The 71,769-nt window shown below is 45.6% G+C and overlaps 1 protein-coding gene across 1 annotated transcript; it reads left to right on the plus strand.

The window, feature by feature from the left end:
- Positions 1-10,783: 10,783 nt before the first annotated feature.
- Akap12 (A-kinase anchoring protein 12) lies at positions 10,784-55,773 on the plus strand. The gene is made up of 3 exons (XM_036168698.1): positions 10,784-10,813; positions 11,455-11,782; positions 55,642-55,773. Exons 2-3 carry the CDS (start codon positions 11,627-11,629, stop codon positions 55,771-55,773), a joined length of 288 nt encoding a protein of 95 aa, XP_036024591.1. The 5' UTR covers positions 10,784-10,813; positions 11,455-11,626.
- The last annotated feature ends 15,996 nt before the right edge of the window (positions 55,774-71,769 follow it).

Below are 71,769 nucleotides of genomic sequence, written 5' to 3' on the forward strand. Positions count from 1 at the left end.
CCAGGCAGGAAAACGACTGTTTTTGTGTTGGATGGAATCTGAGTTTCAGAGTTAACAGCTTACAAACAAAACAAACACCAACCTATTAATACTCTGTTGACATCTAACTGGTCTTATTTTGATTCATGTCCCCGATCAGGGCTGGATATGGAATTCAATACTCAGTGTGTTGTCCCTGCTGGTAATCCTGACCTACAACCCCAGCTAGTGTCTACACACACACACACACACACACACACACACACACACACACAGAAGCGCGCACGCACGCACACACACCCCTGTGCACATGTGTGCTCAATCAGCAATGTATGTACAAATAGTTTTTCCATCTTGAGTTCACTGCAGATGGCCATGCAATTATGAGAATGACACTGAGAGATCCTTTATCTAGTTCCATCAAGGGCAACATTTTACAAAAACTGCATAGAATCCCAGCCAGGAGGTTTACTCTGATACAGCCAAGGGACAAAACGTTCCCAACCCAAGGAAACCATCCCGCTGTTATCTTAGACCCACACCTACATCCCCTAGCCCTCTTGGCCACCACCAATCTCTTCATTCTATAATTTTGTCAAATCTCAAGTTTTTCATAGAACATACATATAACTTTTGGGTATTGGTGGTTTTGTTTTAGCAAAGTCTCTGGTTATTGCACATAAATATTTATTTCCTTTTATTGTTGAATATGCAGAACAAGCCCACACACACCTTGTTTGATAGGCCAGACTGATTTAGAGTTTGTGATGTTCCTTATGTCTCTGGTTCATAAACTGTGGGATTATCCCAGCACTTGGGAGGCAGAGACAGGTGGATCTCTGTGAGTTCGAGACAGCCTGGGCTACCAAGTGAGTTCCAGGAAAGGCACAAAGCTACACAGAGAAACCCTGTCTCAAAAACAAACAAAAAAACACCCATAAACTATGGGATTATAATCTGAGCCACCAAGCCCAGATGTTATTGTTAAAAGGCTGTTATTGTTATTGTAAAAAGCAGTATTTGGGGGTTGGGGATTTAGCTCAGTGGAAGAGCGCTTGCCTACAAGCACAAGGCCCTGGGTTCGATCCTCAGCTCAAAAAAAAAAAAAAAAAAAAAAAAAAGAAATATTTGTTAAAAGGCTACCTTTTATCCTGCACTGAATTGCTTTTACTCCGTCAAAAATCATTTAGGCACATTGTAAGGGTTTACTGTTCCTAGGACAAATTATTTTACAGTTACTTTTTAAGCATTTAGCAAGTCAATTTAAAGACACAACAAAGACATGTCTTTGGGGCTTGGTGACAATGTGGCTGTCATCTCAGCACTTGGGAGGCAGACTCAAGAGGGTCAAAGTTCAAGGAGATATTTAGCTACATAGTGAGTTTCAGTCCAGTTTGAGACCCCAAATCAAAACAAAACGGCCCGTTTAAGATTTGTAAAGAGGAGTTGGAGAGATGGCTCAGTGGTTAAGAACACTGACTGCTCTTCCACATGGACCGGGGTTCAATTCTCACCTCCCACATGTCAGCTCACAACTGTCTGTAATTCCAGTTCCAGGGGATCCAGCACCCATGGCAAAACACCAGTGCACATAAAAACAAATTAGTTCAAATAAAAATTAATTAATTAAAAAAAAGATTCACACAGAGTCAGGTGTGTAGGCCCATTCCTATAATCTCATCACTTGTGAGGTAGAGGCAGAGGGATTTCTGAGTTTGAGGCCCTATTTTCAAAAAAAAAATTTTTTTTTGGTTAGGTCATAAACTACATATGAGGAAGGCAAATGGCCTTTGATTAATCACATTTCTTTTTTCCTTTTAAAAATATTTTTATTACATTTAATTTATTTTGTATATATGTCTGCATCATCAGAACAACCTGTGGGAGTCGGTTCTTTCCTGTTCCGTGGGTGTTAGGATGGAACTCGGCTGTGTGGGCTTAGGGGCCATTGCTTTCTCCCTTCCCAAGCCATTTCCTGTTTCTGATAATTATTACATTTCATGTTTAAGAGCAATTTTATTCAGCTGGGCACTTAGAAGGCAAAGGCAGGTGGTTCTCTTGTGTGTTCTACATCGTGAAACACATTCTCTAAAACAAACAAACAAACAAACAAAACAAAAGGAAACAACCCCCCTAAATGAACCCCCCCCAAAAGCAAATATTCAGTATTTCACATTTACATTTTCTTCAGTAATGGGACCTGGAGCATCCTATGCAAGCACCCTACCACAGCAGGCTCCTCAAGGCTGACAGAAAGTGAGTCATCCGCTGCTTGGAAGGTAGGTGAGGTTTCAGGGAGCAAGACCTGGGGCTTCAAGGCACACAGAGAAATTTTGGGGGTTGATAGTTAGGGTCACTATTTCCTGTTTGTTTTCAGATAAGGTCTTGCTATTTAGCTCAGACTATCCCCAAACCTGAATTCCAAGATCCTCCCGGGTACTGGAATTATAGGCATGCACCACCTCACCTTTTGTATACTTTGGGTTTTTTGGTTGTTATTGTTGTTGTTACGTTTTGAGGCAGGGTCTCACTATGTAGCCCTGGCTGACCTGGACTATATGTAGACCAGGTTGGCCTTGAACTCAGAGATCCTCTATCTCAGCCTCTCCAGTGCTAGAATGACAAGAGCAAGCCACCCCAGCCATATGTGCAGTTCCTATTATGTTCTCTCTACGTCTACCGAGCAGTACAAACACACTGGGCGGGGGCGGGGGGGGGGGGGGGCGGGCAAGGGGGGGGCACACTGACAGCTGCCACTCACGGCATTAATTCAGCACTGTGGATATTGTGATCACATGCTAGATGTTATTTTCAGTAATGCCATGTTTTCACCTAGAAAGAGACCCATTAACTTCCCAAGATAAAATAACAGGCTGAGGCAGGAGGATCACCAGGAGTTTGAGGTCAGCTTTGTCCTGAGTGAGACCTTGTTTCAAAACAAAGGAAAGCCCGAAGAACAGGGCCAGCCAGCAACGCACTCACGTACTCACAGGGTGAGCAACATGGCTCTCTGGGTAGCGGAGGCGCTTGCTAGAGTCTAATGACACAAGCCTAATGCCCAGGACCCACATAAAAGTAGGACGAATGGAATGTAGTTTTCCTCAGAGCTTCACACTGAACACATGGCGTGCCCACCGGGAAATGCAAACATTAAACTGAACAGAACCAAAGAAAGGGAGAGAGAGAATGCAATTCAAAGTCTGGGGGTTTCTATATCTCAGGGGTAGAGTTTCTGGGTCCTATATGTGAAGCTCTGGATTCAGTCCCCACACCAAAAAATAAAAAGAAATCCAAATTCAAATGAGTTTTCTCACCCAACACTCAAGAGCACAGTAGCATTGAAAAGATAAATATTTTTGGTTTTTTTTTTTTTTAAACGGGGGGGGGGGGGGCTCATGTTTATTTTTTATTTTATTTTATTTTTATTTTTTGTTTTGTTTTGTTTTTTGTTTTAATTTTGTTTTTGCTTTTTCGAGACAGGGTTTCTCTGTAGCTTTGGAGCCTGTCCTGGACTAGCTCTGTAGCCCAGGCTGGCCTTGAACTCACAGAGATCTGCCTGCCTCTACCTCCCAAGTGCTGGGATTAAATATTAAAATACAAAAATAAAGCTGGGTGGTAGTGCCAAAGCTACATGGAGAAACCCTGTCTTGAAAAGCAAGAAACGAAAAACAAAACAAACAAACAAACAAACAAACAACAAAAAATTTATTCTTTACATACATTACATCCTATTTGGTTTTTTTTTGGGGGGGTGGGTTGTTTTGTTTGTTTTTAATGTAACTGAGCTCAGCTCCCAGGGATGTTGTGACAAAGTCAGATATTGAGAGAAAAGAGGCAAGAGAAGAATCTAGCTTATTATTGATTTGCTTTGTGTTTTGAGATGATTTCATTATACAGCCTTGGCTGTCTTGGAACTCACTATGTAGACCAGGCTGGTCTTGAACTCATAGAGACCTGCCTGTCTCTCCCTGGGATTAAAGGTGTGTGCCACCACAAAAAGATGATTTATTATTATTATTATTTTTTATTTATTTTTTAAAAGACTGGGTCTCTTGTCACCCAAGCTGACCTTGAACTTAATTTGTAGCTGATGGCTTTGCAATTCTGATCATCCCATTTCTACTTCTCAAGTGCTAGGATTGGAGGTGAGACCACCACACTTGGGGTTAACTCCACATTCAGGATGAAACCAAGTCTTAGAATATGCTAAGCAAACAGGACTTACCACATGCACTTATTATTATTATTATTATTATTATTATTATTATTATTATTATTTAGTTTAGTGTAGTTATAGTTTAAAAAAAATTTTTTTTAAATTATATAGGCTGAGTGTAATGATGCCTGCCTTTAATCCCAGCACTCTGTAGCAAGTGAGTCTCTGTAAATTCAAGGCCAGCCTGGTCTAGATAGTGAGTTCTGGGCCAGCCAGAGTTACATAATGAGACCTGTCAGGAAAAAAATTAATTATATGCACATGTCTGTGTGTGGGTTTGTACACGCGAGTGCAGATACCAGAGGCATTGGGTCCCCTGGAGCAGGAGTTCTGGGTGACTGTGAGCTGGCCCAGGTGGAGCTGGGAACTGAACACGGGTCCTCTGGAAGGACAGGATCCACCTAGCTGCCAAGCCATTTCTCCAGCCCTAGTTTGGTGTTTTGAGACAAACATCTTGCTTTGTGGTCTTTGCTGGCCTGGAAGCCATGATTCTCCTGCTTCATCCTCTCCAGTGCTGGGGCTTCTGTCTGTGCCACCATACCCTGACATCTTTTTCTCTCGTGAGAGTGACAAGAAGTCATTAAAAAAATAAATAAATAAATAACAACAATGGAAGAAAAACCCAGAAACAAAACTAGCTGGTAAAAATGAGATGAGTCCCCAGGAATGCTCATCTTTATCAGGACACAGATTGGGTAAGAGAGCAAACAGGTAGGGCAAAACAGTCACATGATCTTCTATCCACTCTTAATAGTTCTTCGGTCTCATGGATATCAACCTGGCTTGTTTTGTCTTTGATTTTTATTACACTTTCTTTATTTTTAATTTTTTTTTTTTTAGTATGTGTGTACCCACTCATACGCATGCCTACATGTGCATTATAGACAGTTGAGTCACTGTGTGGGTTCAGGGAACTCAACCCAAGGTCTCTGCAAAAGCAGTAAGCACCCTTAAGCCCCTGAGCCATCATCTCTCCAGTCCCTTGTTCTGTTTCTGAGAGAGTCTCTCACGCTGTCACTCAGGCTAGCTCCCTGCCTTAGCATTCTGAGTGTGGGGATTACAGGCATGAGCTCCCACAGTTGATTTATTTCATTCATTTTTATTTAGACTCAACCCTGAAGAAAGTAATTGCAGTTATACAGAACTAGCTCTCTGTAAATAATTGATCCTATGAAGACCGGAAACCGCTATGAGTAGAAAAAAACATGAGTGTGGGAAATATTCCTGTTTTCATGTATATAGTTTTTAATATTTACATACTATTTTTTTCCCCAGAGCTGAGGACCAAACCCAGGGCCTTGCGCTTGCTAGGCAAACGCTCTACCACTGAGCTAAATCCCCAACCTCTACATACTATTTTTTACATATGTATGAAATAGAATGTGATACTTTGATTTATGACTACCTGTCCAAGGAACAAACTCAGAATAATTTGCATACCCCTCACCTTAAACTTTTATCTAGGCTGGGGAATACTCACCTACTGTGCAGGAAACCATGGACTTGATCCCCAGCCCTGCATAGAAACAGGTGTGATGGTGCACACCTGTGATTCCAGCATTTGGGGGGTAGAAGGGGGAAGATGAGGAGTTCAGGGCCAGCCTTAGGTACATAGCAAGTTAGGTTTAGGTACATAGCCAGCCTAGGCTACATGAGGCCTCCCTGTCTTTCTGTCTCCTCTCTCTCTCTCTCTCTCTCTCTCTCTCTCTCTCTCTCTCTCTTGGGAGTAGTTCTGGGAAACTGAACTCAGGGTCTCATGCATACAAGGCCAGAGCTGTTCTACTGAGCTGCAGTCCGAGTCGTGAGACTATGTCTAAAAATTAAAATACAATAACCCTTATCATTTCTTTATGGTGAGTGCATTCAAATTCTCCTCTAACTATTTTGAGCTGTGTACTGTATTCTCGTTCACTGTATTCAGCCTGTGTCCTATTGGATAATGCCATGGTACTTGAGTTGATCAAGCTGTTTCTATCTGTAATTCCTTTAAAACAGTGAGGGTGCACACAAGATGTTCAAGCAGCATTCTGAATTTTCTTTGAAACCTCATGTAACCAGTTTTTCTAGAGACGCCAACTTCAGAAGTACAAGCTCAGCCTGCCCTACAGGCAATGCGTATTTGTTTTTGAGAAATCTCAAACTGTTTTTGATGAGAGAATTAACCCTCTCGGGGAAACATCTCAGTCACTGGCTGTCCCGTGGGAGAGTGTGGGAGAGGACACCTGCGCCCTGTGGTGTCTCAGAAGGTGGTGGGGGCTGCTAGACAGAGTCTGTGTAACCGACGCCTCCAGGGGAGGGGTGGAAGGCAGGGCCAGCTACCTTCAGCTTCCCAGAGGCCAGGAGAGCAGTCCTTCAGATACCACCAAAAGCCAACCCAAGGAAACCTTGGAGACTTGCCTCTGAGCTTTGGGTGGAAAGGACGGCAGGAACTCTGTTTGGTACAGGATAGGCTCTTGATGAATGAATGTGTGTTGAAGGACTGAGGATGTCGCTCAGTTATTAAAGTGCCTGCCTAGCATGCATGAAGCCCTGAGATACAAGAGTATTCTATTTGTTGGGCAGTGGTCGCTCACACCTTTAATGCCAGCACTGGGGAGGCAGAGGCAGGCAGATCTCTGTGAGTTCGAGGCCAGCCTGGTCAACAGAGCTAGTTCCAGGATATCCAGGGCTGCACAAAGAAACCATGTTTCAAAAAACAAAACAAAACAAAACAAAACAAAACAAAAACAACAAAAAGAGTATTCTACTAGCACTGAATAAGACTGAGTATAGTGATCCGTACCTATAATTCAGGTAATTCCATCCCTATAATCCCAGTACTAAACAGGCAAGAAGACCAGAATTGAAGGTCATCCTCCATAAGGAGTCCCAGGCAAGCCTGGGTGGGCTACAGAGACTCTGGCTCAAACAACAGAATTAAGAGGGGCAAAAACAACCAAAAAGGGCTTGGAGAGATGGCTCAGAGGTTAAGAGCACCAACTGCTCTTCCAGAGGTCCTGAGTTCAATTCCCAGCACCCACATGGTGGCTCACAACCATCTGTAATGAGATCTGATGCCCTCTTCTGTATACATAATAAATAAACAACAACAACAAAAAACAACCAAAAAAACCCATAGTAAAGACAAACCCTCTAATTGGGTCATTAGACGTGGTACACGCCTCTAATCTCAGCACTTAGGCAGAGGCAGGTGGATCATGAGTTCCAGGCCAGCCTGGTCTTCACCAGGACGGCCAGGGCTACACAGAGAAGCCCTGGTTTGAAAAACAAACAAACAAAAGACTAACTTTAAGGTTTTGTTATGAAGTCCAAGCTGCCCTTAAACTTACTTATGTGGCCCAGGCTGGCCTCAGATTCATGGGAATTCTGTATCAGCCTGCCCAGTGCTAAGATTGTAGGTTTGTGCCCCAGGCCTGGCTGAGACTTATAACTACTATACCAGTATCCTGGACATATTTTATGCAGAATAGAGAATATTATGCATATATTTCTTAACCTCCCCCGCCCCCCATATTGAGGATTAAACTCAAGGCTTCATACAATAATAGAGCTAAGAAAGTGCTCTATCTACTATTGACCATTTTATCTCTAGGCCCTTAAATACAATTTTACTTTTCATGTTTTGTTTTCTGTATGTGTGTGTGTGTGTGTGTGTGTGTGTGTTTAAGACAAGGACTTACTGTGTTGTAGTTAGAGTTTTTTTGCCTGGCCCAGTCAGGACAAATCTCTCTGGCCTCAAAAAACTCACAGTCTTCCTGTCTCAACCTCACAGGTGCTTGGATTACAGGAGTGTGCCCCCTCACCTAGCTGTTTTGTATTTAGTTTATTTTAATGTGTGTGTGTGTGTGTGTGTGTGTGTGTGTGTGTGTGTGTGTTCCAGGGTGAGTGTGCATGTGCAGTTGGGGCCTTGTGGGGCAGATGTCTATGCAGGTGCCTTCCTCAGTTGCTCTCCAGGTGTTTGGTTGGTTTTGTTTTTGAGACAGGGTCTCACTGTGTGACCCTGACCGGCCTGGAACTCTGCCTGCCTCTGCCTCCTGGGGAATGGGGTTCAAGGTATGCACCACAAAAACTCAGGGTTTGGGGGTTGTCTTTTTATAACGGGGTCTCTCACAGACTTGTCTAGGCTGACCAAGGTTCTCTAGGGATCTTCTTGTTTACACTTGCCCCTTGCCTGGATCGCAGTCACCAGCCCACCTCACCAGACTTTAATGTGTTGATGCTGGGGTTCCAAACTCACGTCCTGCTCATGTTTGTGCCATCTGACTGAGCCATCTCCCCATCCCCTCAGCTTCTCTTTCAAAAACAAGAAAATGCAGCCGGGCGGGGGTGGCGCACACCTGTAATCCCAGCACTCCGGAGGCAGAGGCCAGTGATCTCTGTGAGTTCAAGGCCAGCCTAGGCTACAGAACTAGTCCAGGACAGGCTCCAAAGCTACAGAGAAACCCTGTCTCAAAAAACAAAAAAAACAAAACAAAACAAAAATAATAAATAAAATGCACAGTTTTATAGCCTGGATAATAAGCATAAAGTCAGCCTTGTGTTCCTCAGCCCTGGGCTATATACCCCTGGCTGGAAATCTTGGGCCTTGTAATCTTTCCTGAACACTTCAAGGCTAGTGGATGTGAAAAGCTTTGTAGAGAATTTCCCAAGAACTTGGATAGTATAATCTCACAGAATGGGGGAAATGTTGATACTATTCGTATCAAAGCAGGCAGCATGAACAGTACCTCCTGCTACATTTTCAAATGTGCTGACTTTATTGTTCTCAGATGAGCCCCTCCCCCCACTTGGGGGCTGAGATAGATCTCGACTCACATGATCCAGGGCTCTGCATTGGAGCCACACCCAGGTCCTCAAACTGCTTCAGCAGCGTTTTCAAGTTCCCACCATCCGAGAGCAAAATGTTTCTTTTCACTAACGTCCTTAAGAGGAAGGGGCTGATAACGGGAGCTTCTTGCAGAAGGATGGAGGGTAGTGCGGTGCTTGAGCGTGGGCTTGAAGTCTCATGTCCATCAGATACCTTCCTCCCCCATCTACCAACTGTGAGACCTCGGGTCCACAACATTTGACTTCTTTGCTTAATGCCTTCCGCTTGCTCTATTGTTAAAATGAGGACAGCGGGATGTATGCCATCGGGTTGTTATAAGGATCATATGGGATGATATATATGCAGTGTTTTTGGAATAGTACCTGATACAAAATGAGAATGGTCCTGTTTGGGCCAGAGATGTAGCTCAGGGCTGGGTGCTTGTCTCCCATGCCGAAGGCCTCTGATTCCACTCCCTAGCACTGGTCTAGAGGTGGGTGAGGGGAAATGCTAATGTTCTCCAAACAGTCAAAATTTAAGTTAAAGCAGGGTGTGGTCACTGAAGTTCCTACTATCTTCTCTCCAGAGACTGGGGCTAGAGAGTTCTGTTTCGACAAACAAAACACCATAACATAAAACAAATTGAGACAGGTGATGTGCTTCCAAATAACTAAAAACAAATAGCTTGAAAAATCTGTTTCTAAGTGAATAAACTCCAGAGAAACTGGCCTTTGTGGATATCCACAAAAATAAAATAATTGGGAAAACAATTTTTTAATGGTTTACTTATTTTTATTTTATGTGCATTGGTGTTTGCCTGCATGGATGTCTGTGTGAGGATGTTGGATCCCTTGGAACTGGAGTTACAGACAGTTGTGAGCTGCTGTGTGGATCCTGGGAATTGAACCTGGATCCTTTGGAAGAGCAGCCCGGACTCCTGACCCTTGAACTATCTCTCCAGTCCCAAGAAAACAAATTTTACCCCCAAAAACTAAACTAATGAGTGGTTCCGAATATGATCTTGTTTTTGTTTTTGGAGACAGGGTTTCTCTGTAGCTTAGGAGTCTGTCCTGGAACTCATTCTGTAGATCAGGCTGGCCTTGAACTCACAGAAATCCACCTGTCTCTGCCTCCTGAGTGCTGGGATCAAATGTGTGCTCCCCCACTGCCTGGCTTTTTTTTTTTTCTCAGTATGTTCTTACCTGACAACGAATAAGGCCCAGATGTCATATAATTAAGTTAATCTTTCCATTGACACTCAACTAAACCTGCATTAAACTTGGGGATGAGATGTTTATCTAGCCTTTAGGCTCAGTGCTTAGTGTTTTTTAAGTCCTTAATTCCTTACTTCTCACTCTTATGTCTCACTCTCTGGCTCAGGCTGGACTGGAACTCACTATCCCACCCAGGCTGGCCTCAGGCTCAAACTGACCCTCTTGCCTCTGCTTCTCAGGTAACAGGATTACTAGCAAGAACACAACTCCCGCTCACCTGAGATTATTTTATATTTTCCTCCCCAGCCCTTTCATGCTTACTGCAGAGTAATCCAACAAAATTTTAATTCAAATGAAAGACTTATCGGCTTCGATGTTAATGTAATGATTCTCTAATCAAGTGGAAGAAGAAGACAGACAAGCCCCTTCTTTGCTAGCGTACTGATGGCGACTGAAGAGACCTAAGCCAACGTGGTGTTTCAGCGTCAGCAGAGACAAGTGGCCTGGATGTGTAACCTTCAGCATCAGACGCTCAAAGGACAGGCACATTTCCAGTAACAGCTTCATTTCCCCCGCGTTCCCTGGGGAAAGAGGCCGGTGAGTTCTGTTGATGGCATCAGCTGACATCACTGGCTGGGATCATAGGGACGCTGGGGCCCACCTCAGCGGTGGCCTGACTGCATCAACCTCTGGGTTTCCCAGCTCCTGCCACGTGAGCCCTCCTAATATGGCCAGGCTCAGGAGCAGCCCAGGAGCGCTTCCTCTCTCCTGCTAAAGGAGAGAAGGCTGGAACAAATGCTCGAAGTCAAACACAATCTCAAGAAAAGCAAAGGGGGATTTGGGTTCGCGCCTGGCCAGATGCAAATCCCAGGGCTGTAGAAGCTCCAACCTTGGGGTATCAATCATTGAATTAAAAAACAAAAAAACAAACAAACAAAAAAAAACAAAGCCTTTGCTCCCCCACCCCACCTCTCTTCTTTCTTGCAATCTCTGAGCCTTCTACAGCCCTGGGACAGACCCCAAAGCTCTAGACCCCTTTAATGACCTGAGGAGCCCTGGGGGTGGGGTGGGCTGCTGGGGACCTTGGTGGCGGAGCCTCCGGTCCTAGCAGCCTAGGGGGAGATGCTGCAAGGCGTGTCTGGGCTGCGCTCATGTGATGATGAAGGGAGGGAACAACAAGGAGGGGGGAGGAGGCTACGAGGTGGCTTTTTTTTTTTTTTTTTTTTTTTTCTTTTAAGGAGTTTGCCACGAGCGCGTCCCCTTCATTCTCAGTCCGGGCGCGTTCTCAGCAGGATCGCAGAGAGCCGGCGCTCCTCGTCCCCAGTCCCCGTGGTCTTGGGAGCACGTCCCCTAGCCCCTCGGCATCCCAGGAAGGCGGCTAGCGGGCGGGAGTAAGACAGCCACTGAGCCATGGGCGCAGGCAGTTCCACCGAGCAGCGGAGCCCCGAGCAGCCGCCGCCGGCGGGGAGCGACACGCCGAGCGAGCCGGAGCTCAGTGGCCACGGGCCCGCAGCGGAAGCGCCGGGAGCAGCTGGGGAACCTGCCGACGCGGACCCCGCCACCAAGGTATGCTGCGGCCACCTGCCCGGGTGGGGCGGGATGGAGATGGGGCGTCCTGGCGGTTTCCGCCTGCCACAACTTCCCGCCGGTGCAGCCCGTCTGCAAACTCGAGCGCAGCCCTTTGCCGGCTCCCCGGGGGTCTTTCGCACCGGGGCGGGGCTGGCATCTTTGTCGTGGGTCCCTAAGGGCGGCGACCTAGCCCTTCCGCAGCCATCAAATCTGGCCCTGCCCGCCGCTCTCCAGCCTTTCCCCCTCTCTTCCGGTGGGCTGGCAGCCTAGGGGATGGCCGGTGGTGGGGCATCCATAAGAACTGACCAGGGCCAGGTGTTTGATGCCGCCTCACACACCCCCAGATCCCAGGTCCCAGAGAGAGAGAGAGACAATTGGAACGTGCTTTGGAGTAGGGCAAACCTGGTTCCTAGTTCCCCACCCGGCATTGGCCTTGACACTAGCTTCCCCACCTCGGGCCACCGGGTTTGGTACCCAGAGTCCTGCGGCAGCGCCTGGGACACCGCCTAGCTGATGCAGAGAGCCTGGCGTGCAGCTAGCTCTCTTCCAGAGAGAACCCGAGGAGAAGCACCAATGGAGAGGGATAGGCAGAACTCCTGGCATCCTGTCTCCCTTTCTCACAGTTTACTGACCGTGGACTCAGTTGGATAAACAAACATTGGAGTTAAGTTCTCCACTGATGTAGGCAAAGGCTTAAGGGAGCGTTCTTACCACTCTTTTCTGTGAAGTCTCCGAAAAGCTCCAGAAATACTGCGTTTTGCAGGCTCGCTTGGTCCCAGGCCGGAATATTTCATCCGGTACCCCACAGCCACTACCTTTGTGTCTTATTCTCATTATTGTATTTGATTCCATCCTTTTTCTTTTGTTGTTGTTCGCGGCCGTTCATTAATTTGCTTATTTGTTTTGAGACAGGGTCTCACTGTAACCTAGGCTGGCTTGGAACTCACGCCCTAACCCAACTAGTGGCAATCCCCCTGCCTCAGCCTCTCAAAGGACTTCGCAGCCACGCCCGGCCTTTTCTCATTTTAGCTGTTTTCCAGCATGTGTTTTTGAGCAAGGCTTCTTCACTCAGGTGGATTTATGATCTTCTTACGGAAACGTGTGACCAACCAAACAACTTAAAGAAAAATCAACCAATTGCTGAATTTGGGGATAGAGTAGTGAGGATCTTTAGGAAGGCCCCAGGAAGTGTAAACATCCCTCTGTGTAGAACAAAACATTGAGATCCAGGTAAATCTTATACAAGTCAGACCTGATCGCCTTGACCTCTTTAGTTGTCCTAGTATAGTGTAGGCTGCTTGGCCGCTTTTATACAGTTTCTACCTGCAATTTTTAACTCCTCACTACTTGTGAAATCCAACATCCTCGCTACCTCCGATGGTACCTCACCTTCTGCCATAGTCTCCATCCTTTGGATGCCTCAGTTACATTTTATACTTGTGTAATGGTCTTTTTAAAGAAAGAATTACTTAGGAGAGAAAGAGTACAATGTATGTGTGTGTGATCTGTGTGTGTGTAGGGGAGGGGTAAACGTGCCATGGTGTGCCTGTGTGAAGGTCAGACAACAGTTGTATAGAGTTGGTTCTCTCCTTTCATCTTTATGTGGGTTAGTTACGGGGCTTGAACTCATGTTACCAGCTTTGCAGAGCCAGCACCTCTACCTGCTGAAGCGTCTCACCCATGCCATGTTTTGATGGCAACTGCTGTCAACATAGTTAACATGTCATTATAGTCATTTTAAGGTATCACTGCTGAAAATTTGCAATCAGGAGACGTTCTTTACCTCCGTTTTTATATGACTTAAAGTCTTATTATCTGTTTACACTGAAATGTGGACCTTCCCAATAAATTGCATTTGCTTACCTAAAAATATGCCTTTCTTTTCCACCTTCCATACCCCGACCCCTGTAACCTGTATCCCACTTCTCCATCCTAGTCAACCACCAACTTGAAGCATCCAAGCAGTGTCTCTTAAAAGATGACTAAAGTGATATCCACAGCATCATTCAATTGTTGGCCGGTTTCCCAGTTACCAATTTGGAGATGGATCAATACACTTGCATGTGCTTGTTGGAATATATGTGTTCTTTCATTTCAACCCACAGATTACTCAGGTTTTGAAGACCCACGATTTTTCAATAGGATCTCAGAATTAAGAAGGATTCAGCACCCCCGAGTTCTACCCTTGCTCTCTATCTTAAGCTCCAGTCCCTGACCTCCAAGGCAAAGAGGTTCCATCTGCCACTCTTGGCTCCTTCACTCACCCCTTGGTCCCTTCCCAGCAGAGTTTATATTTGTGGGTTTAGGGGCTTTTTAACTATTAGGCTTGACTGCTCTGCATGCTCCGTAAGACAAGGGGCTTATCTGGTTTTGCTGACAAAACTGTGCCCTGTGTGAGGGATGGTGCCTGGCATGGAGTGCAGGGACTTGGCAAGAGTTGATGGAGAGAAGGAAGTGATGATATTGGCCCTTGGGTTTTCATTGGTGAATGTCAGCTGTCTGCTTCTCCTGCTACACTTCTAACCTCATTATGATCAGCTTTATAGATCAGAAAGTGACTGGTTGGTCTATTTGGTAATTAATAGATGGAGCAAATGATTTAGGGAGAAACTTGAAGACTCGTTTGTTCTTCAGAAAGAGAGTGGCTTGGCTGGATGGGGAGGCTCACATTTGCAATCCCAGCACTCAGAAGATTGAGGCAGGAGGACTGCTGTGACTTTAAAGCCAGTCTGAGCTACATGAAACCTTGTGGTTGCTTTTGTTGTTATTTTTTGGCTCAGATGAAACATACACCGAGTTACTTATGGGTTACATCATGAGTACATCCTGATGGGTGTATGTATAGACATTTGGGGGAGGTTTGCTATGTAGTATACAGTTTTTCCCTCTTTGGACAGAATGATCTTTTTCCTTTTTACATAATATAATCATTAAATATTATTATCAGGTTTTTTTCTGTAGGTAATGTCAAATATTTATATTATATGTGCTACATATTTAGTAAATCAGTTGGTTTGTGGTTTTTGTTTTGTTTTTCAGACAAGGAGTCATTCTGTAGCCCAGGCTGTCCTAGAACTTACCATACAGCCCAGGCTGGCCTTGAACTTGATCCTCCTGCCTCAGCCTCCTGCGACTGAAATTACAGGTAGGCGTCACCATTCTATTTCGTTTACTTTTTTTCTGTTAATATATTTTTTAAAAATTTAGGTCAACATATAAAGAAATCGGTTTCATTATGGCATCTGTGTACAGTTCAAATTTTATTTACTTACTTATTGGATGCTAGAAAGTGAACCCAGAGCTTTGGGCAGGATGCTCAGCCTGTACACTAACACTGAGCTACAGTCCCCATTTTTCTGGTGACCTTCATTTGCCCAAAGGCAACTCCCTAGTTGAACTCTGCCATGAGGTCCAATAGAGAGTTAAACTTTTTTTGTTTGTTTTTTGTTTTGAGACAGTATTTCTGTGTATAGCCCTAGCTGTCCTGGAACTGGCTTTGTAGACTAGGCTGGCCTTGAACTCAGATCTGTCTGCCTCAGCCTCTTAAGTGCTGGAATTAAAGGTGAGTGCCACCACCCCCCTGCACCTTTGTTTTAAAGAAATAATTATTTTGTGTTTTGTGTGTGTGTGTGTGTGTGTGTGTGTGTGTGTGTGTGTATGTATGTGTGTATGTGTGTGTGTGTGTACCCATACAGGCCAGAAATAGCTTCAGATTCATTGGAGTTACAGCAGTGTGTTCCCTGGTGTGGGTGCTGGGATCCCTCTGGTCCTCTGCCAGTAAGTACTCTTACCATTGAACCATCTCTAGTGTCTGGAAGTTAAACATTATCATCTTCCTCCTCCTCTTCTTCCTCTTCCTCTTCTTCCTCCTCCTCTTGTTTTGGGGTTGAACTCTGGGCCTTGCCCATGCCAGGCAAGCATACAGCCTCAGCCCAAGAGAGTTAAACTTTTGATTACTCAAGTTTAACATTTAAATGCCCCATATTTGTCTTGATTTTTATCTATGATGCACTTCAGTAAAATGCAGAGAGTTTTGTAGCCAGTCTTCATATGCAAATTCTAAGAGGAAATGGCTTGGTCAGTTGTTTGCCTGGTTTGACTTTTGGCCACTCCCGGGGACAGTAAGATTGGCTTATTTCCTCAGTTGTCTCTGTAATTTTATACTCATTCAGTTGCTGACGTCCATGGCTGAGCAATGACTGATGAACTTCATTGCTCTGGCAGAGCTTGATTTCTGGAGGTAATTGAAGGCCAAGTTTGGCAATCAGAATGCCTCTGGATTAACCTTTGCTTTTAAATAAATGATTACGTGTGTGTGTGTGTGTGTGTGTGTGTGTGTGTGTGTGTGTGTGTTTATGTATGTAGTGTGCAGGCATATGGAGGTCAGAGGACAATCAGGGGGAGTTGATAGTCTTCTCTCACCATGTGGGTTCCAAGACTTGAGCTCAAGTCGTCAGGCTCGGCCGCAAGCACCTTACATGTGGGGCCTTCTTGGCAGCCCTGAATTAACCTTTCTATCTTTTCTACTAATCAGTGATTTCAAAGCTGGAAATGGAACAGGGCCATTGCAAGCTGTGTGAGGCTATTGTCCCCAGAAGGTGGAGGTGGAGACCCTTGTCAAGTCTTCCAGGCTTTGATTCCATTTGACTGCAGGAGTTATGAGTTACCAAAACATAAGTAATGTACAGAATTGAAGAAGTCATTATTTTATTGTTTTTTAAATTAACTTAATTCTAATGTACATATGGGCAAGTGTTTTGCATATATAATTTGCACATGCGCGCGCGCGCGCACACACACACACACACACACACACACGTCTTTATGCACCACATTTATGCCTGGTGTCCCCAGAGGTCAGAAGGGGGCATCAGGTTCCTGGGCACTGGAATTACACATGGCTGTGGGCCACCATATGGGTGCTGGGAACTGAACCCAGGGTCTCTGCAAGAGCAACAAATGCTCTTAGTTGCTGAGCCATTGCTCCACCCCTTGATTGGTGTTTTAAAGGATGTGTCTGTAGTAAAACAGATGCTGGAGGTGCCAGTCCATCCCATAATTGACTGACCTGTGCTACTATGGCTTCCTGAGAAATGGAAGTGGAAGAAGGAAAAATAAAATTGACCTTTAATGCCCAGGTCATCTGTTCTATCCTGAATGGTCCAAAATTTAAAGCAATTGAAAAAACTATCTTTATTGATGACATGGAATTTTTGTGGTGTGTGTGTGTGTGTGTGTGTGTGTGTGTGTGTGTGTGTGTGTGAGAGAGAGAGAGAGAGAGAGAGAGAGAGAGAGAGAGAGAGAGAGAGAGTCCAGTGAGTCCAGTGAGTCCAGCCTGGCCCCAAGCTCGTTATAGAGAGGATGCTGACCTTGAACCTCTGACTTGCCCTTCCTCTACTCCTGAGGAAAGTGGAGTACTTGTGTGTGTGTTACCTATATTCCAGCTGATTTTCCCCATTCCAAGAGGTGCTGTTGGTTCTCTCACTACATCATAGATCAAATACAGCAAGCTAGTGCCCCTTTGTCATCACAGCCCTTGAGAGGCTGAGGCAGGAGGATAGCAAGTTCAAGACCAGCCTGGGTTGTATAGTGAGTTCCAGGGATTCAGAGTAAAACTGCCTCAAAGTTAAAAAAAAAAAAAAAAAAAAAAAAAAAACAGAAACAAAAACAAAAGACTGAACATTGGAGATAGATGTGTGAGGCTTTAAGTCACTTAGGACTGCCAGAAGATGAAATTCTATGGCTATATAGTTTGAGGTCAGCCTGGGCTATAAGTGTATTTGTTGCCCGAATGTAAGGACCTGTGTTTGGGTCTCCAGCACCCACATTAAAAGCTGGGTGTTGCAGCCTATAATCCCCATGCCAGGTCCCTGCTGCCCTGTTAGTCTGGCTGAGAGCTGAGAGCCCCAGGCTTAGAAAGACCCTGTCCCAAGGGAGTGAGGCAGAAAGTCACAGGGCTGGCCACCTGCTGTTGTCCTTTTCTAGCCTCGACTGGGCATGAGCACACACACTTTTTAAATATACAAATGTGTAATATATTTAAGATCTCGATCAGCCTTTCTGTGCATGTGGACAAGGTTCTCACTCTTGTTTAGGCTGTTTCCTGCCCCGGGGCTGAAGTGGCTCTTGCCTGAGCTCATAGTAGCTGGGGTTACAGGCTTGCAGGATCGAGTTTGGCCTTAGTGGGCCTCTGTCTGTGCTTCTAGAATCAGAAGCCTCTTATAAAACGGAATGGTTGTCCAGATGAGTGGGGTTAAGGTTGACTTCATAGAAGAAGAAGGGCTGAGGAGACCAGAGGTGGAACCCAAAGTCACTTATCTTGTCAAGGTGGATGCAGAAGGTAACTCAATTATACAGGCCAAACTGTCCTGTTGGATTTGGATTTTTTTTTTTTTTTTTTTTTTTTTTTTTTTTTTTTTAAAGACAGGGTCTCTCAATGTAACCCAGGCTCAAAATACAGGCAATCTTCCTGCCTCAGCCTCTTGAGTGTTGGGATGACTACAGACATACACCATTATCATACATAGCTGGGTTGGGCCATTATATATCTCTTTATCTTTTGATATCTGGAAGGTCAGATAAAAACAATTTGGTTTCAGCTTGGTGGCCTGGAACATCTTAACAAGATTCACTCCACTTTGCTGGGATCATTTGGGCCCAGTGGTGGAGCTCTGTCAAAAAAACCCCTGACTTCCTGTGAATTATAGGCAATCAACACAAGAAATCGTATGATTGTGTTGAGGCCTGGGATGGTAGCTGAGGACTTTTGCCTGTTCTTAGCAGGTGGGATTTCATCTCCACCCCCACACCACACATACACAAAGGTGTTTTGTTTTCAACACTATGATGCCGCCTGTTTTCATTGTCTACTGTAAGTTTTTAAATAGATCCAGGGTTTAGGGAACAGAACACCTGTGTAAGAAAAGGATCACAGAAGATTATGCTCCTCATTGACCTGTGTAGTTCTATGTGGGCCGTCTTTGTGAAGTGAGGGACTGGAGTATAATGGCATTCAGCATGTTGAGAAATAGTTTAATGCCTCCATCTCTTGAAATCCTTGAACTTAATTCTTAGTTCTCATAACCTAAACAATAAGAATACGACAGTAGAAAGGTAGACAAGGCTAGAAGAAGGATAATGTTTTGAGTGTCTGTGTTTGTCCATGTGCACACAGGACAATGATGAGGGTGTGGAAGCCTGGGTCTGTTCTCCTTTTCTCCCCTGTCACAGAGCGTGAATTCAGGTTATCAGGTTTAGTAGCCTTTATTCAATGACTAATCTTGCTGGCAGAAATATTATAACATCAGTTAAAAAAAAAAAACAAACAAAAACAAAAACGACTGCTGGGCAGTGGTGGTGCACACCTTTAATGCCAGCACTCGGGAGGCAGAGGCAGGCAGATCTCTGTGAATTCAAGGCCAGCCTGGTCTATAGAGAGTTTCAGGACAGCCTGGGATGGTACACAGAAACCTTGTGTCAAAAAACTGGGGAAAAATTATTTTTCTTAAGAAAGAAAAAAAAAAAACTTTAAAAAAGGGATTCATTTTTGTTCCATAAGTGTGTTTGCCGAAGTATGGTATGTGGTACATGAGTACCTGGTGCCCATGGAGGCCAGAAGAGGGTATCAGATCCTGTAGAGCTGGGGTTACAGATGGTTGTAAGCCACCATGGGGGTGCTGGGCACTGAACCTGCATCCTATGAAAGAGCAGCTCTTAAGTGCTAAGCTGCCCTTCTTGCCCCTGGCCTTATTTGAAAAAACATGTGATTGCAATTATTTGACTCACTGTTAGGATCCTGCCTTTTTCCTGATGCTGAGAACCTGCTAGAGGAGGTAAGGATCTGGACTTGTGATTGCTCTTGCTTTGTATTCATTAGTGCTTTTATTTTTCTTTGTTTTAGAGATAGGATCTTATCTCAAAGGCCAGATTGTCACCCTTGAAATCACTAAGCATCCTGGTCTGCCTTTGGACTCCTGAATTTCCTTTTTCTACCTCCCAGTGCTGGGTTGGTAGGTGTGCGTTACCATCCTGGGGTGTGTGTGTGTGTGTGTGTGTGTGTGTGTGTGTGTGTGCTTGTATGTATGCTTGTGTGTGTGTGTGCACGCATGTGCATGCACGTATGAGTGCGTGGTTGTATGCACTTGAGAGTGTGAGTATGTGTGCGTGGATGTATGTGTGTGAGTGTTAAGAGTGTGTGAGAGAATGTGAGTGTGTGTATGTGTGAGTGTGGTTGTGTGCATTTGAGTGTGAATGTATACATGAATGTAAGAATGTGTGTGTGCTCCTGAGTGTGTGTATATGTGTGTGTGTGTGAGAGAGAGTGTGTGTGTGTAAGTGTGTGTGTATTTGAGACTGAGTCTCACCATAGCCTAGCATCCCAGTACCAGGGCCTGGATTCATGAAAGGCCATCTTGCACTCTGATTGCTCAGTGTGTTAAACGGTGGCCTTATGGTTTGCAGGAGGCCATGGAAATAGACAGCGAGAGGACAGCCCAGCAGCCTCTCCTCTCCCCGGTGGTCAAGGCTTAGGTGACAACTTCGATTCATTAGGGTTGGAGCTTGTGTGGGTGGAGAGAAAGGTGTCAGATTTATTCCTTCTCACCTATCTAGGGAAGAAAATAAAGAAAATTTTCCTCCTATGCAGTGTGCTGTGGGCGGAGCTCCTCTGCATGAGCCACGTCGGGTGGAGGCTGGCGCACACAAGCCTTGTCAGGTGCTGGTGTATACAAACTATGTCTGGCGGGAGATCGGGAGTAGAGGAAACTTGTCTACCATGCAAGGTCCCAGGGGGTTATTTATTTATTTTACTTTATTTTGAGACAGGGCTTTGCTGTGTAACAGCCTTGGCTGGCCTTGAACTTGCCTCAGCCTCCCAAGACCTGGGATTATAAGTATGCGCTGCAGATTGAGTTCATTGAACCCATGGCCTCTAGTGGGCTCTACCCTTGAGTTATGCTCCCATCCCATTTAGATCTTAATCCACCAGAAAGGCTGAATTTTAGCCTAAGAAGAGAAACTGATTTTATTGTCCATATATATTTGCTATTACTCTAGTGCTATGGGTCATAACAGTCTCTCTTACTGAGTCTTTTTTCTACCTATGGATATGTCTGTTTCAATTCAAAAAATTTTCAGACAACTTCCCTGTATTTATACAGTAAATTAAAAACATCTGGTCAGTTATAACACCAATAGTATGGTTTAAAACATTTTTCTAGGGTGGCGCACACCTTTAATCCCAGCACTTGAGAGGCAGAGGCAGGCAGATCTCTGTGAGTTTGAGGCCAGCCTGGTCTACAGAGCAAGTTCTAGGAAAGCCTGGGCTGGTACACAGAGAAACTGTGTCAAAAAACCTGAAAAAAAACATTTTTCCCCTATTTTATATCTTACGTATTTTTCTTGCATCTCAAGGCTGAGATGAGTGTTGAGTTCATGCCTACTTGAGTATAAAAAGGCAGAAAATGAGCATTAGTTTCTAAACTGCATTTGTCTTTCTTAGCATGTGATAACATTATACATCAAAGATAGCCAAGTATGATCCAGACATGTTGCACACACCTGTAGGCTTAGTACTTGGGAGGCTGATGCCGAAGGACAGAGAGATTGAGGCTTCTCTGGGCTACACAGGGAGACCCTGTTTCTAAGGGAAAAGGAAATCATGTCCCTATTGACCGTATTTTCTGAGCTTGGGGATAAAGCCTAGCAACAGTGTCTTCCTAGCCATGCACCAGGCCCTGGATTGGATCTCTACTCTAGTATTGAAAACATTGAGATCCGCCTGCCTCCTCCTCCTGAGTGCTGGGATCAGAGGTGTGCGCCACCACTGCCCAGCCAAGCAGATAGTTCTGAAGCAGGTAGTGTTCAAAAGGCACTGATTTAGATGCTGTGATTGAGTGAAAGGAAAGTACACAGCATTAGCTTTAAAGCAGCTCATCAGGGTGGGGCTGAAAGACCTCCTCAGATGTAGTATTCCGGGACAGGTTTAGGTTAAATGTGAAAGGATAGAACTGCCATCCATTGGTCCACGTCCATGCAGAAAAGTATTCTAGACACATCAAAAGCCATTAATGAGGAGACCAGAAGGCACGTTAAGGAGATGGATGTTTTTAAGGGGCTAACAGGAAAGGGATAAGTCACGTGTCACCCAGTGACAAAAGAACTGCCCCGACAGTGGAGAGATTTAAATTGAACAGAAAGCTTCTGATGCTGGGCAAAGTGCAGATGCAGAAGATCCACAGGTGGGTGACGAAACAGGGAAGAGCCATCTAGGAGACAGTGAACTGGAGACAGGTGGGAAGTGAGGCTGCAGAGGGAGACTACCAGCCAACATTTTCTACAGATGCTGTTAGCTCAGAGGTCATTGAAATTTGAGCAGGATACAGGATTGGCACGGGCAATGAGGAACAACTGAGGGGACCAGCAAGTGGTCCAGCAGGTAAAGGCACTTGCCACACAAGCCACAAGACTTGAAGTTTGATCCACAGAACCCACGATGGAAGGAGAGATTGGCCAGCTAAAAGTTGTCCTCTGACCTCCATATATACGCCGTGGTACGTGTGTGCCCAGACTTAATACAAACACATCATACCCTTCCCTATTTGTACCTAAAAGCTAAAACAACAAAAAAACACCCCCCAAAAAAAACAAAAACAAAAACCACAATCACTGTTCGGGCACTTGCTTGTAATCCTAGCACTGGACAAAGCTAGCAAAGGAGAATAACAAGTAACTTAGGTTACAAACTGAGTTAGGTGAACCTTTATCTCAAAACAAAACAGAATGTTCCCTGTATTTTCCAGCCTGGCTCTTGAACTCTCCCATGTTCAAGCGATGCTTCTGGCTCAGCCTCCCAAGCATCTTGGTCCACATGTAGATTAACTTAATTTATTATGTACACAGTGTCCTGCCTGCATGTATGCCTGTAGGCCAAAAGGGGGCAACAAATCTCATTACAGATGGTTGCATGGCACCATGTGGTTGCTGGGAATTGAACTCAGGACCTCTGGGAGAGCTCTCTCTTAATTTCTGAGCCATCTCTCCAGCCCAAAGGGAGATATGTTAACTTGATTCAACCTACAATCACCTGGAAAGAGTGTCAGGGAGAGATTATCTAGATCAGGTTGGCTTCTGGGCATATCTGGGAGATTGTCTTGATTGATGGGAGAAGAGCCAACCTGAAGGTGAGTGGTACCATTCCTGAGTTTGAAGCCTTGCACTCAGTAAGAAGAGAGTTAGCTGAGCTGTAAGCATGCATACATTCATTTCTCTTCAGTCTCCTGCTGTCTCGACTTGCCATCAGTGATGGGCTGTAACCTAGGACTGAGATCAAATGATCCATTCTCTGCTCAAGTCCTTTATGTCACGGCATTTTATCACATCAACAGAAATGAAGCTAGGGCATCACTTGACAGTCATAATTTGGGGCTCCAAAGAAGGGTTTACAGTAGGGTGTTCCCTCAAGAGGCTGAGGAAGAAGGATTTGAGTTTGGGGTCAGCTGAGGCTATATAGCCAGTGCCTGTCACGAATATACAAATAGATAGGTGGAGCCTTCAGCAAGCTAGGAAATGGCCGACGCATCACAAGATGCATCTGCGCTCAGCCACACATCTCTAATGGTGGTTTTTGTGAGAGCACAGACTAGGTGTGGTGGGGCACAAAGGTCATCAATAGGAAGGGATAATGGTGTGGAACCTGAGCGGTGGCCAACATTGTAGAGAGGAGGAAATATGTACAGAAATAAAAGATAAACCTGAAGGCAGCAAGTTGGCCGGCTGCCAGAACACCACTTACCTTATCGAATCTTCTCCATCAGGAAATGGAGGTCCCCACAGCACCCTTTCTGTTTGCAGGTACAAGAGAAGGTGTCTTAGGGACAACTCACCTTTGCTTTCAAAGAGGGTGTCTCTTTTGGGTAACGCCCATGCTTGGTGTTGGCTTTTTGGTTTGTGCTGAGGACAAGGCGCTTGGTTTGCTCTCTTAGCCTGTGTGTTTGAGAGTGTGGTTTCACACTGAGTGGATCGGTGCAGGCTCTGGGTTCTTGTTGTGACCGTTATCAATTCACTGCTCTTTTTAAAATGTCCTGTTTGTTGTTGTTGGGGCAGAGTGGGGGAGGGAGGTTGTGCGTGCTATGGCTTGTGTATGACCACTTTCCACCTTCGTTTGAGAAAGTGTTTTGTCTCTGTTATGCCGTGCACTCCAGGCCATGCTCCTCTCCTCCTCCGCCTCCCATCTCACAGGGAGTGTATGTGGGGGGTGGTGGGGGGGGTGGGGGGTGGTTACAGGACCTAACTCAGGCATGTTTCGAAAGTGCTTTTTCCCTCAAAGCTATCTTGCAGCTTGTTACTTTTTTGTTTTGTCTTGTTTTTTTTTTTTTTCCAGACAGGGTTTCTCTGTGTAGCTTTGGAGCCTGTCCTGGATCTTGCTCTGTAGACCAGGCTGGCCTCGAACACACAAAGATCCGCCTGGCTCTGTCTCCTGAGTGCAGGGAGTGCACCACCACCGCCCGGCTGTCATTCTTATTTTAAGCATAGTTTCATTCTGTAGTCCATCCAAGCTGTCCTGAAACTTACTATGTAGCCCAGGTTGGCCTTAACATATGACAATCCTCCTGATTAAGCCTCTCAAGAATTAGAATTAGAGGTGTTTGCCTTCATACTGGCCGGACACTCTTTGATATTGGTAATCCTTATTTAAAGTGTGTTTTGATCCACACATGATGGTACACACTGTAATCTCAGCAAGGCTGAAGCCGGAGGAGAAGTTCAAGGCTAGCCTGAGCTACATAGTAAGCCTGTCTCCTCAGGGGAGGGATGACCAAAAAAGGGAGGTTGGGGAGATGGCTCAGTCAGTAATGGGCTTACCATACAAACATGATAGCCTGAGCCATATCCCTAGCATCCATGTGATGGCATGTATCTATAATCCTGTCACTAGGGTGACAGAAAGAAGACCCCTAGGGCTTGCTGGCTACCCTGTCCAGCCAAACTGGTGAGTTCCAGGCTTCATGAAAGACTCTGACTTGAAAAATTAAGTTTGGGCACAGTGGCACATGCCTTTAATCCTAGTAGAAACAGAGGTCTCTTGTGAGTTTGAAGCCATCCTGATTTATATAGCCAGTTCCAGACCTGCTAGGTCTCCACAGACAGATCCCGTCTCAACAAACCAATAATAAATAAAAGTTTGGGGCAGCAAAATTGCTTGATGTTTTAAGGCACTTGCTGCCAAGCCTGGCCTGAGTTTGATCTCCCAAACCCACACTGCAGGAGAGAACTGACTCCTTCCATTGTCCTTTGACCTCCACACGTGCACCATGCCATGGATGTGCACACATGTGCACCCCCCCCATAATACATGTAATAAAAATTTTAAGAGAGCTGGGCATGGTGGCACATGCCTTTAATTCCAGCACTGGGGAGGCAGAGGCAGGAAGATCTCCCTCAGTTTGAGGCCAGCCTAGTCTACACAGTTGAGTTCCAGGACAGCCAGGATTGTTAACACAGCCGACCCCTGTCTTGAACACACACACACACACAGAGGATTTTAAAAGATGAGCACTTGAGGAAGCCCTGGCCTCTGTTCACACGTTTGCTCCTGCACCCATTCATTCACACACACACACACACACACACACACACACACACACACACACACACACACAAGTTCAGGTGCTTCATTGTGTCTTGGTAGTTTTCTTCATGAAGTATATGTTGTCATGCAATAAATAAGCAGGGGTGTTGTTTTGTAGTTCTTAACTTTTTATTTTTAAAATTTATTCATTTTTTTTTTGTTACTATTTTTGAGAATGGTCTTAACTATATAGCTCTGGTTGTCCCGAAACTCACTATGTAGACCAGGCTGACCTTGAACTCACAGACATCTGCCTACCTCTGCCTGCCAAGTGCTGAGATTAAAGGCATGTGCCATTATTCTGGCTTAATTAATTGATTTTTAGATAAACTCTTAATCCTCCTGCCTCAGCTTCCTGATTGCAGGGCTTACAGGTTTGTACCATTATCCTTCACTTTAATGATTGCTGGGTTTTATATATTCGGTTCTTAGTGATCATTTATACTCAGTCGTAACAGACTTGTTAAAAGAATGTCTGTTTAGAAACTTTAGTTTTTTGGAATGACTCTCCACGGGGGAGGTGGGGGTTGAGGTGTGTGGGGGTGTGTGTGAGCAGTAAGTGCCACAGAAAGTTCAGTGCTGCTATCCCTGCTCTGAATTTATAACTGGTTAGACACTGCGCTGTAATGACAGGGGAGATGGGAGAAGGTGGTCTCTAGATCACTAAGAACTGGTCACTTCTTGTTTGTTTCCATTTTTTTTTTCTCGAGACAGGGTTTCTCTGTGTAGCTTTGCGCCTTTCCTGGAACTCGCCTGGATCCTCCTGCCTCTGCCTCCTGAGTGCTGGGATTACAGGTGTGTGCAAACCTGGCGTTTGTTTCCGGTTTTAAAGCAAACTCTCACTTTATAGCCCAGGCAGGCCTTAGTCTCCCAAGAGATGGGAAATGCCAATGAGCACTATCATGTCGGATTATAATCATCCATTTTCTATGATGAATTTCTGTATTTTTTTATTTGTATGTGCTTTCGTGTTTTGCCTGTGTAAGGGTGTTGGGTCCCCTGGAGCTGTAGTTGCAGACAGTTGTGAGCCACCATGTGGGCGCTGGGGACTTGAACCCCCAAGTACTATGGAAGAGAAGTTGTGTTCTTAACCACTGAGCCATCTGTCATGATGAATTTTTCAATTGCTTCAGAAATAACTCGTACAAGCAAGTCAGTATTTAGAGCTGAGCTCCAACTTCTCTGTTGTAACTGGGGATATTCAAATGGAGATCTGTAATCTCTGCTGTGTTTTGTTTGTAGAAAGTAAGGCACTCAAGCAGCAGGGAATGTTAGAAATTTTTGTTAAATTCTTTCTTATTATTACAATTTCTCCCAGTCTTGGCACCAAGCTGGTGTAGAAAATTAAAGCAAAAAATACTGGACTGTAATGGGAATAAAACCCGGGTTGATCGATTTACACACACACACACACACACACACACACACACACACACACACACCCTTTACTAAAAAACCTCAAGGGCTAAAATTTATACTCATAAGAAATTTGGTAATCTAAAGCCTTTTGTTTTGTTTCCAATAAGCTAAACTTGTTTGCTTTGACCTACATGAAAGCTAGTACTTCTTTTAGTACTAACTGAGGTCTTTTGATCACTTATAAATGTATTTTTTTAGTTGTTGTTCTAGGTAGAGATTTTGTGGTGACTGAGACCCAACAGTAGTATCTAGACTTGTAACAGTGACAGATTTCAAGTCCCTCAAGACATGGAGGAATGTCGAGAATGCTTCAGTATTCAGGGAAGTAGGTCATGGTTTAAAGTATTACACTGGCCAGGGAAAGTTTTCTCAGGCACTTTCTCTGAGCCCTGGAACCTAGCTGATTCCTTTCCCAGAATGCTTCAGTCTTAAGCAAATTAGGCAGCAGAATGGACTTCCCAGCCTCTGGAGAGCTAGATTCAAAGTTCCAGATTCATTGTTCAAGCTTGCGCCTCCAAGAAAAATCATATGTGGGATTGATACCTTTTTGGGGGTGTGTGTGGTCACTGCATGATCCTGAAATAGATTTTATTTAAAGACTAGTAAGCAGGGGTTGGAGAGACTGCTCTGTGCTTAAGAGCACTTCCTGCTCTTTTAGAGGACCTAGGTTTGGTTCCCAGTACCCACATCGCTCGGAACTGCCTATTACTCCAGCTCCAGGAAATCTTCTTTTGGCCTCTTTGAACCCATGCACATGTGGCATGCATTCACATAGACGAGTGCATACATATTAAAGGACAGACACATTAAAATAAAGTAATAAAAGTAATAGGCAAGAGGAGAGGAGGGGGATGAAGAGCAGTTCAGTACACTTAGCAAGAAAAGGATAGTCAGTGCATTTAAAGAATAGGGAATTTGGGGTGTTGGGGATATAGCTCAGTTGGTACAGTACTTACACATTACACATGGCCCTGGGTTCGATCTGTAGCATGGTCCTGTTGTCTCAGCACTTGTGGGGGTGAAGGCAGAAGGAACACAAATTCAAGGTCATCTGTCTAGAGTAAGAAGCTGTCCTGGGCTACAGGAGACCCTTTCTGAAATCAAACAAACAGCACTGGGGGTGCTTTCTGAAAATGTTGGGTACTGCTAGGGACTCAACTTGAGTCCCAGCAGAATTCCAGATGGCTGTGGTCCCCACAGTCTATGGAGGACTGGAGCTCCGAAAAACTGCACTTTGCCCAGAATTGTACATTCACGCTACACACTGAAGGTCCAACATGACAGGACACAGCAAGTGAGAAGGGCCATGCAAGGGGACCAGATGCAGCGGCCTGCAGGAAGTGGACTCAGTGGTGCATCTTGGAAGAATGGTGACCCTTTAGAGACACAGCTTGGTCAAAAGGTCAGAAGGAGCCAGCCTGTGGGAACCTTGAGCAGTCCAGGAACAGTTGGATTAAGGTTGAGAGTAGGCAGAGCACTTACCGAATATGCAGGAGGCCCTGGGTTCAGTCAATCCTTAACGCCAAGTGTGGTAGCACACACCTGTAATACGAGTGCTAAGAGCTACAGCAGAATTACAAGTTCAAGGTCATCCTCAGTTACATCTCCAGTTTCTCGGTCAGCCCGGGTTACATGAGACCGTGTCTTTAAAAAACAACAAAACAAAACAAAAGTTGGGTTGACACTCTGTTTTCTTCCTTTCAATTACAGAATTTAATATTTGTGTGAAAATTTTAGGGGTAGAGTCAATGAGGTGGCTCAGGGGTTAAAAGAACTGGCCACCAGGCCTCCAGACCTGGGTTCATTCTGAAGGACCCACACGGTGGAAGGCGAGAACTGGCTCCCTCCTACAGTTTATCCTCTGACCTCTAAGGGAATTCCGAGGCATGTGCATGCACACACATGTAATGTCTAATAAAATTGTTCAATTTGGGAGACAGGGTCGCCCTGGGTAGCTCGCACTGGGCTCAGTATCCACAGTCCTATTGCCTCAGCTTCCTGATTGCTGGGATTACAGGCTTTCCCACCATGCTCTGCTCTTGGCTGTGTGTTCTGAATCTGGAACTAAAAGAATTTTGAAAAGTTAAGAAAATTTCTTCTTTGTTGAGTGGAGGAGGGGAGGATGGATTTCCTGTAAAAAAAGTTTTCTTTTTCTTTTTCTTTCTTTTTTTTTTTTTTTTTTTTTTTTTGTTTCTCGAGACAGGGTTTCTCTGTAGCTTTGGAGGCTGTCCTGGAACTCACTTTGTAGACCAGGCTGGCCTCGAACTCACAGAGATCCACCTGCCTCTGCCTCCTGGGTGCTGGGATTACAGGTGTGCGCCACCACCACCCAGCAAAAACAGTTTTCTTTAGGTCTTGTGGGGTGGTGTATTCAAACACCAAGGAAGCCGAGGCAAGAGGAATGAATTGAAAGTTCAAGGCCAACATGGGCTGCCTTGTGAGACTTTCCCCCCATACATTACTACTTTTAAAATTTTTATTTATTGCCAAGCATTGTGGGATACACCTTTAAACATCTTTAAACTCAGATGCAGAGGTGGCGTGAGTCTGAGGCCTACTGTGGAGGGCTCCAAAACAGCTTGACCACACAGCAGCCATGACAGGCTTAGGGGCCTAGACACAGCTTTTGTGACAGGCTTACTGGCAGGCAACACCCAGATCCAGGAAAAGCCTTAAGCTGATACCACCCAGGATATCCACCCAGGGATGAGGAAGTACCTGACATCCCAAAGATTTCAACCATCTGATAAGGTGTCCAGATGTCCCTGAGTCTAGTACACACCTATTTCTGTTTTACAGATACCCCTAGACAAACTGTCAGCCAATCAGGGTCCTGAACCCTGGAAATCTCCTCACCCCAACATCTGCTAAGATAAAACTCTGCCCTACCTGAGCTCAGGGCTCTCTGCTCTCACCGCTGTGTTAGACAGACAGAGGGACCAAGCTCCGGAGCTTGAAATAAAGGCTCTTTGCTTTTACACGCAGGATTCGGTCTCCGTGGTTGGGGGTCCCTGCGATCTGGGCACAACACTACCTGGCCTGCAAAGCAAGTTCTTTGCCAGCCTGGGCTACCCAGTGAAACTGTCTCAAAAAAAAAAAAAAAAAGTATGTGGTGCATCTACGTGATGTGTGTGAGGGTGGGTGCCTAGCGCCACGGTCGGTATGGGAGTCAGAGGGCAGTGTTGTGGGGTCTGAATGAGAAAACGAGGACATGACTGCGCCAAGGTATGGTGGAGGAGGTTTATTGTAGGCACTGAGAAGGAACAGCCAGAGGTATATGGAATGTTTCAGAGAGAAAGAGAAGAGAGAAAGGATTGAGCAGGCGAGGGGACCATGAGACCAAGCGTCCAAAATGGCTTACCTTATACAGGAAGGAGAAACTGAGGGAACGGAAGCGGAAGCCCAGCCCCTGGGAGGAAGAGGTTTTGGTCAGAGGGTAGGGTAAGAAGTGCTGGGAGGAGCCACAGGTACCGAGGCATGCTGGGGGAGCTGGCCAGCACTTGCTTTGATATGTTAATAGACACCTCGGTTAGCCTTTCCTCCCAGGCCTCCTTCTAACAGTCTCTTCTTTTGCCTTTTTGTGGGTTCTGAGGATTGAACTCATGCTGCCAAGTGTGGGTGGCAAGCGCCTTTAGCCACTTAGCCACCTTGCTCCTCCACCATGATTTTATTTTATCATTAATGAATTAAGTTTTCTTCTTCATTTTTTTTTTTGGTGGTGCTGGGAGATCAAACCTAGACCCTATGCCTGTTTTGACACAGGCTTCCCTGCTGGTAGGAGGAGTTCTTGATCCTCCCGCTTCAGCCTCCCTAGTGCTGAGTTTACAAGGCCGGAGCACCCTGCCGAGCCCTCTTTTGTCCTTATCTCCTTGTTTAATTGCATCCAGATGTGGAGATAGTGAACAGGGAGTGGCCCGCAGGAGATTAAACAGAACCCTGCGGCAACAAAAGGAATGATTTAGAAAATCCGGGGTCCAGGACCCTTTAGGTTGATCTTATTGTCCAAAGAATCCGGATAACTTGCTTCAGACTCCCCTTGACTTTCAGACTGCAATAATAACTGTTTATAGACTTAATTTCAAGCGGAGCCGATGGTCCTGGCTCAAGCTGCATTCAGCCTTCGCACTCTCCCTTGACGGTGTTTGTGAGGGCCTGAGACAACTGGACTACTGTGGAGTTAAAGGGCTGTAAATTACTAGGTTCCTCAAGCCCTTCCTGCTCCTGCAGTGAATGCTAGAGGTTTTGTGTGAACTTGAAGGGGGAGCAAGAGAAGGTCAGTCAGCCTGCTTGAATGGAGCTGCAAATTCCTCCCTGGCAAACTCAAGTAGGGGGGAAATGTCAACCGCTTGTTGCTTTTTATGGTCATGACGAAGGAAGATATCCAAAGCCTTCGGTTCCTTTGCTGTGAGCGGACCAGCTGGTTTATTTCAGACCTTGAGAAGGACCCTGATTTATTTTGGCCTCGAGTCTGATCACCGAAAGCTTTATAGTTTGATTACTAGAGAAGAAAAGAACTGTACTGGGGGCCGGGGGGGGGGGGATTATAACAACCCTAACTTTTAAGAAAGTTATTCCTTTGGGGTCTCATTTTAGCCCAGGTTGGCTTTACACTTGCTTTGTCTAAAATCAGTGTGTGTCCAACCAATGCCAGGCTGAATCTATACGATCATCAAACACCATTGGCAATAAAGATGTGCTTTCCTGGTCTTATGGCTTTATTTTTTATTTCCTTGTAAGTCTCTACCACTGAGCCGCAATCTTATCCTTCACTTGGTATTTAGATGAGAACCGTTTCTAGATTGGAATGTTGCTGTGCAGAGAATTGTAGTCATGGTTGAGGAGGGTCAGTGAGGTGGAGGTGAGGTTTTTCTATGAGTTAAAGATGCTTCTCATCAAGTACAGTTAGTTGTCAGCATTTTATACATTATAGATAGATAGATAAACATATGCATACCTATATTATGTAACCAGATGGTTCTTTCACACCTGCCAGTTCCCAAATAACCACTCAGAGGCTTGTATTAATTATAAATGCTTGGCTGATGGCTCAGCCTTATTGCTAGCTAGCACATACGTTTAAATCAATCCATATTCCTTATCTATGTTTAGCCATGTGGTGTGTGGCTTGTTACCTCATTTTTTACATGTCTTGCTTTCTCAGCAGCTGGCTGACATCTCTCCTGACTCCACCCTTCCTCTTCCCAGAATTCTCCTAGTCTGGCTCTCATGCACAATCTCTTCCTGCCCAACTATTGGCCAATCAGCTTTATTATAAACAATGAGCATAATCCACAGCATATGTGTGTGTGTGTGTGTGTGTGTGTGTGTGTGTGTGTGTGTATAGTGACAGGGTCCAGTCATTTAGCCCTGGCTGGCCTTTAATTTGCCACAATTCTGTTTCATTCTTCTTGGTGCTGGGATTACAGGTATGTGTCATCATACCAGCTCCATTTTTGCTCTTTCTTGTATTACTCTTGGTACGCATGTTCATGTATGTGCACATGTATGTGGTGTCTATGGTGGTGGGGATGCACATTTACCTCTAGGCCAGAGGTCAGCATGGGGTATGTGATTCCACCAATCACCACCTTTTTAAAAACGTTTGGATTATGTGTACTTGGGTGTGGGTGTGTGCATGTGAGCGCTGGTGCTCTTGGAGGCTGCAGGGATGGATTCCCCAGGAGATGATGTGACAGGTAAGTTGCCTGATGTGGGGCTGGGAACTGAACTTGGGTCATCTGCTAGAGTCTTCACTTCTGAGCCATGGCGCCAGCTCATCACCTTAATTTTGTACGCAGACGCTCACTGAACTTAGAGCTCACTGATTGGCATGATTGGCTGGTCCACAAACCCCAGGGATCCTCTGGTCTCTATTTCCTCAGTGTTGGGCGTGTTGCCATTTGCTCTGGATCTCCCCAGCCCTCATTTTTTCTTTTTCTTCTTCCTCTCTCCCTCCCTCCCCCCTCTCTTTCCTCCCTCCCTCCCTCCCTCCCTCCCTCCCCCTCTTTCTTTTCCTCCCTCCCTCCCTCTTTTCTTTCCTTCCTTTCTTTTCTTTTTTCGTGTGTGTGTGTGTGTGTGTGTGTGTGTGTGTGTGTGTGTGTGTATCTGTCTGTCTGTCTGTCTGTGTCTGTATGGCATGTGTGTTTTCATGTATTCGGGTGCACATGTATGCATATGGGGGAAGCCAGAGGTTATCTAATGCCTTCTTTAGTCAATCTTCACTTTCTTTTGTTCCTCTACTTCAACAGTTTGCCCCAGTGACCCCATCTCTGCCTTCTGAGTACACCCTGGATTCCAGGGGACCACCACACCCACCTGGTGCTTTTCTACCTTTGCTGGTGGTGAGCTCTGGAAGCTTGAGTTTAGATATCAGGGCACCTTGGACAGTTCAGCATTGTCCATGATTACCTTGTTCCATTCTGCTTAGCCACAGTATGGTTCTGAGTACCAGACAATTTAACATTCATTGAATATCATCTACTACAGAGACCTTCTGATTTTTTTAAATGTGTTTCATACCACCTTGGGCAGTGGTCACACATACCTTTAATTCTAGCACTCGGTGGATAGGTGGATCTCTGTGAGTTCGAGGCCAGCCTGGTCTACAGAGTGGGTTCCAGGACAGCTTTGCCACCAAGCCTTACAATCTCATCCTTTCTCTGGAACCTGCACAGTAGAAGAAGAGTACAAATTCCAATTCTTCAAGTTGTCCTCAGGCTTCCACATGCACCTACCCCACCCACAAATTAAAATTTTAAGAGTTTTTAAGAATCAGAATATTTTATACATATTATATTGAGTTAGGAACTTGAACATCAAACCCGAGAAATCTTATTCCATGGCAATGCTGGCAGCAAGGCAGAAGGTTTTCTGGGTTTATTTTCCCGCCATCTGTTCCGGGCTGGGGCCACCTGCACGTGCATCATTTCTGAAGATGGATGACTCCAGGTTGTGTATACTCCTCCCCAGTGTGGGATGCAGAAAGGCTAGCTTAATTTTTTTCTTTTAATGGCTTTGTATAGATCAAATCAATAGAGTACCTTGTTATCTTGGAAATTTATTTGTTATTATCTGTTCATTTTGACTGGTTTTAATTGGTTAGCATTTGTGTCTGAAGAAAGAAAGCTGTTAAGTAAACCATCAGAGTGAGCATAATTATGAATTGGTGGCACCACTAAGCATTTGTTTGCCTAGGTCTAATAGTTCTTGATTAATAAATTGGCCAAAGTGAAATTTTACATGTAAACATGATTTTGATAGTGTTGAGCATAGAGAATTTGAAGTATAATTTTTAGTGCAGTGTAGCAGGAATCTTAAATGTTCTTATTAATAAAATCAAACCTGAGGCCAGTTATTGGGGTGAATGCTGAAAGATCAGAGAAGCAGAACAGGCCACAGCTACCTCACCTCCCCAGTTCCTCAGCTCATCCTGTTTCCTCAGACTGGAAGCTTCTGTGTCCTCATCCAAATGGATCTCAGCTGAACTGCTGCTAGAAGCCTAAAAGCTTAACCAGCCAAAAGCTTCTAGTTTCTGGTCCTCACATTTCTTATACATTTCTGCTTTCTGCCATCATTCCCTGGAATTAAAGGCTCATTTTCTGGGATTAAATAAGAGTCACAATATTTCGGGGAACACAAAACCACCACAGTGCAGAAGAACAGTAAGTGTCACTTTTACAAATATTTCCGTGTTCTTGGATATCTTTTTTTTTTTTTTTTTTTTTTTTTTTGACACAGCTGAGGACCAAACCCAGGACCTTATGCTTTCTAGGCAAGCGCTCTACCACTGAGCTAAATCCCCAACCCTAAAAAAAAAATTTGGTTTTTTTTTTTTGTTTGTTTGTTTGTTTCAAGACAGGGTTTCTCTCTGTAGCTTTGCCCATTTCTTGGAACTCGCTTTGGAGACCAGGCTGGCCTCAAACTCACAGAGATCCGCCTGCCTCTGCCTCCTGAGTGCTGGGATTAAATAAAGGCCTATGCCACCACCGCCCAGCAAAGATTTATTTACTCATTATGTATACAGCATATGTGACTGCAGTCCAGAAGAGGGCACCAGATGGTTGTGAGCCACCATGTGGTTGCTGGGAATTGAACTCAGGACCTCTGGAGGAGCAGTCAGTGCTCTTAACCTCTGAGCCATCTCTCCAGCCCGGATATCTTTTTAAGAGCACTCACTGATGCTCTTTTAGAGGGCCTGGGGTACATTCTCAACAACCAACCTTTCTGGTGGCTCACAACCACCTGTAATCCCAGCTTCCTGGGGTCTGATGCCGTCTTTTAGCCTCTTTAGAGACCTGTGGGCATGTGATGCTAAAACTATAGGAATTGGCTTTTGTGTGTGACGGGGTGATGTTTGTGTGCGTGCACATGTAGTGGGTTTGCTTGCCCATTCGTGTGTACGTGTGCGTGTGCGTGTGCGTGTGCGTGTGCGTGTGTGTGTGTGTGTGTGTGTGTGTGTGTGTGTTACACAGTGTGTACATGGAGCCAGAAGAAAACCTGTGAGAGCTGGATCTCTCTACCCTGAGGATTCAGGGTCAAAGTCTGGCTGTCAGTCTTGACAGCAGGCACCTTTACCTGCTGAGCGTGTTTCTGGTCCCTTTACCTTATTATTATTATTATTATTGTTATTATTATTATTATTTTTTTTAAGATAAATTTTCTTGCTGAATCTAGAGCTCACAGATAAGCTGCACTGCCTGGCCAGCAATGCCTAGGGATCCTCTTGTTGCCATCAATCTCTTCCAGTGGTTACAGACATGTACCACTGTGCTCAGCTTTGCTGTGAGTGCTGGAGATTCAGAACTCGGGTCTTCATGATTACACAGCAAGGACATCACCCATGAAGTCATCTCCACAGCCCCTGTGGGGATTCTATAACTCACGGTGTTGGTGCTTATAATCGTTGTTGCAGATTTTTGTTTATGTTTTTGTTTGTTTTTTGAGACCGGGTTTCTCTGTGTAGCTTTGGAGCCTATCCTGGAACTCAATTTGCAGACCAGGCTGGCCTTGAACTCACAGAGTAGAGTAGCTCTGTAGACCAGGCTGGCCTTGCCTGGCTTTGAACTCAGAGATCCGCCTACCTCTGCCTCCCCGGTGCTGGGGTTAAAGGCATGTGCGCCACTACCGCCCGGCCTTGTGGCAGATGTTTTGTTGGAGCCAGGAATGTGCTAAAATTTTACAATTTATTCTCCAAGAATTTGCCTTATACTTGAGAGTATTAAGACATTGTCACTAGCATTTGAGTGACAGCTCAGTTTGCTTAGGACTTTCGTGGAACCAAGGAAGCAAGGCTTATTTAACCCTCTGCTAAACCAGCCACCCCCAGAGAAAGGGAGGTGGTGGTTTCAGCTCTGGAGGGATGCAGTTCTCTTAGTTCTAGACGCTTCTCTCAGTGACTGGAGTGTGGTGAGATCTCCTGGTGGGCAGAGCCTTCCCAGCTCAGCACAAAAGAGAAGCCACCGGAACTCAGGGTATAGCTCAAGTGGACACTGGGAAAGTTAGACTCGAGGAAACTGTGTATTTATTTCCTGTCATTCCCCTAGGAAGCAGCGGATTGCCATAGTACAATCGCATGCTTTTTTGAAGGTGAAGGTAGCTCATTGATGTCTTTTCTCCTTTTATTGATTTATCTATTTAATCAGAGAGCCAGAGGGCTATCTTTTAAGATTCCCCTTTGTGCAGTGATACGGGAAGACTTGAGCATTGCTTGGCTGTCTGGAGGGTAGGATTCTTGAAGCAACTTAAATCTTATTTGTTCTCAATCATTGAAAGGAAACAAACAAGCCTAGGAAGAAGCCACAGGCTGGGCAGTGGTGGCACACACCTTTATTCCCAGCACTTAGGAGGCAGAGGCAGGTGGATCTCTGAGTTCAAAGCCAGGCAAGGCCAGCCTGGTCTACAGAGCTAGTTGAGGGACCCCCAGGGCTATACAATGAAACCCTGTCTTGGCGGTTGGGGGGAGCAACAGAATAGTGGTTCCTTCTGTTTCTAGTGCAGTGGTTCTCAACCTTTACAGGGGTCACCTAAGACTATCAGAAAACACAGATTTATATTACAGTTCATAACAGCAGCAAAATTATACTTATGAAGTAGCAATAAATGCTTTTATGGTTTGGGGTCACCACACTATGAGAAGCTGTATTAAAGGGGCGCAGCACTGCTCTAGGGGTAATTTCTTCTGCATCGGCCTAAAGGTAGATGGGTCTTGGGCCTGGAGATAGCTCAGTTAGACAAGGTGCAAGTTGCCAAGCCTGACACTGACCTGAGTTCAGTCCTCAAACCCCACGGTGTAGAAGGAGAGAACTAGTTCTTGAAAATTGTTCTTCTCTGACCTTGCCATGGCACATGCAGGCGCACATGCATGTGTGCGTGCGTGCGTGCGTGCGTGCGTGTGTGTGTGTGTGTGTGTGTGTGTGTGTGTGTGTGTGTGTGCGCATGTAGGCGCACATGCGTGTACGCTAAATAACATAATTAAGATCGGTCCTTTACTACTGGCCTCCAGACACAACAAAGAGAGAAGTGGAGAAGTTGATGGATGAGGCTGCCACTTAGAAATGCGGCTTAGGCTGGACCGCTTTCATAAGCAATATGTACGCTTTTCATTTACTAGAAAGCCTGTGCAAGGCACAGCGTTGATTAGAATGCCAGCACTTAGCAGAAGTGGACTGCATGAACCCTTCTCTCGGGCTACTCTCATACTCCACCGAACTTGACCCTTCACCTTCCACCTTTCAATTGTTGAAATTAGATGGGCCTGGCTTGTTGTTTGGTGAGCTAAAGTCTTAGGATATAACCCGTTCTCAACTGGAACCTGTGATCTTCCTGCCTTAGCCTCTGATGGCTGGAATCACGGGTGATCTTAAACAACAAAAATTTTAGTCTTACATTATATTTATACTTACCATTCGGGCGCGTGCGTGCGTGCGTGCGTGCTTTCATCCTAGAAGGAAGAAGATCCTTCTCTACTGTAGAAGGGAGATCATAGAATTTACCATCTTCTCTTTAAAAGTCTTCAGAGAGGAAAATACATCACGAAAGAGTGCTTGAGAATTTCATGGCTTTATTTCACACTCTGTTGGAGCTCATTGCTTGCGTCCGTTGTAACTATTGTGTAGATGTACAGTGAAGGAGAAGCCAGGGGCCGTTTAGTGTTACCAGAGAGTCCCAGCATCGTAAATGGGAGTTGGGGGGCTTCTGGAAGGCTCCCTGTAGTAATGGCACTGCAGTTAGCGGGAGGAAGCGACTATAGTGACAGAGATGAGAATGACCACCAGCTCAAACTGTCCCTCAAGCGAGGCATGTCAGCGCGTGACCTGGAATCCCAGCACACAGAGAGGCAAAGGCAGCAGGATCTTGGGTTTTAGGCCAGCCTGTGTGACCTAGTGACTTCTAGGCTAGCCTGAGTACAGGGTGGGACGCTGCTTCAAAAAAATCAAAGCAAAAATATTCTTTGGCCAAATGTACCTCATCTTGGAGCTGAATGGACAGAGCGCTTGCCTAGCATGCATGAAAGCTTGACTGTGATCCTCGGTATCCCACAGATTCACTGTGGTGAGTCACATCTGTACGGGAGGCAGAGGGGCAGAATCAGAAGGTCATGGTCATCCTCAGCTACATGATGAATTCTGGGCCAGCCTGGGCGACATGAGATCCTGTCTCAAAAATAAACAATAAAACATGTACCTTATCCCTTTCTAACGTTTCTTGAATAAAAATGTCAGTAATTAGCTGTAGACTTGCACACGAATAGCATCCCGCCCATGCTGCCTCAGTGGCTTCCCAAGGCCCACCCCGACCCTCCTGTCATGCAGCATTCAGTGCTGGCGTGTTTTAGAGTATATTCTCAGCTGTTGTCTTAGCAAATAAAGCGTCTTTTTAAGGGGCAGAGAAGAAATGTGTCTCGGGTGTTTTCTGATCCTGAAGGATCTGGACAAGTGTCGCTGACCCAAGGCTCGGTTCTCTGTCTGTTATAGGCCTTGGTGTTCCTTTTGGTGACAACTTGGGGTCAGTTGATTTGCCCACAACTCCCTGACCTAAGGGGACGACAGTGCATTCTGGGTAATGAAACAGAGGAGAGACAGTAAAACAAGGGAGTACATTGTAAACCAACAATGAATTTTATTTTTTATATACAGAGCCTTAGGTATGTTAGGCAAGAGTCCACCCCTTTAAAAAAAAATTACAATATAATGCATTGTCAGCATATAGGTCTCCATGGCCACGTGATATTTTTTTTTTCCTTTGGCCCTCCCTTCCCCTTCTCTTCCCTGCTTTAATCATCTCTCTCTTTCTCGTTCTGTGAAACAGCATCTCTGTAGCCCAGACTCCTCAAATTCACAGACCTCTGCCTCCTGAGTGCTGGAGTTAAAGGTGTGCCACCATAGCCAGCTCAGCTCTCTCTGAGACAGGATTTTTTTAAAAAAAGATTTATTTATTTAGGGGTTGGGGATTTAGCTCAGTGGTAGGCAAGCGCAAGGCCCTGGGTTCGATCCTCAGCTCCACATTTAAAAAAAAAAAGATTTATTTTTTAGTGTGTATACGAAAGAGGGCGCCAGATCTCATTACAGATGGTTGTGAGCCACCTTGTGGGTGCTGGGAATTGAAGTCAGGACCTCTGGAAGAGCCATCTCTCCAGCCCCGAGACAGGATCTTATGTGGCCCACCATAGCCCTGAACTGGTTGCATAGCTAAGGCTGGCCTTGAGTGTCTGTCTATCTGTCTGTTTTTCCCAAGTGCTAGAATTACAGGCATGTACCTCAATGCCAGGCTGAGATTTTCAATATATACACATATTAGCTCTTGAATTTTCAACATTTTACATGCCAGATCTTATTATATTTTTTTAGCCTTCATTTTTCACTTATTAGTGTGTCTTGGACTCCCCATGGCTGAGAATGAGGGAGAGAGAGAGAGAGAGAGAGAGAGAGAGAGAGAGAGAGAGGGAGAGTATTCACTTAAACGCAAACATCTAGCTCAAAGTGTAATGGCCATCTGTTTAGTGACATAAATAATCTTTATATATATATATATATTACACCGATTGCCATTTAGGACAATGCCATTGTTTTGTTATTACAAATGCCAAAACACCCTCCCCATGCAATATGAATACAGCTTTTATATACAAAATGCAAGTTACATACAGTATTCTCATTAAACTTCTGCAGGTGTGTGCTTCTGTGGGCCTAGTTCCTACCTGAAAGGATCACTCTGTCATTGCATAGTTTTTGTATGGTAAATTTCTTCCAGACTGGCTCCTTAAACAAGGAACAGTTTAGGCCGCAGAATGAGCTGAATGCCTTCAGCTTCCAGACTCTCTCAGCACAGACTATATCTAAAACTGTGGAACACTTTGCAGATTTGGGTATCATCCCCGCTTTGGAGCCATGCTAATCTCTGCACCGTTCCATCTTTGGTGGAACGCTGCCAAAAATATGGTAACAGTCATGCTTTCTTTATAAGATAATAACCGGCTCCCGCCCATTCTGGCAATCAATTGATAAGCATATGAAATTTCTCTGAGTTGTAATTAGCTTGGAAGAGTCTCAATTTGCTTTCCTTTCTAGAATACTCATTTCTTACATTTCTGTGTAATTTGACAAACACATGAGAGTTAAGTTATTTGCTAGTGAGGACACTGGCAGCCACTCGCCATTCTGCAGGAAGTGGTTTTGTCTTGGCTCCTTCCTCCTGGTGTTTCCTTAGTCTAAGCTACTGGCCTCACCACATCGTGGAAAGGGTATATGCTGGAGAAGTGAAGATGTAGTCTGAGTCCTCAACTGGGCCACTTCCTAGGGTGTGTGGCCGAACTTGTGTGTGCCTCTCCACAGGCGGGATGAAGGTTACTACAGTGCGTGTCTTAACAAGCTGTTGTGATTTTATTTTGATGCATGAGTGAGCATTGAGCATTTACTCCAATCCAACATCACAGGAGTTCTGTTTGCTTTGACAGGTGAAGGATGATGCCTTACCATTGGATTGGTTTCAGCATTTCTTTAGGTCATAGAATGTATAAATAGAATTCCATATGTAAGTCAGTACTTTCATGCTGTGAGCCACATTTATTGCCCACTTTGTTCTTGGTAAACTGGTTTAAGCTGGGCATGCTGTTGCACACCTGTTATCCCAGCACTTGGGAAGTAAAGACAGGAGTTCAAGGTTACCTTCACTTATATAACAAGTTCAAGGCCAGCCTGAGGGATATGAGACCCAGTGCCAAAGAAATAAGAAAACCCTTGTGCTTTATATGTTCCTATTTAAGCATTATTTTTAGCTTGGCAGTGGAAGCAGGGGTAGGTGGAGCTCTGTGAGTTCCAGGCCAGCCTGGCCTACAGAGCTAGTTCTAGGACAGCCAAGGCTACACAAAGAAACCCTGCCTCAAAAAACCAAAATAAAAAACTTATTTTTTGTTTTTTTAAGTTATGTGCATATGTATGACTATGTGTAGGTATGTTGTGCACATGAATTCAGGTGCCCATGGAGGCTAAAAATGTCAGTTCTCCTTGGAGCTGGAGTTATAAGAGATTGTGAGCTGCCTGTCTTGGGTGCTGGGAACTGAACTTGGGTCCTCTCTGAAAGAGCAATATGCACTAGCATTAAGTTATGTAATAATTGAGTTATCTCTCCATTTCCCTATGTTACCAATATTTTTTTGTTTTTCAAGACAGGGTTTCTCTGTGTAGCTTTGCACCTTTCCTGGATCTCCCTCTGTAGACCAGGCTGGCCTCAAGCTCACAGAGATCCACCTGGCTCTGCCTCCTGAGTGCTGGGATTAAAGGCGTGCGCCACCACGGCCCAGCCATGGGGGGGGGGGGGTCTTAAAGAGAGACTGTCTTCATTGGGTTGGTCTGTATGCATGTCTGTAGGGGATTGTCTTAACTTATGTGGGAAGACCCAGCCCACTGGGAGTGGTAACATTCCTTAGGTGGGGTTCCTGAACTGTAAAAGAGAAAAACTGGACACAAGCAATTGAGCATGCATGCATTCATTCCTTTCTCTCTCTCTTTTCTCCTTCTTCCTTCCTTCCTTCCTTCCTTCCTTCCTTCCTTCCTTCCTTCCTTCCTTCCTTCCTTCCTTCCTTCCTCTCTCTCTCTCTCTCTCTCTTTCTCTCTCTCTCTCTCTCTGTCTCTCTCTCTCTCTCTCTCTCTTTCTTTCTTTCTGACATGAGGTCTCACTATGTAGCGCTGGCTGAGATCCACCTGCCTCTCCCTCCCGGGTGTTGGATTTGAAACACCAGCCTGCCGGCTCTTGCTCTTAACTGGATGTGATGATTCACTATTTGTAGTTTCTGCCATGACTTCCCCGCATGGGTGGACAGTGACCTGGCTTTAAAGCTGAAATAAACCCCTTCCTCCTAGGTTGCTTTTTGCTAGGGTCTTTTTGTTTTGTTTTGTTTTGTTTTCGAGACAGTGCTTCTCTGTGTAGGTTTGGTGCCTGTCCTGAAATCACTCTGTAGACCGGGCTGGCCTGGAACTCACAGAGATCTGCCTACCTCTCTGTCTCTATAGTGCTGGGATTAAAGGTGTGTGCCAACATGCCCAGTTTGCCTGAGTCTTTTATCAAAGCAACAAAAAATGAAACTTGGACAAGCATCTGTCTCATCAGTGATTCCCATTAATGAGTTTGTCATTTTGGCCTTGCCTGGGGATACACATGGAGAACTGTGTTTGATCTCATGTATCTTTCTCAAAATGCTACTTATCAAACTTAGAATTTTTTTTTCTTCTTTTCTTTTCTTTTTTGAGACAGGGTTTCTCTGTGTAGCTTTGTGCCTTTCCTGGATCTCACTCTGTAGACCAGGCTGGCCTCAAACTCACAGAGATCCACCTGGCTCTGCCTCCTAAGTGCTGGGATTAAGAGCATGCACCACAACTGCTCAGCTAAATTTAGAATTCTTAATGGGGAATAACGGAAAGTGGACTTTTTCTTAGGAACACCGGGCAAGTTGAAGACTTGAGAAAAATGCATCTTAAATTTGCTTTATGGTGGTAACTTCTCCAGTTGTCTCAGGGAAAATTGTTCCCTGAGTGTAGTGACACATACCTTTAATCCCAGCACTTAGGAGGCAGACACAGGCAGATCTAAGTTCCAGACCAGCCTGGTCTACATAGTGAGGCCCTTTCTCAAAACAAAACAAAAGTTAAATGTTTTCAGACAATGAAAGGATGGGGGATTGTGTAAGGAAAACAAGAATATTTCCCAAGTATTCTCATCTGTCATTTGGATGAGCTGTTGTGAGAAAGGGAAATTGCATGAACTGTGTGAAGAGGAAAACCAAATGTTTCCTAGTTTCTAAAGATAATTTTTATGTGCTGTGGATTTAAAGCAAGTTATTTCCTATTGTTGGTTAATGTTGGTTAAGCAGCGACATTTGTGGCTGGCCACCGCCCCTGGCAGCCATGCCAAGGGAGGAGAGCACTGGACTGAAGAATCACCTTTTTAGAGCTTTACTGGGAGAGAGAGAGAGAGAGAGAGAGAGAGAGAGAGAGAGAGAGAGAGAGGAGACCACGCAGAGAGGGGAGAGTATGGAAGGAGAGAGAACGCACAGAGGGCACACCCACTTTTTAGGCTGGGACACAGTCGCAGGCTGATGACATAATCAAGGACATAATCCTTACATCTATAATTCAATATTTGTCCAGACAGAGCAAATGACGCACGACTCCCATCTACAATATGACCATCTTCTGGTGGTGATATGTTTTCTTTTAAAGTAAAGTAAGAATGCTTTTTAAAAAATCTACATATGGGGCTGAAGAGATGGCTCAGCAGTTAAGAGCTCTTCCAGAGTGCCCGGTTCAATTCCCAGCACCCACATGGCAGCTCACAACTGTCTGTAATTCAAGTTCCAGTGGATCTGACTCCCTCACAAAGACACGCAGGTCAAACACAAATGCATATAAAAATTTTAAAAATCTACATGTTTGTGTTTGTGTGATTGTATGCTATATGTGTGCCGGTACCTATTGAAGCCAGAAGAGGGCATTGGATACCCAGGAGTTGGAAGGTGGTTGTGAGCCCCACAGGTGAATGCTGGGAATCAAACTTGGTTCTCTGGAAGAGCAGCAAGTACTCTTAACCGCTGAGCCATCTTTCCAGCCCCTTATTTGCTTCTTCAATGGTGCCTTCAGCCAGGCGTGTTCAGGAGACCCTTAAACTCAGCACACTGGCCTGTATAGCAAAACCAGACAACCACTGGCAAGAATGCTCAGTGGTCCCCAAAGTAGTGAACCCAGGGACTCCTGATGTTGACTTCCACCAGTGTCCCATGGTGTGCCCCACACCCCATTCACACACATAAACCATGTAAACAATTAACTGAAACCCCAAATCATATGTCACTGTGGCCTCCTGTTCTGTGCAATGCTGGTTCCCAACCTAGATTTGTAGCCTGTCCCCCCTACCCAGCAGGTCACCTCCCCCACCCCTTCCCCCTCTACCCAGCAGGTAACCTCCCCCACCCCTTCCCCCTCACCCAGCAGGTAACCTCCCCCAGCCAAGCCCCCTACCCAACAGGTCATCTCCCCCACCCTTTCCCCCCCACCCAGCAGGTAATCTACTCCACCCCTGCCCCCTATCCAGTAGGTAACCTCCCCCACCCCTGTTCCCCATACCCAGCAGGCAACCTCCCCACTTCTCCTTTTCTGAATTACTCCTTTTAGGGCCTCTTCTGTAAACTTTGGGAGCACCTGCATTCTGATTTGCGTGATCAGGGGAGCTGCAAACCGCGCTAACAGAAGATAGGAACAGTGTTAAGCGAGCTGTAGAGGGAACCACCGTCTGCATCTCTAAGAGTCGGTGGGTTGGTTGGTGTAAAAGCCCTCTCCCCCACCTCTAGTCTAGTGAACCTTGGCTGTGCTGAAGCAGCTGCGGGACTGGACCCAGGCCACTTTTATTTTGATATGCAGCAGGCGCTTGGTCCCATGGAGTACATAAGCACATGTGTCAGCGGAAACCCATTTCCATTTATCATTTTAATTTTTGCTAATAACCATTGAGGTGTATTCACCAAAATGGCATCCTTCGGGTCCATTATCAGCACTAAATATTTAATGACTTTATTAAATAATCCATGCCATCATGTGTAGGACCCTCGGCTGCTGCTTTTCACAGAAAAGGAACCTTTTCTGGAAATCCCTGGAAATGTTGTAACATAGGCCACCTGACCTCTCTCTGTCATCCCCTGCTGAGTGCCTTCCGACTTACCTGCAAGGAGAGCAGTCTGGCCCTGGGGACTCCTTACTTAGTAAGCTTCGGAAGGAAGAAAAGGCAGTGATGGTTAATCAATTGAGAAACAGTCCCAGATCCAGCGCAGACGCACTAGCTGCTTTTAGCAATCCTTGCAGGGTTCTTTGTGAATTAGCAATATGCTGTTTTCTTTTTCTGTAAGTGGCTGCACTGGAAATGTCTGGTGCATTGGAGGACAGACAGGATAGCATGTGTGGGCTCCTGGGTAAATCACATTATCCTAGACAGGCCATGCTTTTGCAGTAGATGCAGGCTATAGAAAACAAGACAAGCAATTGCACTTGTTACTTCTTTTTCAACCAAAGCTGAGAATTGAAGCACAAAGGGGTGGGGTGGTCAATACATTCTGAGTGGGGCAGAAGAAAAAGCCAGCCATCTACCAGTAAGTCTCAAAGCCACTAACTTCTTAGGGTGGGATGGCTTTCGTGTTAATTTTCTTACATGTTGCCTGTATTGGGTGACAGGGTCTCACTATGTAACCCAGGCCGGCTTTGAACTCACAAAGATCCAACTGTCTCTGCCTTTCAAATGCTGGCATTAAATGTGTGCCCCACCAGCTGGCAGTCACCACTTTAATCCCAGCAGAGGCAGGCAGATCTTGATGCATTCAAGGGCAACCTAGTTTATAGAGCTGGCCTGCAGAGTTCCAGAACAGCTACGGCTCCACAGAGAAACCCTGTCTCAAAAAATAAAAACAACAACAAAAGTATGCCCCACCATGACCAACCAAAGTATAACAAACTTTAAATGCAGCTTCTCAAAGATATGTCTGCCATTTGCATGCTGGGAATTGAACCTGGGTCCTCTGGAACACTGAGCCATCTCTCCAGCCCCTGACCCACTTTGTTTTTAAGGTTCTTTTTATGTAGCCCCAGCTGACCTTGAACTCCTGTCTTCAGCTTCTGGAGTGCCAATATTAATAGGTGTGTGCAACCCTGCTAGCTTCCTTTGGCTCTTTGTGGTTGTAGGTTCATGTGGTTGTTTTTGTTGTGTTTTTAGACAGGGTTTCTCTGTGTACCTCTGGCTGTCCTGGAACTCGCTCTGTAGACCAGGCTAGCCTTGAACTCACAGAGATCCTCCTGCCTCTGCCTCCCAAGCGCTGGGTGAGATTAAAGGCATGTGCCACCATTGTCTGGCTTGGTAGTGGTTCTGAACTAGGAGTGTAATGACATCATTCCATGAGAGGTAACACACTGCCTGGGGGCGGTATCAGGGGACCAAGGATTACTCCGGTGTGATGTGCTGCGGCTCCTGTATAGTGTCCACATAGAAGGATGCTAATTACAACAGGGATGTGACTTTTAGGTTCACTGAGCGTCTGCACAGTTGTGGGTGTTCCCAAACATCACAGGGGAGACACTCTACATAAGGAATCCAGTAACTGTCTCCACAGTGGGTTGCTCTTGCTGGTAGATGGTTTTATTTCCCTTGTCTCAAGCAGAGATCTTATAAAATCCCTCTGTCTGAAATCAGTATGGTTGATCTCCTACCTAACCAGATTTAGAACTCTGTGTTTTCTTTTACATACTTTCCCAGAGAACCCAGAAGTTTTAATATTTTTTAAAAACACTTACATTATTTAAAGTGGGGGGATACTTGACTGAACTGTGAACTAACACATACCTGCATGTGTCCATGGAGTCTTCGTTATGGATGATGTTACTAGCTGTGACTCCCAGGGGTTCTTTGGGCAAATCATTTTAGAAAATGCTACAGTGATTTTTCTCCATAGAGGCTCAGAATGCACATTAAGGGCCCTTTTAAATTTAAGCAAACAAGCCCAATTCACAATGCTCGGGTTTTCCAGCTGAGCGGAGCACAGCGCCTTCCAGACTGGTGCTGATGCACCCGCTGTGCGAGGTTTCCAGATGCCAGTTTGAGAAAGACTGGTTTTGAAGAGGTCTAATTTGTAGACAATGCGCCTAGTTAAGTGAGTTCACCGTGGGGTTTGTTTACATAAGCGATATTATGTTAATTACTTTCTAGGATGTTCAACAGTCTGAATATTTGAAATGCTTGGTTGACTAGAAAACGAATTGTGCACGCAAAGAACAAACAAACTTGGTCACTTCTGTGGCCACCTTGTCATGCTTACTCTCATGATGAAGACATAGTTGAGGTCTTCCTCCTGAAATCATGTTAAGAAATTTTAACGAAAATTATAAGAAAAGGAAGAGCGAGGATTCACGGACAGTGGCCAAAGGCACCATCGAGCGGCACTGATGGAGCCTCAGCTTGTATTCCGTGGAGGTACCATCCCAGATCTTTCCTCAGACAGAAAACATGAGCAATAGCAACAGAGAAGCAGTCTGCTATGAAAATGAGAATTTTCACGTTTTAAAAAAGATTTATTTCAGTTGGGCAATGGTGGCGCACACCTTTAATCCCAGCACTCAGGAGACAGAGATAGGCAGATCTCTGTGAGTTTGAGGTCAGCCTGCTCTACAAAGCAAGTTCCAGGACAACCAGAGCGGTTACATAGAGAACCCCTATCTCAAAAGATGAAACAAAAAAGGATTTATTTTATTTTAAATTGTGTATATGTGTGTGTCTACAAACAAGTGTGTGGGTGACAGAGGAGAGCAGATCCCCCGAAGCTGGAGTTCTAGGTGGTTGTGAGCCACCCATCCCAGGGGCCGAGACTAGAATGGATCCTCTCTGCCAGAGCACATGAAGTCTAACATGCTGAGTCGTCTCCGCAGCGCCCAGAAAATCGGAATTTTCATACTGAGATTCACTTGACGTCTGCACAGTATGTTTTTCCTAAGGCAACCAAGTATTCAAGTGGCTGAGTGACGATGTGCATGCACTTGTATTCCGGTGGTCATTTGGGTGATGATGGACAACACCACTGGTTCTAAGTGAGATCTCAGAAGTGGAAGCTCTGAAATGGAGAAGTATGGCCGGGGTGTGGACAGTGGGGCCAGAATGTTTGCGCGCGGTGATAGAGTTGTTACGTATCCGGTCTTCTGAATCCTTCAAGTGAAAACCAGTCAGTAAGGAGGGCTCCCATTGTTTCCTGGTTTCATTCACTATATTCGAGTGAAAGGAAACAACCTGATTGTATAGGAAGCTCAGAATTTGGGGGCCTTTGTAGTCTCAGCACTTGTGGGGGTTGGGGTGTCACTATGCTCACGAAGGTCTGTTTTATCTCAGCTGCCAGAGAAAAGGACTTCCCAGATCCCCCTGGAGGTCACCAGCGTGGCCTGCTGGATGCACCCTTCTCAGATGCTCTTGGAGAGAGCTTTTGGCTCCGCAGTCCGGACAATCCTCCTGAAACCCAATAAGCAGTTTGTTTATTGTCTTTGAAAGGTCTTGCTAGTTAAGAGAGCTCATCACAGTCTTCTCTTTCTGATTGCCTGAAGGTTATTGTTCCTTACATTTATAGAACAGAAATACATGTTCCTCACACTAGAAACCCATCACCAAAGGCTCAACAATTTCACCATCTTAAAAAAATATTTATTTCTCACTCACTTTTTTTTTTTCTTTCTTTTGGTTCGAGACAGGGTTTCTCTGTGTACCTTTGCGCCTTTCCTGGAACTCACTTTGGAGACCAGGCTGGCCTCCAACTCACAGAGATCTGCCTGGCTCTGCCTCCCGAGTGCTGGGATTAAAGGCGTGCGCCACCACCGCCCAGCTGTCTCACTCACTTATTATCAAGTACCATTGTCCACTGAGCCACATCACTGGCTCTATTTCGTGTGTGTGTGTGTGTGTGTGTGTGTGTGTGTGTGTGTGTGTGCGCGCGCGCGCGCGCGCGCTCTCTCTCTCGAGAATGTGCTATGGAGGCCAAAGGACGACCTCAGGCATGCCATCAACCTTTTTGTTTGAGGCATGGAGCTCACCAGTTGAGTGAGGCTAGCAGAAGGAATCCACCTACTCTGCCTCCCGGGCACTGGGATGACCAGGCTGAACCACCGTGCTTGGAGTTTTCACATGGCTACTGGAGATCAAACTCAGGTAGTGGGGTCTCCAGTGTGCTTTTCTGAAGTAGAGACTGTCCCAGACAGTCTGAATCCCAGACAGTCTAGAAACAGAAGGCTGTACTAGGTCTCCATTTATAATTGGGAAAATGAGCTGAGGTGAGGTTTCAGAGCCTGGGGGAATGTGAACTTGGTCTCAGAACTTATTTATAGCTGCTCTGCCTCATACTGTCTGTGATTGAAAATCTCCTGTGGTGGTTTGTATGAGAAATGTCTCCCATAGGCTCAGGTTAGCAGTTGTTAGCTCTGTTTGGGTAGGTCTAGGGGGCGTGGCCTTGCTGGAAGAAGTGCATTGCTAGCAGAGTAGCTAGCCTCACCCCGCTTCAGTGATCTCTCTGATGCTTGAGGTAAAAGATCTTATCCCACCGGGCATGCTGGGAGGCAGAGGCAGGTGGGATCTCTGAGTTCGAGGCCAGCATGGGCTAAGAGAAAAAAAAAAAGATCTTATCTCTCCATTTCCGGCTTCTGTCACCATGGCCGCCACTTGATACCGTGATGGACTTTTATCCTTTCTGGAACCATATGGCAAAAGAAACCCTCTCTTCCTCAAGTTGTCATGATATTTCATCACAGCCACAGAAAAATAACTAACATGCTCCCCACCACCACCACCAACGATAGAAGTAAAACTTCAGGCAGCTCTTCTTCTCCATCTCCCTTGCCCCCTTCCTTCAGAAGGAAGGAAGACTGTGAATTTGCACTTGGGACAAGCCACTGTCACTAGACCCCAGTTGTTGAGAACAGATGGCACAGCAAAGACTTTACAGTTGACATGTGTCAGCCGATATTCTAGGTGTGTGTGTGTGTGTGTGTGTGTGTTTTGCTGGTGATCAAACATGGAGTGTCCTGTGCTAAGTAAACGCTCTGAGCTGAGTCTCAGCCTGGTCAGTATTTTGATGAATGGCTTTGACTGAGGGCCTTAATACGCTAAGGACACTTCAGCCGGTAAGGGGAACGGAACTTCACTCTCAGCTCTCACGGCTTACATGATCTTCACAGAGTTATGAACCATGAGAATAGCTGGGGCTCAGTGGTAAGTGTCCTGTCTCAAAGCCAGGACAAAAGGCTGAGCTCTCTAATACATCAAAGCAGACCTGGCCACCGTGTTCTCCCAGCATCCCTCAGTCCGGACGTGTTACAGGGTCCTTCTGTCTGGCATACCCAGCTCCCTACCATAAACTTCTCCAGCCCAGGGCCTGGCCTCCCTTCCCCGTATAACCCAGCCATTTTGGCAACCCCCCCTTCTTCCCCCTAAGCTCTTGCCCCCTTGGCTGCTGCACCCGGTCCCCTCTCTCCCTTTTCCTCTCTTCCTCCATCTCGTCACACGGCTCAGGGTCAGGTTCACTCTGTCTCTGGCTTTGCTTTCCCTTTTATCTACAATAAACGTTCTTCACAATACCTAGGAGCAGTCATGTCCTTCCTTTTTCTTTCTTTCTTTCTTTCTTTCTTTCTTTCTTTCTCTCTCTCTCTCTCTCTCTCTCTCTCTCTTTCTTCTCTTTCTTTCTTTTTTCCATTCAGTAAATAATTGCCTACTATGCTCAAGGCCTGGGCTTTTCTCCCTGTACCACACATAGATCATCATCCTGTTTTCTGTTTTTTCTTTTGTTTTTTAATTCTGATCATTTGTGCACGTAAGTTCTGCCATTGGAAGTTGGATGCGTTACAGGGGTTGGGCCCACCTCCTCTACATGGGACCGACGCTGGACCACTCCCACCTGTGTGGGCCTTGCGGGGAGAATGGAAGGTGGGAACATGGCTCCTATAGCGGAGGTAATTTCCCTCAGCAGTCTTGCCTCTGCCTACATTATCCTGACAGCTGCCAGGACCTCATGGATTTTGTTCATTGTTTAAGAAATTCATTAAAGGGCTTGGTACTCTGCACAGAGAACTTAGGGCAAGCTCTAGACAGTTCTGTGGTGAAGAGAGGAGAGAGAGATGCCTGGCAGTTACTCTCAGACATCTTACAGTCCGTCTTGGATGCTCTCGGATGTTCCTAGAGGAAGGCGAGGCTGTCGCTGGAAGATTTGAGAGTTTTCGATTATTTTGGTGCTGCTCTGTTGTAATGTGGTAATACTTTACTGGGATAAACTCTGGCTGACCCCCCCAGAGGATATGAGCTTGAAAACACTTAGGGTTTTGATTCGGTCAGAGGAGGCGTCTTTGCTTTTTGAAGCGCAAATCTAGTGGGAAGATTGGGTTTCTGGTACTCATTGTGCTTATGGGGTGAGGGCTGTGTCTTTCTATTCCAATTTTTGTCTCAAAAGAAATAAATGTATCTCTAATACTAAACCCAAGATGTGTGGATAAAGCTAAGTAGGGAAGCTTCAGAGAGAAAAATGGGATACAGATTTCCTTCTTTCTTGGTTGAAAACCTTGAATTACAAAATTAGCCTCTTCCCTGAACACTGGATACCGCTGAACTTCATCTGGACCCACCTCTTCCTGTCCTGGCATGAGCTGAGTGTAAACCCTGTCTTCTGTGGCCCTGTGAGTCACAGATACGGATTAAAGATGATTGATAGAAAGGTTTACAGAAGAAATGCTTCTCCAGTGTGTGGAACCACTGTGTTACTCTCCAGTTTTGTGGTTGAAAAAAGCAAGTGCTGGATTTGGAGAGGTGGTTCAGTGGTTATGAGAATGTGCTGCTTTGGCAGAGGACCCAAGTTCCGCTCCCAGCACCCATGGAGGGACTGCTCACAACCACCTGTAACTCCAGATTCAGAGGATCAGAGGCTTGTGGGACCTGAGGGCACCCCACTGATGTGTATATACTCATACATGCATACACACGATTTAAAAAAAGGTTAAGGCACATGCTAATAAGTGTGATGAGCCAGGCATGGCACTCTATGCCTTTAATCCTGGCACTTACTTGGGAGGCAGAGGCAGATGGATCTCTTTTGTTTGAGGCCAGCATGGCCTACCCAGTGAGACTGCTTTTCAAATACCAACCAGTTAAAGGAGGAGGAAGAAGAAAACAATTACCCTTGTTTACAGTTTACAATTAATCTAATGTCTATTATTGTGTTAAAGGTAGATTTATTAAGGTGATCCCTGTTTAATTTCCAACATCAACTCTTGGTTTTTGTAGCCAACTCTTGGTTTTTGTAGTGTCTCATGTCGCCCAGGGTGGTTTTGAACCCCCTAATCCTCCTGCCTCTTTCCCCCTCCCAAGTACCTGATATTGCAGGTTTGGACCACCACTCGCAACACATCAAGATAGACCCTAAGAGTCATCGAGTTGCCACGGAATCCACCTAAACGTGCCCCCACCCCACCCCCGCCTTTTGTATTGCTAATTCAGTCTAATCCAACCTGTGCCTAGTTTACTGCTACCCAGTTAAAATGTGCTGGCTTTTTTGCTGATGGGCCTTATGGAGACAGCACTTCCCCCCTCCTTATCTTTAGCTTTCATTTAAAATTCCCATCTTTCATATTTTGGTAATCGAAGCCTTGAAGTGGAGCTGTAATCTGAGTATCGAGTGTAATAACTGGACTCAGCATGGGCATTTTGAAGCCGGCTCTTCCGTCTCCAGTGTCAGTATGGGGTGTTATTTCAGGGGAAGAGCAAAGAGGGTGAAGGGCTTTGCTGGGAATCTGGAATAGCATGGTGAAATCAGGTCAGCGCACCTCCAGTCTTCTGGATCTGGAGGCCACAGAACCTTCACGAATGATCAGTACCTGTTTGTCCAGAGCCAGCCATTGGCCTGTTAGCGGTGACGACAAACAGGGTTTTGTGATTGGTACTTTCCTCTTTCTTTCTTTCTTTGTTTTTTGTTTTTTGTTTTTCAAGACAGGGTTCCTCTGTATAGCTTTGTGACTGTCCTGGATCTCGCTCTGTAGACCAGGCTGGCCTCAAACTCACAGAGATCTGCCTGCCTCTGCCTCCCGAGTGCTGGGATTAAAGGTGTGCGCCACCCCCACCCCCCCCCCCACCCCCCACCTTACCCCACCCCCCACCCCGGCTCCTCTTTCTTTTAGTGTGTGCACATGTGCATGGCACATATGTGAAGGTCAGAGGACAGCTTCCTATTCCAGTTCTCAGTCACCTTTCACCTTTTGCTTGAGACTGGGTCCCTCGGCGTTCACCAAGTAGTCCAGGCTAGCTGGCCCGTGAGCTCCAAGGATCTACCCATCTCCATTTCCCATCTCCCCATCTCTAGGATTACAGACATACGTCAGCTACACCTGACTTTTTTAATAGAGTCTGGGGATCCAAACTAACTCAGGTCTTAGATTGGAACTGAACCACCACTCCCGCTGATGGCGATGCTTTTTTTTTTTTTTTTTTTCCATGAGTTATAGGATCAAATTTGGGTTATCAAGCTTGCATGGCAAACCCTTTACAGCTATCTCCCTGGCCACAGTTAGCAGTATTTTTTAAAAATAATTTATTTTAAATGCATTGGTGTTTTGCCTGCATGTCTGTGTGAGGATACTGAATCCCCTCTGTAAATGGAGTTATAGACAGTTGTGGGCTGTCATGTGGGTGCTGGGAATTGAACCCAGGTCCTCTGGAAGAGCGGCCAGTGCTCTTAACTGCTGAGCCATCTCTCCAGCCCCATAGCAATCTATCTTTCTTTCTTTCTTTCTTTCTTTCTTTCTTTCTTTCTTTATTTATTTTTTCTTTTTGTTTTTTTCGAGACAGGGTTTCTCTGTGTAGCTTGTGTCTTTCCTGGAACTCACTTTGGAGACCAGGCTGGCCTCGAACTCACAGAGACCCACCTGGCTCTGCCTCGAGTGCTGGGATTAAAGGTGTGCCACCATCGCCTGGCAGTGCCAGATCTCTCTCTCTCTCTCTCTCTCTCTCTCTCTCTCTCTCTTTCTCTTTTTGCCAGTGCTGAGGACCGAACCCAGGGCCTTGCCCTTGATAGGCAAGTGTGCTACCACTGAGCTAGATCCCCAACCCCATAGCAATCTTTTTAAAGAAAAAGAACAGCTGATTTCTGGGCTCCAGAAACAACACCTTGAGGCCTCCTCTCCATTCCCTTTTCTGTGTCCACAGGCCTTCTCACACAGTCCTTGCCAGGAGAACCTAGTTCTCAGCTTTACCCCCACATCCTGGCTAACGCCCTAGACACTCCCTGCATGGCCTAGGATCCTTCTGTCACTGTGTCATTTGCTCAGTATATGATTGCTTCATGCACTTTGTATAGCTGCTGCTTAGTAATTGTGTTTTTAATCATCGATGTTGAAAAATGGAGAAAAGACTCAGTGGTTAAGAACACTGGCTGTTCTTCTAGAGGACCCAGGTTTGATTCCCAGAACCCACATGGCGGTTCACAATCATCTGTATCTCCAGTTCCAGAGGATCTGATGTCCTCTCTGTCCTTCTTGGGCACTGCATGTGTATGTTGCACAGACATACATGCAGGCAAAACACCCAGACACATAACTAACTAAAATGTAAACATCAGTTCTAACCTGAGGACACCTTACTATTTATCAAGTTCAGTTATTTTTCTTAACCTGTATCTAGTCACAAAGAAACATGGTTTTATTTGTTTAGTTTTAAATGGTTTTAAGAAGCAGAGTTGGATATTATCATTTTTAAAATCGATTCACTTCATTTTATGTGTGCGGGTGCGCCTGCATGTATTTATGTGTACCATGTGTGCCTTGTCCCCTTGGAGGCCAGAAGAAGGCATCAGATCCCCTGGAACTGAAGTTCTAGATGGTTGTGAGTCCCCATGTGGGTACCGGGAAGCAAACATGGTCCTCTGTAAAAGCAGTCAGAGTTCTTAACCGTAAGCTAGCTCTCTAGTGCCAGCCCTTCATTTAAATTTTAACATTTATTTGTGTGTGCTGGTGAACATACATATGTGTTGTGTGTGTGTGTGGTGTGTGGCATGGGAGGTCAAAGGACAGCTGGTGGGGGTTGGTTCTCTCTGTCTCCCAGAGATCAAACTTGGTGAACAGACTTGGCAGAAAGTGCCGTTATCCACAGATGCATTTTTCCAGCTCAAGAAGAGTTGGGCTATGTTAAAAGGCATTTGAACAGATTTAGGAAGAGGCATTAGTAGAGGGATGCTCAGGGAAGAATAGGGTATATCCAAAGCGTGGGTGTGGATTTTTAAAACCAAAGACACTGAGATACCATTTTATAGGAAAGACCTGTTTTTAGGGCCAGAGAATGATAGATTTCTTCCCTAGTGTACCAAGGCCCTGGATCCCCACCACTACAAGGAAGCGTTAAAAAAAAAAAAAAAAAAAAAAAAAGAGCCAAGAAAAGTCTGGCTTCCATGCTAGTCTGTAAGCTCAGCGTGGTAAGACTCACCTGAGTTCTTCATTGTAGTTTCTGCAACAGGATCTTGACTAGCGAATGTACAAAAGAAGGAGTGGACAGTTATGTGCACACACTTCACAGGCCAGGGTCCATCTTTTGGTGTTAGGACGTTGTGTGTTCTACACGGTTCCTGGAGATGAATATAGAACTTACATCTTCTTCATCATGGAACCTTCATTTCTCTGTATTCCTCCAGTTCATAGCTTATACTCTGAAAGTCAAAACATTGCTTTTAACTCGGACAGGTGGACTGGCTGAGCTCACCTTTTCCATGACTTTGTCTTCCCCACAGCTCCTACAGAAGAATGGTCAGCTGTCTGCTGTCAATGGCGTAGCTGAACAAGGAGATGACCACGTCCAAGAGGGAAACCAGGATGGGCAGGAGGAAGAAGTCATTGTTGAAGATGGTAAGCTGTCCTTGTAGGCCAGGCTGGCTTTGGCAGGACACTATGAGCGTACTTGCAGTGAACCATGAACTAGGTTGTCACAGACTGTCAGCAGAAAACACTGTCGTACTGTCTCATGGTGGATGATGCCAACAATATAGTCAGCTGGTCTCAAAAGGAGATATTTAACTGACCTTTTGGGTAGTGGTATGACCTTGGGCTATGTGGCGGGAGGTGGGGGTGGCAAAGGAGGCCTTGCTTCCTGCAGTTGTATGTGACCTCTTATAAGGAGTTGGAGAAGGGTCACATGACGCTTCTCCCTGCTCCAGCCTGTTCCTGCTTGCGCAGTGGATTTGCTCCCAGTAAGTAGCCCCTGTTCTTGAGGATTGACATCATGCATTCTTAATGGGTTTTTTTTGTTTGTTTGTTTGTTTGCATTTGTTTAAATCATTGTTCCTTATCCGTGCGTGATGTCAGATGGGAGTTCTCATTGGAAATACTACAGTCATGCTTGCTTTAGAAGTGTGAGGGCCCAACACCTCCCTGAACTAAAAATTAAAGTAACAATTCAGCATCACTCCAGAGAAGAAGCCTGTGTCACCCACACAGATTTCCTGGCAGGTGCATACCGCTCTTTGTCCGAACTGTGATGTGCTTCATGGCTTCCAGCTCTGGAATGTGGTGGTGGGGAAGTGTCAATGGGCTGGTGGACACGCACGCACGCACGCACGCACGCCCGAGGTATGCAAATAAATAAACATAATTTTTAAAAGATATATTCAATGAGGGTTTGACATGTAGTAACTTGGCCCCTATGAGCAATATAAATAAGAGACAGATGAAAGGGTTGGGCATCGCCTTGCCGGATAAGATTCTTTGAACACATGGAACCCGTTTCTCCTCTCCTATGCCCCCACAGTGCTGCGTCAAGCCGGGAGCTGCTTTGAAGTTGGTGGGAACACTGATCTTTATATATTACCACAGACACCATATAAAGTTAGAAATGCACACACAGTCTCAGAGACGGAGTATTTCCCTGACCTAGTGTGAGAGTTTCAAATAATAATACCCACCAGACAGCTGGAGAAGACCCAAATCAAATTCCCAAGGCCAGTCCTTTGTCTTTTCCATGTTCATTTTCAATTAAACCAAATAGCGGCTGGTGTGTCTCTGTGGGTAAGGTTGTGTGTGTACAGGTGCATGTTTGTACGTGTGGAGGCCAGGGGACACGGTCAGGAGGCTTTGTTTTTTCAGACAGGATCTCTCACTGGCCTGAAGCTTTTCAAATAGGCTTGGCTTGGTTGACCAGCAGTCCCCAGAGATCTGCCTCTCTAGCAGAGATTACAAGTTTGTGCCACCATGGCCTGGCTGTTTTAGTGGGTTCTGGGAATGCAGCTCTGGAACTTTATATACTGTGCCATCCCCACAGCTGTCTGGTGACTTTTTAAAAACCCCACTGAAGCCATGTGGCTCGGGTGCTTCAAGGAAGTTTATCACCAAGACTAGGTTTTCTACTTCTGATACTTCCCAACAGTGGAGGATTAAACACAATAGAACATCAGGCAAAGGAAAGGCTGTGAGATTTGAGAGCTGCTCAGTGTTCTCGTGGGGCAGCTCTCTGAGGTCAAGGGCAGCCTAACACCCGGGAACAGAAGAGAAATTGGATTCCAGATATATCAGCATCGGGACTAGGGCTGAACAAAGCCCAGTGTTCAGAGCACTCATCTATAGTGTGTAAGGCCTAGGTTTATTTATGCACAGCAGTGCAAGAGTATGGTGCTTATTAGCAGAACTGAGAGCAGTGAGTGCCAACACTTGATGTGGCCACCTCCCACATTACGTTAGGGGGTTAGAAGTCATGGCCTCGTGTATTCTAAGCAAGTGTTCCTGTCTGCCTACCCAGCTGCATCATCATCATTAGTAGTAGTCATGACAATGTTGTGGGCTAGGCAATGTTCCTGAGACTTGAACCAAGGTGATTAGAGTCCTGAACTGGCAAGTAATTACCCACTGCCCTGTCCCCATGCAGGGCACATGTAGAAGCTGCCTAGAGAGAGTTTCCCATGAGCTTAATCTGCTGGCCACTGGTTGCATGTGACCTAGGATAGCTGTGAATGTGGCCCAGACTAAGAGCACAAGCTTACTGAAACCATCATGAGATTTTTTTTAATAATTTTTTTTTTATTTTTTTAGTAATATGATTTGATTGCGTGTTTCTTGAGTGTGAACTTTGTAGATGACAAAATTGTGATGTAGTGTCAAAACCGGACAGGCCTGAATGAAAGCCAAGGCATAGGAAGTGGGGCTAGATAGGAGGGAGCTAAAATCGGTGTGGCTTGGGACTATTTTGTGGACAGTTTGAGATCTCTGAAATAAGACAGAAAGAGAGAGCTTCTTTTTCTCAAGGAGCTTATTTTTTCAAAAAATTCAATTGTTTCCATTTCTTTATTGTGTATGTGTATGTGAATGTTTGCCCATACACTCACTTATTTGTGAGTGTGCCGAGGTTTGAGTGGTTTTGTGGGGTTCTGTATGTCTGTCTGTCTAGTGTGTGTGTGTGTGTGTGTGTGTGTGTGTGTGTGTGTGTGTATCACCACAATGCATTTGTGGAAATGTGTGTGTGCATGCCACGGTGCATATGTGGACGTGTGTGTGTGCGCGTGTGCACGTGCGCACGCGCATGCAATACAAGTGTGTGACACAGTGCACATGTGGAAGTCAGAGGACTGCCCACAGGAGTCAGTTCTCTCCTATTGTGTGAAATCCAGTTTTGGAATTCAAGTTGTCAGGCTTGGCCGCCAGCACCTTTACTCATTGGGCAATATTGTAAGTTCCTGAGTGGGCTTCTTATGTGGCCTAGCTGTTCTGTGGGCTAGGTATGTGGGACGGGGTCAGGCACATGTCCCATAAGATCTTGAGAGCTCGGTGTCTCTAATGTTTGCGACACGTTTCCTGGAGGCTTACTGCTTGCTCTCTACCTTTCCTCCAGATGTGATCTGTCAGGACATTCTAGCCACTTGGCTAAACACCAACTTTCATAGAAACCCATTCTGTCCCCACCCATGACTGTTTTCCATGGCTCCCCTGAGCAGACCCAGGCTGTGGACCATGGCTGGCCTGGGAAGTCTGGGCTCACACCAAATGTTGAATGTCAGAATGGGAAGGAACAGACTCTGTCCTTCAGAAGACCCTGAAAAAAGCTCAACTTCTGGGAAAGGCTAGCTTTTGCTGGAGAGGGCTGGGGAGGCCACCATGAGAACTGCCAGTCAAGTTTTTCATCAGGACCGCCAGCTCCCCAGTAACCACACAGACTTAATATTAATTTTAAATGCTTGGCTGATAGCCCAGGCTTGTTACTAACTAACTCTTACAACTTAAATTAACCCATAATTCTTATCTATTATCTGTCACATGGTGGTTCCTTTTTTCAACACAGCAAGTTCACCTCCTGCTTCTTATGCGCCTCCTCTAGTTCCCTTGATTCCACCCTTCTTCTTCCCAGTTTTCTCTCTGCCCTAAAAATCCTGCCTAGCTATTGGCCGGTCAGTTGTGTATTAACAATGAGAGCAATATATCTATGGTGTACAGAAGGATTATTAACTCCCTATTTCTATTGATGCTGCTCTAACTAGTTGCTAAACAAAATGTCTAAAGAACCCCACACCCCATACAAGTAGTCCAGTGGTATCTCAGATCTGAGTGTATTTGGATATACCCTTCAGAAGGCAGAAATTTCTGGGTGTTTCTGTGGTGCTGGCATGGAGCCCAGGGCTCCATACCTGCTAGGTAGGTGCCCTACCTCGGGGTACACCCTGAGCTGTCTCTATCTCTTCTCTTGAGATTTGCCCTTTTGCAGAGTCTATGTAGCAAAAATGCCACGTCTCCATCTTCCTGGTCGTGTGTGTGTGTGTGTGTGTGTGTGTGTGTGTGTGTAGAAGAACAGGGGTGCTCCACCCGTGTTTCCAGCCACTGTTCTGCACTGGAACACACATGTCTTACACTGTGTGCACACCCAGAGCTGAGGGCATCTGCACAGCAGCAGTGACATTGGCATCTGTCCTCCCGTGCTTTGTAGTTGGCATTTGTCACTCTGAATGTATTAGCCACATGAGCCAGCGCACCGCCTGTTCACCAGAGAGTGGCAAAGAGGCTGCATGCATGCATGCATGCGTGCAGGGTAGTATTTCTGTTCTGCTCGCTGAGCCGGGAGCTCACCCCTCCCCCACCCCACAGGGCACGGTGGAGGCAGAGGTCTCTGGAGAGTCTAGTCCTCATTTCACAGTCACCCACTTATCTGCGTCTCGACGTTATCCCTCAAGGACAGGCATCTGTGGAAGACTCGTACTCGACCATTCAACGTCTGGATTCGCAGCATTGTGCAGAGTTCGGTTTTTTTTTTTTTTTTTTTTTTGGGGGGGGTCATGGTGCTTATTGATGTTGTTGCCGTATTGAATTTGAGCTTTCCTGTTCCTAGTGGTGAATGCCTGTGGGACGTGGACAGACCAAAGGTGGCCACTACCTAATTATCATCGCTTTGAGCCTGTTGCCTTACGGATAAGCCACTCTAGAATTGAAAGTAATTCTTTTTGGGGGTGTGTAATAACTTTATCTGGAGTGTATGCACACTAACACCTGCCCTTGGTCCCTATAACAATGACCCTGAGGGGGTTGGGGATGTAGCTCAGTGGTAGAGCACTTGCCTAGCAATCGAAAGCAAGGCCCTGGGTTCGATCCTCAGCTCTCGGGGTTGGGGGTGGGGGTGGGGGGGGGGGGGGGGGGGGGTGGGGGGAAACAATGATCCTGCACTTGCTTTTCAGCTAAAGGCTGCTTTCCCTACTCAGAAGAACTATTTTATGATTTTTTTTAAAAAAATTCCTTTTATATTTCAGCTTGTGTCATAATCTTGTTTCTATTTTTAGGAAGACCTGCCTGCCACCACCCCATTATCCTCCATTCTGTCTCTGTTTTTCTTGGTGCCAGTTGTTAACATCTGGCATCTGCTGCCTCTCATATCCTCGGGGATCGGGAGGTGGTGAAGGAGACTTTGTGTCTGCTTCTTTCCTGCGGTTAAATGTTGCAACCTGTTTTGCTTTATTTTTGTTAGTGTCTCCTTGTCTGGCCCAGGCTGGCCTCAACCTCATGGTAGTCTTCCTGCCTCTGCCTGCCAGGGCTGGCGTTACAGGTGCACATACCATGCCCACCAGTGCCTTGGCTTTGTGGGTCTCGGCCATGCTCCCTTTTGGTGCAGTGGTAACAAAGCTAGAGCTCTTTCAGATCTCCCAGATGGGCTTTCAGGTGCTTACCTAATACGATTAGATCGCGACCAATCCACGGTGAAAGGAATTTATTGGGAGGGGGTTAACTCACGATACAGGAAACTCACAATACAGGAAATAGGAATTCATTGTAGCAGGATTGTGGAAAGTGAGGCACGGTCCAATGCTGTTCTCCTGAGAGCTCTGCCCTGGTCCAAACATCCACAAAGAAGGACCGGTGTCTACGCGTATCTCTAGTCTTAAGGATTCCCCGCCCCCCAGCGGCCACGCCCCAGGGGCAGATATCTAATAGCTAGCTACCTGCTACTTTGCTAGGGGCGTGGCTTCAAGGCATGGCACAAACAGCCACCCACTACACTTATAGTTGGCTGGCATCTGATATTGCCTGGAAACTTGCAACACCATCCAGACTTGTCCATGAGTGAACAAGGATTCCTAGAAATGCTCTGTAGACAAAGGGAACGCCTCCTCCCCGCAGTATGAGCTCTGTGTTTCCTATCCATTAACGCTGCCTGGTGGCATTTTCTCAAGCTCTGTCCCACTGTGTTGGTGTTTGGAAAACTGTAGAGTGCTAACACAAAGTCAGCCTTGAGCGCAAGTGAAAGTCCTTTGGTGTGCGCTCCTGGAAACTCACTTACAGTCATTCCTGGCACCCTGCTGGTGTTGGAATAGCCCAGGCAATCCTCCTGTCTCAGCTCCCCAAGTGCTGTGATTATAGGCGCACTGTGTTCTGTTTCTTCATCCTCTTTCTAGATTACTTGATAGTAGAGGAGTTAAACTCAGGTGAGGATGCTTAATTTTACACACTCACCCACACACTCGTGGGCGGATGTGACCTTCATTGGATCGCATCCCTTTATATCTGCGCATTTCTATCTGTAAAATGAGTATGTTCATCTATCTCTGACGCCTGGCTCATATCAGTATCACTCCTTTGGGCTGTAAAACCACAGAGGATTAGCTAATGCAGACACCTGAGCGTCCCTGGGCAGGTGCTTAAAATGTCATTATGCCTATTTAGAAAATGATTTCTGTGGTTTTTCTTAACCTGACATGAAAAGTTCATTTCTGGATCTGCAGCTTTAATTTTAATTGGCTAAAAGGCTCCTGAAGGGGACATTTTATTGAATAATAACTGGCTTTCGGAGTCATCTAGGCATGAAGAACCAGGTTAACGGCTTTATAAATGAGGGTAGCCACAAGGTGTCACGTGGATCTCTAGTGTGTTAGTTCTGTTGAGCTCCTGAAAGATTGGGACTGAAAAGAAGAATGGATGGAAAAGATGTGGACAAAAGCCATCGATTCCCTGCCAGCTGACTCCAGGGGCGTTACCTATAGGTTGCAGTTCTGTTTAGAGCTGTGCTCTTTGCGGGGATGTTGGGGCCGCACAGTGAGTGTGTTAGCTGACTTTCTGCCACTATGACAAAATCCCCAAGAAGGCTAACCGACAAAGAGAAGAAGTTTGGTTTGGCTTACTGTTTTATAGGCTGTAGTCTAAGACGTGGGGCATCCATTGCTTTGGGTTTCAGGTAAATTTGCCAGATAGTCAGGACCAGAGCACACAAAGAAATGCGATGCTCATCTCATGTTTGGAAGCAAAATGAACAGGAAGGGGGTGGTCCCATAATCCATTTCGGGGGTATGCCCCAATAACTTAAGGCCCTCCTACTACAGCCCTACTCCTAAAAGCATGTGGCACCCTCCAATAACACCCCCCCTGGGGGGTGTTCAGCATCCCAAGCATAGCAGTTAGGCAAAGAAAACCTATGTTCTTGGTATAAAATTCAGCCTCTGGGCCAGCAAGATGGCTCAGCAGGTCAAGGCAATTGCCGAACAAGCCTGGTATCCTGAGTTCAAATCCCTGGAACTCACCTGAAGGTTGAGGGAGAGAACAGACACCACACAGTTGTCCTGTGCATGCATACCTACACATAAACACAGCAAACACACAGATAATCAATCGATGACAACTTAAAGATTGTCTTCATTTGAGGCCAACTTGGTTTACGTTTACATTTAAGAGACAGGTTGTCGTTGAGTTCCAGGATAACCAGGTCTCTTAAAAAAAAATCGTTGTTGTTGTCTTTTTAACCCCAGTTTGTGCTTGTACTTTTGAGTGTTTTCATATTGCTGTTGCTGCTCACAAGTCTGTGTGGAGTACTTCCAGTAGTCCTCGGGCCTCTAGTGTTAACGATACGTGCACTAGTTATTCAGGTGAAAATTTGATATATGATAGGTCTAGTAAGTTATCTTTTTGCTGTTTTTTAAGATGGAGATCTCTGTAACTCTGGCTGGGCTAGAGTTCAAGAAATCTCCCTCCCTCGGCTGCCCAAGGGATGAGATTAAAGACGTGCACTACAATGCATGGCTGCTTTAATGTATCTTTAGATGTTTATTTAAACGTGAGTGAGTGTGTGGTGTGTGTGTGTGTGTGTGTGTGTGTGTGTGTGTGTGTGTGTGCGCGCGCGCTCATACAAAGGTCACTGGAATTGGTATTCTCTTTCTACCGTAAGAGTCCCAGAGATCGAACTCGGGGCTCCAGGCTTGACAGCAAGTGCTTTTTTGGTTTTGCTTTGTTTTGTTTTTGACCGAGTCATGGTGCCTTCCAGCTGTAATGTATCTTCACATGGGTGTGTCGTGATTGGAAAGGTGCCAAACTTGGGGCCATGACCTCACTGTATGAGTCTGCTGGGCTGCTCTAGCAGAGCTGTAGACCAGATGACATAGAGAGACATTTATCATTCTCAGAGTCTGGTGAACAGGTTCTGTGACTCCCGAGGCCTCGCCTTGGCCGGCAGGTGACTGCTTTCTGGCCAACCCACATGTCCTTCCTTTCTACATTCCTGGATGCTCTGAGTGTCCAAATTTCTTCTCATGAGGAGTACACCTGGTAGTTTGGGTGAGAGCCCACCCTAAGTGACCTCATTTTTTCTTTTTTCTTTTGGTTTTTTGGCACAGGGTTTCTCTGTGTAGTGACCTCCTTTTTAAACTGTTTATCCAGCTTTTTCATTTTTATTTTGAAGACTTTCAACCAGGGGCTGGAGAGATGGCTCAGTGGTTAAGAGCACTAGTTGCTCTTCCAGAGGATCTGGGTTCAATTCCTAGCACCCACATGGCAGCTCACAACTGTCTGTAACTCCCATTCCAGGGCCTCCTCACACATACAAACATACATATACATAAAATAAAAACAAGTCTTAAAAAAAAAAAAAAAAAAAGAGCACTCTTTCAGAGGACCTGGGTTCAATTCCCAGCACTCCAGTTCCAGGGGATTTGACACTGTCCACAGACACACATGCAGGCAAAATACAAATGCACATAAAATAAATAAATAAAAATTAAAGAAAAAAAAAAAGACTCGGGGTTGGGAATTTAGCTCAGTGGTAGAACACTTGCCTAGCAAACGTAAGGCCCTGGGTTCAATCCTTAGCTCCAAAAAAGAAAAAGAAAAAAAAAAAAAAAAGGCTCAGCTGGGTGGTGAGGAGGCAGACAGATCTCTGTGAGTTTGAGGACAACCTGTTGTACAAGTGAGTTCCAGGACAGCCAGATACACAGAGAAACCCTGCCTTGGGGAAAAAAGGCTCTTCCCATGTTTGCCCTGAACTTGTTCTATAGCCCAGACTAGTCTGGATTCCTTAGGTTAGAACCACCGTTCTTGGCCTAATTGCCGTTTTAAAGGCCCTCTCTCTTCAGGAACTGGGGATGTGGCTCAGTTGGAGTGTTTATCCAGCATGCACGAAGTCCTGGGTTCAAGCGCTAGAGACACATTAAATTGGGATATGGTGGCATCTGCCTGTAAAGAAGCTCACAGGAAGCTGGGCGGTGGTGGCGCATGCCTTTAATCCCAGCACTGGGGAGGCAGAGCCAGGCAGATCTCTGTGAGTTCGAGGCCAGCCTGGTCTACAGAGCAAGATCCAGGAAAGGCACAAAGCTACACGGAGAAACCCTGTCTTGAAAAAAGCAAAAAAAAAAAAAAAAAAAAAAAAAGAAGCTCACAGGAGATAATGAAAAGGGGTCAGAAGTTCAAGGTCATCCTCAGCCACATTAGCCCATTCAAGGCCAATATAGGCTGCATGAGAACTTGTCTCTAAAAATGAAAAAACATAAATAAAAAGAGGGGGAAGCTCTATCCAAATGAGGAGGTACCAGGTGGTGAGAGGGGGCAGTTAGCCTATCACACCACTCCTGTGGTTGTTAGAGCAGAAAGTCAAATTTGGGACCAAGAAGCCTTAGTGGCAGACAGCTGTGAGGATGGGATGTCAGGTCCCTGCCCACTGTAGTCTCTTCTGGGGAGTTTTCTCCATAAAAGGAGGCCGGACAACCTGCCTGCCTCCAACTGCCCTCCCAGTTCCAGGGCTAACTTCCAGGGCTGTGCAGAGCACACTCACCCCACTTTCCATAGGCAGCCTGCTAAGCATTTGCAAACATCAGTCACATCTCCTCTTTCATCTTTTCTAATATCTCCAGAGAAAAGAAGCTGCCTTGAATTAAGAAAAAACGCCAGGACTTATGTATATTTCCAACAGGAATGTGCTGGATGGAGGCCTGCCAAAACCAACTAGGTTTCTCTAGTACTGCTTCTTGGTTTTAAGTTTATTTCTCAATCTCTTTAAAACAGAAGAATAAAGCCAGGCCTGGAGCTGCATGCCTGGAATCCCTGCCCTTGGGAGGTAAAAGCTGGAGGAGCAACTGTTCAAGGTCCCCTTCAGCTGTATATTGAGTTCAAGGCTAACCTGGGGTACGGAAGACCTTTTTCAAAAAAGAAAAACTAAAGAGGACTGGGGAGATAGTTCAGTTGGTAAACATGCTTCTGGACTTCAGTTCAGCACCCCCAGAACTTACATTTAAAAAGCTAGATTTGGTATGGAATGTGCTTTTAATCCCAGTGCTGAGGAGGTTTAGGTCTCTGGGACTTGCTGGCCAGCCAGTCTAGTCTCCTTGGTGTGGTGTGTTCTAGGCCAGTGAGACACCATGCCTTTTTATCTTTTCTAAACAGTTATTTGTATTGTTTCGTGTGTAAGGGTATTTTGCCTGCATGTATGTCTGTGTACGACGTGGGTGCTGGGATCCAATCCCAGGTCCTCCCCAAGAGCAGCTAGTGCTCTAAACTACTGAGCCAGCTTTCTAGCCCCAAATATGGCAAATTAAACAAACAAAAAACAAAAACAAACAAACTTTTAGTTTGTGTGATTGTTAATTACAGTGTGTGTGTGTGTGTGTGTGTGTGTGTGCCACCGTGTTCATGTGGTGGTCAGAGAGCAACTTACAGCAGGTGGGTCACAAGGATCTAACTAAAGCCATCAAGCCTGGCAGTGACTGCCTTTACCAACTCAGCAAGCCCTAAAAGTGACTTTCCAGAACCCTCCACAGCATGCTTGAGGCCCTAAATTCAACTCCTAGCACAACAAATACAAACAAATGAAATGCCCAGAAAGTCGATCAAGAGTCTCCGGTCCCAGAGAAAGCCCCCACCAGGCCCTTCCCACGATGACTTCCAGACTTGGGGACCATGAGCAGTGGCCACTGGTTGGCTGGGAGCAGTGTACCAGGTTTGTGGTACTTCCTGTCACTGTCCCAAGCCCGACGAGAGAATCAGCAAGTGAACTTCAAAGAAGTGCGTCCCTTTCGTCATGATTGGCAAAGCTTGGCCCCGAGTGTCTCCTGGCCAAGCTAACTTCCGCTCAGTGTGTTCAGACACATTAGGATTCCATTGGGGTCAGCATGATGGAGAGGCTGCTGCCTAACCTGCCGTCATCCAGACCTAATCCCTTATGTGCTTCCTGGATGTCAGCCTCCTGAAGCTCACGGAGAAGAATCTCCACGATATATTTCCATTCGGTTCGCTGTCAGCTAGCAATCCAGGCAACTCACTTGGGAGAAGTTCGTTTCCCACGTGTCTCAGTCACTGTTCTGTAGCTGTGAAGAGACACCATGACCAAGGCAGCTCTCATAAGAGAAAGCATTCAATTGGGGGCTTGCTTACAGTTTCAGAGGGTTAGTCCATGACCATCATGGCAGGGGCTGGGAGAGAGCAGAGTGGCACACGGGATGCTGAATTCCTAACTTAGATCCGAAGGCAGAGAAAGAGAGAGAGAGAGAGAGAGACAGAGAGAGAGAGAATACTGGGTGTGCTCTTTTGAAATCCTCAAATCCACACCTAGTGACATACTTCCTCCTACAAGGCCACACCTCCTAATCTTTCTCAAATAATGCCACGCTCTGATGACTAAGCACACATATATACTTATACACACACATATGTATAAATACACACACACATATATATACATACATACATACACATATGTGTACACACACACACACACACACACACACACACTCTTTTTCTTTTGTTCTTTCCAATGTGGCTACTAGTTTGAGACTGTCACATGGGTGGTTTGGGGCTGACATTATTGTTGGGGGTAGACATTACTGTAATGGAGAATATACGTGGATGTTGTAATGGAGAGTGTCGTGTACACAATCACCGTTATTTCTTCTGAGTCTGTAGCTTCAGATTGTGCCTCCTTCCCACTCCTTTTGACTCAGACTTAAGGAGAAACGGGAAGGTGCTCAGGGAGTGAAGCGCTCGCTATGTATGTAAGCATGAGGACCAGGATTTGGACCCCCAACACCCTCATAGAGAGCTGGGTGCTCTGGCTCATGTCTATGAGGAGGGTAGAAACAGACGGATCCTGAAAGCTTGCTAGCCAGACCGTCTAGCTGAAATGACAAGCTCCTAGGTCACTAAGAAACCCTGTCTCAAAAATAAGGTGGAGGAGAATGGCAGAAAACGTCAGACATTGACCTCTGACCTCCACATGCACATACACAAGTGTGTTTGCACACAGGTGGGTGCACACACACACACACATGAATGCACACAATACACACACAATCACACACACACAGCAAATAATGTTTAAAGACACATGCCACACATAAAGCATTTGGGAATCCATCAAATATACCATTTACTGTCTGGTTTTACTCTGAATAAATGAGTGTGGATTTGGTTTACTTACACCTTTAATTCCCAGCATTCAGGAGGCAGAGGCAAGTAGATTTCTGTGAGTCACAGTCCTCTGTCAGAGCAGCATACACTCTTAAGTGCTGGTCCATCTCTCCAGCCCTCCTTCAAATTGAGTTTTTAATGCTTATTTTCCCCCATGCTTTTTAAGTGTTTTCAATTTCCATGCTCTCCAGATTATTTATTTGGATTTTTCAAATTTAAATAGCCATATCTACATTAACGTGTCCAATGCATCTGGACCATAAAATTCAATTAGCTAGTGCTGTTGCTGCATTGGGGCAGAGACCTGAATGCGCAGAGCCTTGTAGAACCAGCTAGTCTTACAAATATTCAGTATAACCTTTATTAGCTTTTAATCCCAGCACTTGAGAGACAGGGACAGGCAGATCCCTGAGTTTGAGGCCAGCCTGATCTACAGAGTGAGTTCCAGGACATTCAGGGCTACACAGTGAGACTGTGTCTGGTATTCAGTATATATAGTGTATCCTCCAGGGCTGCAAATTCCACATCTAATCAACAAACCATGGAATCAACTAGCTTGGATCAAACAATCTGAGTGCTTATGCAGCTGTGCGTGCTGGGTGCGCTCTCTGACCATGCACAGACATTTTCCCCTGTGATCACTAAGCAATACAGCCTGGCCATTGTTACCCAGGATTTAGGTTAGGTGTTATGAGTAATCTAGAAGTGATTGAAAGTTTACTATTGAGATCCAGAGATGAGGACAAACACCTGAAATCCCAGCATTGGGGAAGCCAAGGCAGGAAAGTTGAGATTTGAGGCTAACCTGGGCTATATATATACACAGTAAAACCCTGTCTCAAAACAAAACAAACAAGAACATACAAAAAGCCAGGTAGAGTAGTGCATGCTTGTTATTCCAGCACCTGGGAAGGAGAGATAGGACGATAAGAAGTTCAAGGCCAGCCTGGACTACATAAGACACTATCTCGGAATGGACAAACAAGACACACCCACCCCAAAAAACATGGACAAGTCAGCCTGCACTGTGCAGTGGTCCCTTGTGTGCATTGTCCCGGGTGATCTTCCAGACAGCGATGTATAAATGAGGCCCAATACGCTAATTTACCAAACTATCCCTATGCCCCAAAGAATCGTGGGAACCTTTCTCTGCTCCGAAAGAACAGCCCAAGGAAGGGTGTGCCCTGGACAACAAGATCCACAACTGATGTGCTAGCAGGGACTGCCTGTCCCCAGAATGAGACTTCTCAGGAAGTCATAGGATTATGGGAAGCATTTCCCTTTTCCATTGGTGATTTTTTTTTTTCTCCTTCCTTCTCACTGTGTTTTTCTTTGGCTGTGTCTTATGTCTGTGTCATTTTTCCCCACTGTGACAGAGTATACACAAGTTTTATTATCTTAGCTTTTTGTGTGTGAAGGTGGGTTGGGGTTGAAAATAGTCTTACTAGGTGGCCTGGCTAGGCTAGTATTTGATATGTAGTCCTCCTGCCTCAGCCTTCTAGATCCTGGGTTTATAGGTATAAGCCACCAATTCTGACTACCTTAACCACTTTAAAAAATGTTTTTATTTTATAATTTAATTTAATTTTACATATCAGCCATGGATTCCCCTGTCTTTCCCCCTCCCTCCCCCCCCCCCCCCCCCCCCCATTTAGTTTTCCGAGACAGGGTTTCTCTGTGTAGTTTTTGGAGCTACCAGGCTGGCCTCGAACTCACAGAGATCTGTCTGGCTCTGCCTCCCGAGTGCTGGGATTAAAGCCATGCGCCACCACCGCCTAATTTTTTAATTTTTACTATGTGTGTATGGGTGGTCGACATGCACATATATCTGTGCGGTGTGTTTGTATATGTCTTGAGGCTAACCTGGGCTATATATACAGTAAGACCCCGTCTCAAAACAATGTCTTCAGAGGCCAGTCATCAGGTCTTCTGGAAATGGAGTTATAGACAGTTGTGAGCTGCCTCATGGGGGCTGAGAATTGAACCTGAGTCTTCTGCAAGAGCAGCCGGTGCTCTCAAGCTTGGGGCCGCTCCTCCAGTCGCCACATACTTGATTCTTTTTAATCACTGCTATTTCCTTACGTAGATGCACTGAACTCATTTATCCTGGGTTGGAGGATGGACACTAAAGTTGTTACTTTGTTCCCAAGGTCCCTATGAACTGTCACATCCAGGTTTTCCTATGGATGTGTGTTCTCATTTCTCCGGAGCGTACACCTGCTGTCAGGTCATCTGGCAACTGTGTTAGACTTTGGGGAAGTCCCAGGCATTTTCCAAATCAGCCTCCCTGTTTCCTCATTTTGTTATTGTTGTTTGGCGATTAGCATCCTCGTGGACGGGAAGTGGTTTTAATTTGCATATTTCTAAGGGATAATGATGTTGAACATCTTTTCATGAGCCTGTTAACATTTCTCTCAAAGATTTTTCTTTATTTTTTTAATCAAATTTTTTTGTTTGAGATTTTCTTATTTTATGTATATGCATTTGCCTTAATGTATGTCTGTGCACATGCTGAGTGGTGGTGGCGCATGCCTTTAATCTCAGCACTCAGGAGGTAGACGCAGGCGGATCTCTGGGTTTGAGGCCAGCCCAGTCTACAGAGTGAGTTCCAGGACAGCTGCAGCTACACAGAGAAACCCCCCGGGGGGGGGGGGGAAGGCGTTGGGGATGGGGAGAATGCATGTCTATGTACCATATGTCTGCAGTACCCAAGGAGGCCAGAAAATAGCATCTGATCCCCTGGGTCTGGGTCTGGAGTTACAGATGTGCGTGAGCCACCATGTAGATTCAAGAACTGAACCCTGATCCTATTGAAGAATAGCCAGTGCTTTTAACCCATAAACCATGTCAATAGCCCCCTATTTTTCAGATTATGTGTATATATGTGGGTATGTGCACATGTGAGTGCAAGTACCCTCTGAGTCCAGAAGAGGGCATCAGATCCCCTAGATCTGGAGTTACAGGTGGTTGTTGTAAGTCACCCAAAATGGGTGCTGGAAACCTGACTCCCAACTCAGGTCCTCTGCCAGAGTAGTATATACTTTTAATGGCTCAGCCATCTCTCTAGCCCCACATTTGTGTCTCTTTGTATCTTTCTTTCTGTGTTTGCTCCTTTGAGACATGGTCTAAAAGCTTGACTGGTCTTAGACTCACTTTATAGCTGAGGGTAGCTTTGAACATCTGATCTTTCTGCCTCCACCAACTAAGTGCTGGCATTACAAGTGTGGTCCAGCTCTGTTTACCTTCTTTAACTAAACATCTACTACTGCAGGCAGATTGTTTAGCACATTACTTTATTTTTTCATTTTTATTTTTGAGACAGGTTCTTATGTAGCCCAGGCTGGCCTCAAACTTGTCATGTAGCTGAGGCTAGCCTTGAACTGCTGATCTTCTGCTTTTGTCCATAGTGATGGAATCTCAAACATCTACACTACCCCTGACTGCCCTACTTCTTCCTAAGACTGTGTTGTTACAAAGTTTGTGTTCTCTCTCTCTCTCTCTCTCTCTCTCTCTCTCTCTCTCTCTCTGAGACAGGGTTTCTCTGTATAGCCTTGGCTGTTCTGGAACTCATTCTGTATAGGCCAGGCTGCCCTCAAACTCAGAGATCCTCTTGCCTCTGCCTCTTGAGTGCTGGGATTAAAGGTGTACACTGCTTCCTAGTGTATAATCTCTCTGCTCTCATTTCCAGTGAGTCTCTCTAGTCTCCTGCCCTGTCCTAGGCCTCCGCACATGAACTTCAAGAA

The sequence above is a fragment of the Onychomys torridus genome, chromosome 19 (assembly GCF_903995425.1).
Source record: "Onychomys torridus chromosome 19, mOncTor1.1, whole genome shotgun sequence".
NCBI lineage: Eukaryota > Metazoa > Chordata > Mammalia > Rodentia > Cricetidae > Onychomys > Onychomys torridus.

Bases quoted from the DNA above. Each gene is read 5' to 3' on its own strand.
- Akap12 (XM_036168698.1), top strand. From the start codon at position 11,627: ATGGGCGCAGGCAGTTCCACCGAGCAGCGGAGCCCCGAGCAGCCGCCG. The intron at 11,783-55,641 runs GTATGCTGCGGC...TCTTCCCCACAG, and splicing joins ACGCGGACCCCGCCACCAAG to CTCCTACAGAAGAATGGTCA.